This window comes from Nicotiana tabacum, chromosome 13, assembly GCF_000715075.1.
Source record: "Nicotiana tabacum cultivar K326 chromosome 13, ASM71507v2, whole genome shotgun sequence".
NCBI lineage: Eukaryota > Viridiplantae > Streptophyta > Magnoliopsida > Solanales > Solanaceae > Nicotiana > Nicotiana tabacum.
Genome location: NC_134092.1, coordinates 45,625,786 through 45,697,874, shown reverse-complemented (window position 1 = coordinate 45,697,874; position 72,089 = coordinate 45,625,786). Strand labels below are relative to the sequence as shown.

Sequence of the window (72,089 nt, the reverse complement as noted above, 5' to 3'; positions counted from 1 at the left end):
GAAGAGAGACTCTTAAGGAGGTACATGCTCGTGGCTTCGACCTCACGGATGATATCGAGAATGCGAAGGTTTTGCAGGACGAGGCTAGAGCTTTGCTTTCCGATGAAGAAGACTCTGCGAGTGGATCCGAGAGTGGAGGAGATGAAGATGAAGCTCCCGAAGCGAACTAGGCATTTAGGATTTTTTCTCCTTTTGTTTTTTGTGTAAGACCCTATGTGGTCTTTGTAAATACTTTGCATATATGAAAGATTCCTTTTCTTTCCGTTTCGTCTTCGATTTTTGATTTATGATAAATTCTGTTTTGCCTTTGCCTTGTGAAAACTTTGTTGCAATCGAGTTGTTGTAGCCTCTACAATCGAGTGAGCAATAGATCGAACTCAGAGTAGAACAAACCCTTAGATTTTTTAGTTAAGCGAGGGCGAGTCCCCGAGCTTAACAATATGTTCGGGATTTTGATTTCAGGCGGCTTGATCAAAGTCGTAATTATACTATTTTTATAGACGAGTTCGAGTAAGTTTCGAACTCACAGTAACAGACCCCTTAAGGTTTTATATCAAATAATGATGAATCCTCAAGCTATATTCAAGTCAGTTCTATTTGAGCTCGGAATAGTGGAACCCCTAGGTCCGAATTGAGTGAGAACAAAATCTCAAACTCCAAGTGTATTGGCCCTTAGGCTCTTTATATTGGGCCGATATAGCCTCTAAAGGATGGCTATTTTTCCCTTTTTCGGCTTAGAAGACTTAGTAAAAAAAATTCTTTATTCCTTAACACGTATTCTTTACCCATTGGGTTTTTTGAGGGTTCGATGTCAATTGAAACTCGTTTGCTTTTTGTGCCTTAGCACGTTTGTATTAAGATAATTTGATACCTCTTAAGGTTTTTCAAGGGCTGATTTTATCGAAGCCCTTTTGATTACTTGCCGAGGGTAGCCTTATTTAACCGATTTTTCAAAGAATTCGAAGGCCTATTTTTATTGCGGAATTCGGACGTCTCCGAGCCGCCTTAATTTGGCCATAGCCTTTGGGTATGCCTCTTGGGCTTATTTTCCAATAACACTTCGAACTTGTTTGAAGTGTTAGTCCCCGAGAATGATGGCCTAGGCCTGTAGATTGAGGGGTACCACTTTGAGGTCTTATTAATTTGAATTTAGATTACTTGAATATGTCGATCGTCAACGACAGTCTCCGGGTGTACGAGGTATATTTGCACTTGGCCCTTGAGCCATTTCTCACAAAATCATAAGTATTGAGCTTGTATAGATAATTTTCTTTGAGACACAAGATGTTTGATATAAAAACAATGTTTCTTTGTATAATTTATACATGCGTACATGTTTTGCCATCGGGGCTCGACTAATCTATACGGACACGGTTCATTCAACCGTTTGGCCCATTACAATGTTTCTCTATCGAGACTCTTTGACACGAAGTATTTTCCTCGAAAGTGCAACATCCGAGGGTGATGTCCCCCAGTATTTGAGGTTGATTGTAAAGAAGCCTTGGATACTGTTGAATGGTCCTCATGCAGCACATAATTGTTGCCTCGTTAAAAACCTCGTCGGAAAAACCCACTTAGGACAAAAATCGATCTAAGGGAAAAAGAATGCAACACGTGCTTTAAAACCTAAGGTCTCGATGTCTTCGATCGATCACCTGCAGTGAGTTAGTGTCGAATATATAAATGAAAAAAGGGAATAAAGTCATACCTTAGCAATAATACCATTTGAGAAGCGATATGTTCCAATTATTTGGCAGTTGTTCGCCGTCCATCATGCCGAGCTTATAAGATCCCTTTCCGATAATGTTGAGGACTTGGTAGGGTCCTTCCCAATTTGGGTCGAGCTTCCCTTCATTAGGATCTCGAGTGTTGATGGTGACTTTCCTCGGGACTAAGTCCCCGACTTTGAAGAGGCGAAGGTTGGTTCTCTTATTGTAGTATCTTTCGATTCGTTACTTTTGTACAGCCATTCGAACGAGTGCGGCTTCTCATTTTTCATCCAATAATTCGAGGCTAGTATTCATAGCCTCGTGATTTGACTCTTCTGTTGTATGTCGAAACCTGACACTAGGTTCCCCGACTTCGACTGGAATCAAGGCTTCGGAGCCATATACTAAGGAGAACGGGGTTGCCCCCGTACTGGATTTTGACGTTGTTCGATATGCCCAAAGGACTTCAGGTAGAATTTCTCTACATTTCCCCTTAGCGTCGTTCAACCTTTTCTTTAGGTGTTGAATGATAGTCTTGTTCGTCGATTAGGCATGTCCGTTTCTACTAGGGTGATACGGTGTTGATAATATCCTTTTTATTTTATGGTCTTCGAGAAATTTTGTCACTTTGCTGCCGATAAATTGTTTTCCATTGTCACACACTATTTCGGCAGGTATCCCAAATGGACATACGATGTGATCCCAGATGAAGTCTATAACCTCTTTCTCTCTCACTTTCTCGAACGCATGTGCTTCAACCCATTTAGAGAAATAGTCAGTCATAAATAAAATGAACTTGGCTTTACTTGGGGCCGATGGTAGAGGGCCGACGATATCCATCCCCCTATTTCATGAATGTCCATGGGGATAGGACTGAATGAAGTTGTTCTCCGGGCTAATGGATCATCGGTGCAAACCTTTGACATTTATTACATTTTCGAACAAACTCCTTAGTGTCTTTTTCCATGCTATCCCAGTAGTATCCTGCTCTAATGATTTTGTGAGTCAGTGATTCGGTGCTGGAGTGGTTCCCACAAGTGCCTTCATGGACCTCTCGTAGAACATAATCGGTGTCTCCTGGTCCTAATCATACTGCCAATGGTCCATTGAATGTCCTTCTGTATAATGTTCCATCTTCAGCCAATGTGAATTGAGCAACTCTAGTTCATAGGGCCATCGACTCTTTAGGGTCCGATGAGAGCTTTCCGTTCTTCAAGTATTCAATATATTTGTTCCTCCAATCCTAGGTTAATCTTGTAGAGTTTATTTCAGCATGACCTTCCTCGATAACGGATCTCGAGAGTTGGATGACAGTCCCCGAGCTGATCTCATCTTTCTCGACCGATGACCCCAAATTTGCAAGTGCATCAGCCTCACTATTTTGTTCTCGAGATACATGCTGTAAAGTCCATTCCTTAAAATGGTGCAAAGTTACATGCAGTTTGTTCAAATACCTTTGCATTCTATCCTCTCGAACTTTGAAGGTTTTGTTTACTTGGTTCACCACCAGTAAAGAGTCACACTTGGCTTCAATGACTTCTGCTCCCAAGCTTTTAGCTAGCTCAAGACCTGTAATCATGGCCTTGTACTCGGCCTCATTATTAGTCAACCTAAAAGTTTTGATAGATTGCCTAATAGTGCTACCCGTGGGCGGCTTCAAAACGATGCCTAGCCCGGACCCCTTTGCATTTGAAGCACTGTCTATGAAGAGGGTCCATACCCCCGATGATGTACCTGATTTTAACAAGAGTTCCCTTTCAAATTTGGGTACGAGGGTTGGCATGAAATCGGCCACGAAGTCCGCTAAAATTTGAGACTTGATGGCCGTCCGGGGTTGATATTCGATATCGTACCTACTGAGTTCAGTGGCCTATTTGGACAATCGGCTCGATAGTTCGGGTTTGTGCAAAATATTACGAAGTGGGTAAGTGGTTAATACGCATATGGGGTGACATTGAAAGTATGGTCTTAACTTTCTAGAGGCGCTTATCAGTGCAAGTGCCAATTTCTCCAAGTGTGGATATCTAGTTTCTGCTTCTCCTAAGGTTCGACTTACATAATAAATGGGAAATTGCGTACCTTGCTCTTCTCGGACTAGAACACCACTTACTGCGATTTCTGATACTGCCAAGTATAAGTAAAGTTTCTCATCTGCCTCTGGAGTGTGAAGCAGTGGTGGGCTTGATAGGTATTGCTTCAATTCCTCTAATGCCTGGTGGCATTCCGGGGTCCAGGCGAAATCGTTCTTCTTTTTGAGTAGAGAGAAAAATATGTGGCTTCGATCCGATGACCTCGAAATGAATCGGCCTAAGGTAGCTATCCGTCCAGTTAGCCTCTGCACAGCTTTTACACTGTCCACGACGGTGATGTCTTCGATGGCCTTGATTTTATCGGGGTTGAACTCGATCCCCCGATTCGATACCATGAAGCCAAGGAACTTTCCCAAACCGACCCCGAAAGCATATTTCTTGGGGTTGAGCTTCATATTGTATTTCCTTAAAATCTCGAACATTTCCTACAAATGAGCCAAATGGTCCTCTGCGCGCAGGGACTTAACTAGCATGTCATCAATATAAACTTTCATTGATTTACCTATTTGTTCTTCGAACATTTTATTTACTAGGCGTTGGTAAGTAGCTCCTGCATTTTTTAGACCGAAGGGCATTACATTATAACAATATGTTCCATACTTAGTAATATATGAAGTCTTTTCTTGGTCTTCCGGGTTCATTTGGATTTGATTGTGCCCGGAATAGGCATCAAGAAAAGTAAGGAACTTGTGCCATGGCATCGATCATGCGATCGATGTTAGGCAGTGGAAAAGAATCTTTGGGGCACGCCTTGTTTAAATCCTTATAATCTACACACATCCTAAGTTTGTTCCATTTTTTAGGGACTACAACTACATTGGCTAACCATTCGGGATATTTCACCTCCTGAATGGACCTTATTTTAAGAAGTTTAGTTACCTCGTCCCTTATGAATGCGTGCTTTACCTCGGACTGGGGTCTCCTATTTTGCTTCACCGGTTTGAACCTAGGGTCCAGGCTTAGCCGATGCATCGTTATCTCCGGTGGGATCCCTGTCATGTCTAAATGGGACCAAGTAAAATAATCTATGTTATCAATAAGAAATTAAATAAGCTTTTTCCTGAGTTCGGGGGTTAATCTCATTCCTGGGTATACCTTTCGCTCGGGCTGGTACTCGATCAATATAACCTGTTCCAACTCTTCGACCGTTGATTTGGTGGCGTCAGAATCTTCGGGAACAATAAAAGTTTGAGGGGTCAGAAAATCATCCTCTTCTTCTTCTATCTCTTGCTTCCCTGATTCAGTCAAGGCTGGTGGCTGTGATTGCTATTTGACTTCCTATTTATCTTTGATGCTCAACCTTTCTGAGGTTGATAGTGTCGATATCGGTGTTACTTCATCGACCGCAAATATTTTCTTTGCAACATGCTGCTCCCCGTATATTATTTTTACACCGGCCGACGTCGGGAATTTTATCATTTGGTGGAGAGTCGAAGGCACTGCCCTCATATTGTGGATCCAAGGCCTTCCGAGTAGGGAATTGTACCTCATACCACCCTCGATTACATGGAACTTGGTATCTTGAATGGTTCCAGCCACGTTCACCGGTAGAATAATCTCCCCTTTAGTTGTTTCATTGGCCATATTGAAGCCGTTTAAGACCCGAGATGCAGGTTTGATTTGATTTTTTAGGCCGAGCTGCTCCACGACCCTCGATCTAATTATATATGCCGAGCTACCTGGATCCACTAAAACACACTTAACTTGAACTTTATTTTATAAGACAGAAATTACCAAAGCGTCATTGTGGGGCTGAGAAATACCTTCTGCTTCTTCGTCGTTAAATGATAAAGTGCCTTCGGGCACATAATCTCGGGTTTGTTTTTCCCTAGTAATTGACACCTTAGTGCGTTTGAATATAGGTCCATGTGGGACGTCGACCCCACCGACGATCATATGAATGACATGTTGGGGTTCCTCCTATTCATTTTTCCTATTGGCGTCCCTTTCTATGAAATGATTCTTAGCTCAATCGCTGAGGAAATCTCGAAGGTGGCCCTCATTGAATAGATGGGCTACCTCCTCCCTTAATTGCCTGCAATCCTCGGTCTTGTGACCATGCGTGTCATGATACTTGCACATCAAATTTGGGTTTCTTTGGGAAGGATCGGTTTGTATGGGTCTGGGCAACCTAGTATCTTTGATCCTTCCGATTGCTGATACAATGCCCGATGCATCGATACTAAAGTTATATTCTGATAACCCAGGTGCCTCTGTGGGACCGACATACTTGTCAAAACCACTTTTGCTCATAAGTCCCCGAGAATTCTGTCCTCGATCACTTCTTCGATCATTCCGGGCGGTATTGCATTTCTGAACCATTGTTCCTTTGATTAGCGGTTTATGGTTGATATCGGTCTCTATTCGATCTTGGCTCCCTGTCAACATCTCTTTGATTTTTAACTGCCGACATGCTTGGATGTAGTCAACTGGAAGGGGCTCCTAATTGGTCGTCATCTACCCTGATCTTCGATTGATATCGATTGTGCACATCTGCCCAAGTTACAGCTGGATACTCGATCAAATTTTATTTCAACTAACGTGATGCTATCAAACTCCGCTCGTTCAAACCTTGGGTGAAAGCTTGAATGGCCCAATCATCTGTGACCGGTGGCAACTCCATGCGTTCCATTTGAAATCGGGACACGAACTCCCTCAGTATTTCATTATCCCTTTGTCTTACCTTTAAAAGGTCTGATTTCCTCGTTGCAACCTTTATGGCCCCGGCGTGTGCCTTTATGAAAGAATCTGCTAACATGGCAAATGAGTCAATGGAATTTGGTGGCAGGTTCTAATACCAAATCATTGCTCCCTTCGAAAGGGTCTCTCCGAATTTTTTCAATAGCAAAGATTTGATTTCATCATCTTCTAAATTGTTACCCTTGATGGTGCATGTATATGAAGTAACATGCTCGTTGGGATCGGTGGTCCCATTATATTTGGGTATGTCTGGCATACAAAACTTCTTGGGAATAGGCTTCGGAGCCGCACTTGGAGGAAATGGCTTTTGTACAAAGTTTTTCGAATCCATCCCTTTCAAGATTGGTAGTGGCCCCGGTATCTAGTCAACTCGAGAGTTGTATGTCTCCACTTTTTTATCGTTGGCTTCGATTCTCTTCTCCCCTGATTCAATTCTTTTAGTGAGCTCCTCGATTATTTTCATTACCGCAGGATCAGTCCCTGATTCGTTACCATTCGACCTTTTCGGTACTAGCTCAGTACGGCGAGCAATTTCCGGCTCGACCCTATTCGGAGCTCTATGTTGATTTTGTAACTGAGCAATAGCGGCTTGCTGAGCCTGAAGCATCTCGAATATCACTTGGAGACTGACCCCTTCGTCTCCTCTGCCTTGTGTTCCTTGGTCACTAGATCGGCCTTCTCTGCGTACGCTCCCATCGAGACTTGCGCCTAGGTCCGCATTTAGAGTAATGTGCGAACTGACATTGATTGGGTTGACAACCGGTGCTTCCCCGAGATTAGCCTGGGGCACCTCAACTCCTGGAGCAATCACATTTTCGTTTTTACCGTGGAATCTGAGGCCATTGTCATCGTGTACGGATGCATTTTGTGAGTTTGACATGTTTTAACCTGAAAGTAAAGATGCTTGACAAGAACAATCATAAAATAGTGTGTTTTACCAGAATCAGTACTGAACAATCACTATTATCCTCAGCCACACGGTGGGCGCCAAACTGTTTACCCTAAAAATTGAGTAACACTTAAACTTATACTGTGATTTTAAGGATATGTGATTTAATCCAGTATCAATTGATAAATAACGAATTGAATAAATAAATTAGACAATGAAATGAATCAAACCAGTCTACAAACAACACCTCGACCTCGACTCGAGACAGTCTCGAGGCTAGTTAATAAGAACAATAGAGGATGGAACAAACAACGATGAATAGTGATGAACAAAGAAAACAGCAACAACAACAATAACAACAACAACGTCAACCCAGTATTAATCCCACTAGTGGGGTCTGGGGAGGGTAGAGTGTACGCAGACCTTACCCCTACCCGGGGGTAAAGAGGCTATTTTCGGGAGACCCTTAGCTTAGAGACAAAAGATCTGTAACAACACAAAAACTAGACAAATAGAATTAACACCGTAAAAGACAACAAATAAATGGAAGGGGAATAAGTATGTCAATAATAAAATTAAAAAATAAATTATGGAAATAAAAATCGTGTGATGAATAATAACCGCTAGCAGACCCAGACCAAACTCTATCAGACTAGCTGGAAAAATGCTCAACTACCCTCTAGCCTACAACCCTAATGTTCGACCTCCACACCTCCCTATCTAGGGTCATGTCCTCGGAACAAAGAAAACAGTGTATATGTATATTTTTCTCAGTGAATAATAATTGCCTCACAAGTGAATGGGATCTCTCTTTATATAATAGAGGAATCCTAAATAAGATACAACTCTAATAACGGAAGTAGATCCTATGATTGGCACTAACAACCGCTTTGATTTGATCCGTTCTAGGATTTTTGGTATGATCTTCGACTGGTTACTGATATCTCGCCATTCTGTTATTACGCCTTACTCGACGTCAGTCATGCTTGATCTAGATTGTTGCTGGCCTCGATCTCATAGAACACTTCGATCTCTAGGCTCGATGCTCAATCTTCGAGCTCGAGCCCGATCTATATGAGGTTACTCTCGGGGAAACTCCCCTGCCAACGAAATCAGGTATGCCCGATTTCGACCGTATACACTAATAGTTCTATTCATTGATTGATGGAATAGGGTGGGGTTGGTAGTGAATTGGCTCATCGGAGGGGGTGTAGTGTTTCCCCTTACTGATGGGCTCAAAACCACAGCAAAGTTTCCCACTGCCTTGTTTAGTGGATGCCTGATGTCGAGGGAGCACTTGTATAGTTTTATTAGACACATGCAAACATATTTTTTGTCCTTCATCGCGTGGAATAACATAATTTTGACTTCGTGAAGACTTGCAATTTCTGTGAACGATGTTATGGCTAGGGGTTGGATGTTCTGTCCTTGCTCCACCATCCCTTGCTCTCCTTGTTCTGGTGCATTGGGATGGGGTTGTTGTGGTCCCTGGTGAATGTACATGGGGGTTGGAAAGTGTTGGGGGATGGGTTGTCATGCATGGAATAGTGTGGGGTTGGTCATTTATTGTGGGACAAAGAAGGGGAGCTGGTACAGAAACTGCATGTTCTGTAGAGTGTATAAGTGATATGGGAGATTCCAATGAGCTTGTATATTGTGGAAAAGGACTAGTGCTATGGGGTCTAGAACATTTGTTAGCCATAGGTGATTGATGTAGTTCGGCATTGCTAGACTCATTCCCTTTGAGATCAGCTCTGCTAGAATCTGTGGGTTTTGAAGTACAAAGATAACCTCCTAATTTTGAATATTCAGTGTGAAAAATACTGCTTGTCCTTGTAGGCCTTTCTCCAGCCACATCGCTGGTTGGTGTCCCTGTGGGAGGGCATTGGTTACATAGATCGAAAGATTTAGGTTTGGTATTTGATTCTCCATTATGGAGAGCAGTGATTGACGATAAGGTTGGAAAAGTGGTGTTAGTTATATTTTCCTTTGTTGGTTCCTTAGTGATGGAGGCATAGTGTTTAGGAGAAGATATAATAGATGGAGGTACTTGGGGGCAGATTCTAATGATTGCAGATCTCTTGAAAAGGATTTAGTTTGCATGTCCTTGTCTTTGCCTTGTATGGGTGATTTACCCATTATTGGTGGGATGTTTTGCATTGCCACTTGGCAGGAAGTTGCTGCCAAGCGCTCTAAAGGAGTGCTAGTAGTTTTAGGGAGTGTTTGAGGTAAAAAGAATCTGTATTTTTTTAATAATTATCTTATATGTGTCAGTTGTGGCATTAGGGTTAGGGTCCTTGCATGGCTTGCTTTTGCCATGTGTGAATGTGAGGGCAGTGGGGCTTGATGGGGTTCTCAAAACTATCGACAAATCCAACTCATGAGTAGCTTGAATGGAGTTTTGAACGTATAATTCCTTATCATTGAGATTATTATGCTGAACTAATTCATTATCTTCTAGGATAGGAAGAGCAGAGAATTTGTTAGAAGTGTTGATGGGGTTACCTTGATTCTAAAGACTTTCAGCGTTGATGGTAACATTTTTTTATGGCTATGTAGGTGAAGGTTGAGTTTACCAAAGGAGTAGCTTTATCAGAGTGTCTTGATTTAAAGACTAGCTTTTGTGTATTAAGATACTTACGTGACGCCGCATCGAATATCTTGACACTTATACATGGGCTTGTCGTTTATGGTACATCTTGAGAGAAACTAGTTGTTTGCCTCTATTCTTTTGTGTTGTGCCTGTTACTTTTGGGAAAGGAAACAGTCTGCCATTGTTCCTCTATGTGTAGTTGTGAATTTGTGGAAGAATTTGCGAAAGTGATCGATGGCCCATGGTCCTTCCCGTTTATGACTAATTGTCTCAACTGAGGAGTAACTGTAGGTTGGGGCTATGACCAAGTCTGCCACATCTTTTACAGAGAAAATTTTTACCTTCGTAAACTAGCTTGTTGTTGGATGTGATTGCCAATCTGGATAGCTGGTTGGGTGGTATTTGTACACATAGTCTTGCATACCTTCCTCTGAGTGTAGAACTAGTACAGGTGTCTACACGAATTGAAGTTAACCTATAGAGTTTCCAAGTCTGCTAAGTATAATCCCGTCATAGAACTCTGTGGGCAGCTGGGGAAGGCGTACCCAATCTGCTGAGTTGACTTCCCTGGCTTTGCTGGCTACAAAGTTTGGCTCCCATCGGCGTACAAAGAGGTAGTATCCATTGATGAACCAAGGGGCATTTTGTAATACCTTGGCCATGTTTTCTTCCTTAGTAAATTTAACCACATAAAAATCTGATCCAAGATTAATTAATTGGAAGAGTTCGGATGGCTTCCAAAGGTCTTGGACAATTTAGCTTTTAGCTAGGTATTGATGAAGGACACGCTTGCCCAGTAGTTTAATAATGAGGGAATATTTCCAAGGGGAATACATTCTATCTTTATCCTCTTCTGTTAGCGCAATACTTTTTAGCTTAGTCGAGATTGAGTTGGGGTGTATTCAACAGTCATTGGTTGGGTATAATCAAATGCGTGTGTGGTGGTATTAATTTGGGTATCTAATATGTTTTCATGGGAAAGGAGTTTATCTTTGAAGGAGTAAATGTTTTTAGTTGTTGATGTAGTAGTAATGCAAAAGTTGGTGCGGCAGTATTTCAAAGCTTCTTTGGACAAATGTCTCATTTTGTCCATGTGTCCTTCAAACAACAAAATAGTGGCAATTGATGGCATCTGCTGGCAAGATGCATGTAAGTTTTTGACAATTAAACTTGACAAATGGCAAGAAAAGCCTTAAGCTTTTTGCCTATAAAAGGGACTTCCCTTCAGCCAATTTGATACAACAGAAACGTCAATTCTTTCATTTCTTTTCACGCCTCTCTTCTTCCTTTGTTGTCCAATATTAAATATTAGTTGTTTCCTTTCTTATTTAATTTTCTTACTAGCTAGCTGGGCTTATATTTTAATTTTGTTGATTTTTGTATCCTCTTAGATAGAGGTAGGCTTGTTTAATCCTGGAGAGACATTTCACACTGCTGAAATAGTTTCTTAGGATAGTGCCTAGCACGACTCAAGTCAATCTGTATATCCGCTTACAAATAAAATTAAAGCAGTGTTGTTATTGAAATTTTTTCTCTCACTTTCTATAATCTAAGAAACTATGGCAAACAATACTGATGCTGAAAATACTAATGATACCACCAATATTGGTGCTTCCTCCGCTGCTCCTGCCCCAGTTGCACAGCCATATGCCAGGCCATTTCCAGATATGTCAAATATTAAAATTTTCACCAATGAAAATTTCAAGTGTTGGCAAAAACGTATTTTCTCACTTCTTGATGTCCATGGTGTTGCACATGCACAGCTGCATCCACAAACTAGTTCAGACACTGATAATAAATAGTGAAATCATGGCAACATGCCAACAAGGTATGCCGTCATACCATATTGCAAACTATATCTAATAAACTATTTGACATGTATTGCAGTTATAAGGAAGAAAAACCTATCTGGGAAGCCTTAATTAAAAAAACTCACTGCTGAAGATGCTACAAAATAAAAATTTTTAGTAGAAAAATTTTATCAATGGCAGATGAAAGATGATAAAGAGATGAACATTCAAATCAACGAATATCAAAAATTGTTAGAAGATTTGAAGGCTGAATGAATGTTATTACCAAAAAAGTTTGATGTTGGAGTGCTAATTGAGAAGCTGCCTGACTCATTGAGTGACTACAAAAATAACTTAAAGCACAAACAAAAAAATTTCACTATTGAAGAAATTGTGACCCACATCCTAATTGAAGATTTCAACAGAAAAAAATCTGCCAAAGTTAGGATGACAGCTCTTAAAGCCAACTCAGTACAAAGCAACAACAACAACCGCAAAAGGTACGAGAATAAGTTTCAAGGTTACAAGCCTAAAAATCCTAACCTTTAAAGGAAAAATGGCTCTTGTTTTGTTTGTGGAAAACTAGAACATCATGCTTTATAGTGCAGGTACAGAGCAGAAAATGACAAAGAAAAAACTAATACTCCTAAGGCTAACTTAGCTGAAGGAGGTGATATTATTGCAGCTGTCATTTCTCAAGTAAACATTGTAGCACATGCAAAAGAATGGGTGGTAGACTCTGGGGCTACTCGACATATTTGTGCAAATCGAGAAGCATTTTTCTCTTATACTCCTGTAGAGGATGATATAGAAGAGGTCTACCTCGGAGATTCAAGTACTACAAAAGTCTTGGGTAAGGGTAAAGTTCTCCTGAAACTCAATTCGGAAAAAACTTTAGCCCTTATTGATGTACAGCATGTTCCTACTATGAGGACAAACTTGATCTCTGTAACCTTATTGGGAAGAGCCGGAATAAAAGTGTCATTTGAATCTGATAAGATCATAATGACCAAAAATAATGTGTTTGTGGGAAAGGGATATTGTAACCAAGGACTCTTTGTACTTAATGTTTCTGATGTTATCAATGGAAATGTATCTGCTTCTGCTTATATAGTTGAGTCTATATCTTTATGGCATGCTAGATTAGTACACATTAATATTGCATATATAAAGAAAATGCAATCACTAAGATTAATATCTGGTTTAAACTCAAATAATATTGACAAGTGTGAAATATGTGTTGAAACTAAAAGTACTAAAAAGACTTATTTTTCCGTAAATAGAGAAATCGAATTGTTATCTTTAATTCACACTGATTTAGGCAACTTGAAGCAGACTATGACTTGAGGTAGTAAAAGATATTATGTGACTTTTATTGATGATTTTTCTAGATATACTAAGTTGTATTTGCTTAGAAATAAAGATGATGCTTTTAATATTTTTATTTCTTATAAAACTGAGGTTGAAAATTAACTTAGTAAAAGAATCAAGAGAATTAAATCTGATAGAGGTAGAGAATATTTTTCTTTAAATGATTTTTGTGAAAAAAATGGAATTATTCATGAATTAACTCCGCCTTATTCACCCGAGTCGAATGGAGTAGCTGAAAGAAAAAATAAAACATTAAAAGAGATGATGAACTCTATGTTAGTTAGTTCTTATGGTCCTAATAATTTGTGGGGTGAAGCTATATTATCTTCTTGTCACTTAAAAAATAGAATACCACATAGAAGAACTGGCAAAACTCCTTATGAATTGAGGAGAGGTTATAAACCTAACTTGAAATATTTAAAAGTGTGGGGGTATCTTGCTAAAGTTCTTTTGCCTGAACCTAAAAAGAGAAAAATAGGTTCCAAAACTGCTGATTGCATGCTTATTGGATATGCTGAACATAGTGCTGTATATAGATTTCTTGTTTTAAAAGTGATGTGCTTGATTACAATACTATAATTGAGACAAAGAATGCTGAGTTCTTTGAATATATTTATCCATTGTCTGATAAAATTTCTCATACACCTGTTGGAATAAATAGTAAAATTACCTCTAATGAGGAACTGAGAAGGAGCAAAAGGCCTAGGAAAGAATATTTTTCTTATGAAAATGATTTTCAAACTTTTTTTGCCGATAATGAACTATCAAATTATTTTGAAGTTATATCTTCTTCAGATACTAAATATTGGAAAGAGGCAATAAAAGTTGAATCGATGCTATTTTGAAAAATAACACATGGATTTTAACTGATTTACCTCATGGTGCAAAGTCTATTGGTTGTAAATTATTTTGAGGCTATATCTTCTTCAGATACTAAATATTGGAAAGAGGCAATAAAAGTTGAGTCGATGCTATTTTGAAAAATAACACATGGATTTTAAATGATTTACCTCCTGGTGCAAAGCCTATTGGTTGTAAATGGATTTTTAAAAGGAAATTTAAGCCTGGTGGATCTTTAGATAAATATAAAGCTCAGTTAGTAGCAAAAGAATTTTTTCAAAAATAAAATATAGATTATTTTGATACGTTTGCACCAGTGACTAGAATTCTTTCTATTCGAGTTTTAATTGCCTTAGCTTCTATCCATAAGCTTTTTATCCATCAAATGGATGTCAAAACAACTTTTTTAAATGGTGATTTAGAAGAAGAAATTTATATGGTTCAACCTGAAGGCTGTGTCATTCCTGGACAAGAAAATAAAATTTGTAAATTAATTAAATCTCTTTATGGCCTTAAACAAGCTCCTAAGCAGTGGTATGAGAAATTTAAACAAGTCTTACTAAGAGACGGTTTTTCTTCAGTGGAGGTGGATAAATGTGTTTATACTAAAGTGGTAGACAATAATTATGTGATAATATGCATATATGTTGATGATATGTTTATATTTGGTACAAGTTTAAATATTGTGCAAAGTACTAAATTATTTATGTCTGCTAATTTTGATATGAAAGATCTGGGTGAAGTAAATAAAATATTGGGAGTTAAAGTTATAAGGAGTGAAGATGGAATAATGTTGTCACTAGAACACTATGTTGATAGACTTCTTAAGAAGTTTGAATATTTTAATGTCACACTTGTGAGCACTCCTTTTGATGCTAATTCTCAATTGTAAAAGAATAATGGTGACCCAATTGCTTTGTCTAAATATGCTCAGATTATTAGGAGTCTGATACATTTAATAAATTTTACAAGGCCTGATATAGCCTATGCTGTGTGTAGACTGAGTAGATATACTCATAATCCCAACAGAGAGCATTGGTGTGCATTAGCTAGACTAATAAAATATTTGAGAGAAATCATGAATTGTGGTATCCTATATAGTAGATTTCCGGTACAGTGATGCAAACTGGATCTCTCATTCAGATGAGACAAAATCCACTAGTGGTTATGTATTCACCCTTTGTGGTGGTGCAATATCGTGAAAATCAGCTAAACAGACGATCATTGCTAGATCGACTATGGAATCAGAGTTTGTAGCTCTGGAGTTAGCTGGTTCTAAGGTTGATTGGCTAAGAAACTTCTTAACTAATATCCCTTTAATAAAGAATGTATTGCCTCATGTGTCTATACATTGTGATTGCCAAGCGGCAATAGCTATAGCAAAGAATAAATCTTATAATTGTAAAAGTAGACACATGAAATTGAGACATGATGTCATAAAGCAGCTGCTGAGAGATGGAATAATTTTTATTGATTATGTGAAGTCAGAAGTTAATTTGGCCGATCCTCTGACTAAACCCGTGGGAAGAAAATTAATTCTTCAAACCTCAAAAGAGATGAGGTTAAGGCCGACATGTTGTTAATAGAGATGGTAACCCAACCTATGTGATTGAAGATCCCATGAAGTAGGTTCATATGGGTAATAACAAGTTGATATTGACACTGAAGCACTAAAAGAGAGTGCTTGACTGCTACTAGTTGAGAGGTTGAGTTATAACTCTTAATGAAATTCATATTCCTTATGGATTGTGTGTTTAAAAGCAGTATATACTTGATGAATTCACCTATATGAGAGTGGAGTGGGGCCGCTCCTATGAGATTTTGGCCTAGTCTCTAGAGCTCTAATGAATAACCAGGCACCCGCATGGCCTAGTGGCGCAAAACCGCATTGAACAGCAAAATTGTGATGGTCAAAATATGATTGATAAAATCACTGACTTACAATAAGAATTATTAATTCATAAAAATATTATATTTCACCAGTAATTCTGTAAGTTAAGTTTTATCAGTCTAAATTTGGTTCATAATCCAAAAGATACCAAACCTATTGCATTTGAACCATACAAATCCAGCAAGTCATACTCCATTTGTTATAAACCTTTGAAATAGTGGGGGAGTGTATCAGTATTTCAAAGCTTCTTTGGACAAATGTCTCATTTTGTCCATGTGTCCTTCTAACAACAAAATAGTGGCAATTGATGGCATGTGATGGCTAGATACATGTAAATGTTTGACAATTAAACTTGACAAATGGCAAGAAAAGCCTTAAGCTTTTTGCCTATAAAAGGGACTTCCCTTTAGCCAATTTGATATAACTGAAACATCAATTCTTTCATTTCCTTTCACGCCTCTCTTCTTCCTTTGTTGTCCAATATTAAATATTAGTTGTTTCCTTTCTTATTTACTTTTCCTACTAGCTAGTTGGGTTTGTAATTTAATTTTGTTAATTCATGTATCCTCTTAAATAAAAGTAGTCTTGTTTAATCTTGGAAAGATATTTTACACCGCTAAAATAATTTCTTAGGACAGTGTCTAGCACGACTCAAGTCAATCCATATATCCGCTTACAAATAATATTGAAGCAGTGTTGTTATTGAAATTTTTGCTCACTTTCTACAGTTGGAAGATCCTTTTCTATGTCTGGTGGTTTGGGTGGAATAATTGGAACCGATGAGTGTTTGAGTTCATGGTTGAAGTGCCTTGAATAAGTGGAGTGTGAATGTGTGTGTGGACTTGTTTCTAGAGAGGAACCACTTCTAGAGAGAGAAAAATATTTAGTTGTTGTCTCATCTTTTACTGACTCCACCATTACTTATAAGTAATTGCATTCTATTAGTTAAAATATTTTATTTTAAATTTAATTTGGGAAATTATAATAAAGAACTTTAAAACTTTAAAAAAAAATCTACTGCTTTTCAAACATCACCACCAACAATAATAACATAAAATCTACTGCTTTTAAAAGAAAGGGTACATTAATTTGAAACTTAAGGCAAATTCATGGCATAAAGTTTTTATAAACAACCAAAATGAAAGATTCGTGTCCTACTTGAAATTAAATAAACTTGATACTTTCCAACAAGAAATTGAATTGTGCTAGAAAGAAAAACGTTCCTAAAATTTCTATCATAACTAAAAATGGGGTTCTAGTTTCTCGAACTTAATACTTTTCAAAGATGGTTATTTCAATTTCAAATGCAGTTAGCTTAAAGTAATATATATATATATATATATATATATATATATATATATATATATATATATAAACAAAATATAATTTTTCTACTACAATTTCGTAAATAATGTATATCATGTCTTCTTTTTCTTCTTTGAGTTTCAATTTGAAATTCAGCCTAAAGCAAGTCTAATCTTCACCAAAACACGCTCAAAATTGAGATATAAACTCCAAACCATATTCACAATTGTTTACAACAACACTCAATCCAAACAAATAATAGTTTTTGAAAACCCAAATTCGAATTCATAATTAAAATGATGCGGGTACAATTCTATTTGTTCCCTTGATTCTTCTCTCTAGATCGTTCTCTATAATTCGAGGGCTTCACCAGCGTATTTCTCGAATGATGCGAACTTCCTTAGAATGTATTTGATCTCCATGAAAAGGAAGAAAATCTGTTGAATCACTTCGGCGACTTTGAGAAATACAATATTTGATATCTTTGATCTCTTTGTGAATATTTCATGTATTTTTATGGATTTTCGAGATGCTTTCAAAGGGAATATGTGGTCCATTTTTATAGGTGTAGCTAAGATTTTGGGTACAGTACCCTCCAAGTTAGGGTTTCAGGTAGAGTAACCTCCAAGTTAGGGTTTCAGATAGAGTAGCCTCCAAGAAAACCTCGATGACTCTACTTGTAGTATCTTAAATTTAGGATTTTGCCCAAATTTCATATAAATTTGATCCGATAAAATTTTAATATGTACACTTCCAATTCGTGACTAATATTTCTTAATAATTGGCGCCAACTCAATTTTAGAAGGAAAACTTTAGTAGACAAAACTTTGCTACAAAATTTTATGTTTTGTCAGTAAAAGTATATGACTCGTATATTTAAAGACGAAATGTAATTTTTGTCACGAAATGTAAATAATTAGTGATGAATTTTGTATAGTGGCTAAATATCACTTTTGTTATAGTGATATTTGACAAAAGCGTGAACAAGAAGTTAGCTATTAGCAATTCGCACAACTTTATGAAGACGATGTATGTCCCTCTGCTTCTGTATACATTTTTTGTATCATTTACTCAGCAAACAAATCATAAAAATGCAATATCTCTTCCTCTATCATCACAACTAGTTTTAAGAGTACAAAAATTGTTAGTATTACCGTGTTCAAAATCAGAAAATTAAAGAAGTAAGGAAATGTTAGTTCAACAAAGCAAAACATAAAATATTTTTCAAGCCCACAAGTTGCTTGTGTGCCCTTAAGAAATTTAATCCCCTTATTATTGCCCAAGATTATGGATTACTTCTTTCGAGGATAGAACGAAAAAACCATTCTGTAATACTGGCAATCAAAATTACAGAACTTCAGCGAACTCAAGAAACGGATCAAATCACACTTGACATTTATATATTTGTTTTGAAAAAATAGTGCAACAATGTAGATAAGAGAGGAGAAGTTTTCAAATTTTTCTGTGTATGAAAAATGAGGCAAAGCCTCTAAATTTATAGACAATGAAAGGGTGAGATGAATAAGTGCAATCCAAGAGGTGCCTCTTCCATTTCACATTCACACCATTTAGAAAAAACCCAACAATCCCTCACATGAATGGAGAATGGTCATAAAATATGCATGAAAACTCTGTGATTCGCAAAGAAGGATTAATCGTATCTGGATAAGTAGGTTTCCCTTTAAACTTTCCGTAGTGAACTTATGTCAGATATACTCGGTCAATCGGTAGATTTGATATTGTTGAACCGTCAAACTTAAGTGTATAACTAGACAACCATAAGTCACACAATCAACCCTTAACCGTCTTTGGCTCTCATTGTTGTGTTCGTTTCAGCCATGAACACCGCCTGGTTTAATAATTGCATAGAGAATTGGCCTTACAAAATTCTCCTTGAAGCGGCTTACACTTCACACTTACGTAGGTGATTCATAAACGTATCATCCCGTAGATATACTATTTGATATACACCGTATCAAACTTAGAAACCATTAAAAAACCTTAACGCTTTATCCTTGGTACTGAATATTGTCTCATCACGAGAATGGACCAAAATTTTATTTGACAATGTTGAACCATCACTAATGACTTTGTTTGATCTCATGAACCTAGATCTTGGGATCTCCTAAGTATAAGATTCAGCTAGTTTAAAGAGTGCATTGGAGACTAAGCTTTTCCTACTGCTGTTTGAATTTAAGAAGGGTGGTTGGCATGGTTTCGGAATTGGTTGTCCAAATGTAGTTTAGCATTTGGACAACCTCAGACATTGATGGCCTTAAATCGACAGATGCCTGAGTGCACAAAAGCCCCACTTTGAGGACTTTTAATGCCTCTTCTTGCGGAAAATCGCCTTTCAAGATAGGGTCTAATGCTTCAGTCACCTGATTTGTTGTATAGAGTTTCCACACCTGAAACCAAAATGACAAGTTCAAATATTTAATTTATTTACTGACAGGACTACTGTATTGAGAAATTTACAGCATTAATTCATACAGATTGCAGTAGAGAGCCAGTGTCATCCTCTGCCAAGGAAATGTTTGTTCTGCCACAAACAATTTCAAGAACAAGCACTCCATAGCTATTATACACATCACATCAGCCTTTTCTGTGAGCTGTCCTTTTACGAGGTACTCAGGAGCCATATATCCTCTGTATATACAACGTAAAAATCACCCATCAAGTAGTTAAAATAACACAATTGTGATGATAAGTATCTTACAATGTGCCAGCAATTCCAGTGCTAATATGAGTTTTATCGGCTGCAAGACACCGAGCAAGTCCAAAATCAGCAATTTTGGCATTAAAATTTTCATCGACAAGTACATTGGAGCTCTTGAGGAATGCAATGCCTTGTGCTGTTCCAACTATAATACGTAAACGTTCTTCCCAACTTAGAATCTTTATCTTGTTCTTATCTAGTACACCATAAATTCAAGAACTCAATCAGAAGATAATGCAGCATGTATTCCTAGTTGGATAAATAATAAATTACCAAGGACAATGAGGTATTGGTGTAGGCTCTTATTGGGCACAAACTCGTAAACGAGCAGGCTCTCGGGGCCTTCAATTCAATGCTGCAACCCAACAACTTGACAAGATTTTTGTGTTCAATTCCATGGATGAGGTTAACCTCATTGAAGAACTCATCAACCCATTGCCTTGTACTGAAAAACAGTCTCTTAACTGCAACAACCTTCCCATTAGGCAGAGTCCCCTTGTATACACAACCATTTCCTCCTTGCCCTAATTTTGTTGATGGATCAAAATAGTTTGTTGCTTTCTCAAGATTTTCATATTTAAAGTTAAAGCTGGACCTCTTGTAGGAACTCGATAGTTTTCCTAGATTAATGCCTTCTGCGAGAGTTGGAACCGGGAATTTAACTTTATGGGTTCAAAATTTAGACTCTAGGATATACCTCACGGTACTATACAATAATAACCGAACGAAATACGAACAATGATATTTAATATATTTGTAACAAGTACCGAACCATCTAACATAATATATATTCAATAAATATCGCCATTACAATTGTACCCGATGGGTTGTCATGTTTTGAAAATGATCAATAATCGCATCATTAGATACACTTTTGAAATACTTCATCTTCTATATAACAAACTAAACAGTCATTCAAAAATTCATCACCAATTCTGCTACGCAAGTCATTTTTGATGTACTTCATTGAAGAAAAATCTCTTTCTACCGTTGCAATAGTGACAAGCAATATCAGACTTAGCTTTACAAGCAAAAACACAAGTCTCCAAATCTTGTACAAATCTGTTTCAACTAGTGTTTCTGAAAGATCTCCAAGTCCTTTCAAGTTAGAGAAATCATTGTCTTCTTTCATAAAGAGAATATAGTTGTCAAGCTCATAACTGAGATCTTCAAGTTTGAACCACTAAACTCAAGAGGATAAAGTGTAGCAAGTTTCATAATTCTGTCTTTATCATAATTTGCAAAAGAATTATCCGGACTCAAACTAGCCATACCAAGAAGTAGATTACTATTCACCGTATCAAAACGACTGTTAAGCTCCGAAAGTTGCAAATCAATAATAGTATTAAAAACTTCGACACGCAAATGATGAGAATATGTAACACTTGAACTCCTACGTTTTGACTTTCCAAGATGATAGTTCTTATCCATTTCAGGGATCACAATATCATGCTTGGCACAAAATGAAGAGGTGTCATCTATCAAAGATTCCCATTTAGATTCTCTTATCACTTGCAATTTCCCCTTGGCGAAACCAACAAGCTTCATAGAATTTACAATATCCTGATCTTCTCTTTGCAAAGCCATATTCAAATCATTTGTGATTGCTAATAATTTTAACATCAAATACATCATATGCACAAACTCAAAAGATCTTATGTCATTCACTAGACCTTTTTCCACTGATCTCTCAAGATAATTTGCACCCTCACTTGCAAGAAACTCAAGTACATTAATTGTAGCGACCCGACCGGTTGTTTCGAGAGTTATAGCCCCATTTTTTTCATTTCTACTTTTTTTATGTTATTCAGCTATATTATGTTATATCGGGTTAGTTAGTTCGGGACCAGAGTGGTTTCAGAGTGAATTGAGACACTTAGTCTCTTAAGTAGAAACTTAAGTTGGAAAAGTCAACCGGATGTTGACCTATATATAAACTATCTCGGATTTGAATTTTAATGGTTCCGTTAGCTCCGTTAGCTATTTTTGGACTTAGGAGTGCGTCCGAAATATAATTTGGAGGTCCGTGGTAGAATTAGGCTTGAATTGGCAAAATTGGAAATTTGGCAATTTCGATCGGCAGTGAAAAATTAGATATCGGGGTCAGAATGGAATTTTGGAAGTTGGAGTAGGTTCGTAGTGTTATTTGTGATGTGTGTGCAAAATTTGAGGTCATTCGGACGTGGTTTGGTTGGTTTCGGCATCGGTTGCCGAATTTAGAAATTTAGAAGTTCTTGGGCTTGAATCCGAGGGTAATTTGATGATTTGATGTTGTTTTGAGTGATTTGAAGGTTCGACTAAGTTAGTATGTTGATATATGCCTTGTTGGTATTTTTGATTGAGGTCCCGAGGGCCTCAGGGTAATTTCGGGTAGTTAACGTATTTGTCGAAGTTGGAAAATGCAGCTGAAGCTGCTGCTACTGCTATATTCGCACCTGCGGAAGAAAGAGCCGTTGGCGTGCGTGGGGAGTTCGCAGGTGTAGACAGTTCTGGGCTAGGCAGGATGCGCATGTGCGAGAAGTCTGTCGCATTGAGAGACCTGGGGCGTAGATGCAGAAAATGGGAGGCCAAGGATTTGGCCGCACCTGCGAGCCCACAGGTGCGAGACCTGGGCGCAGGTGCGGAGGCTGAGAGTTTAAGTGAGTCTCGAAGGTGCGAGGATTTTCGACCGCATGTGTGGTCCCGCAGGCGCGTGGAATAGGCCGCGGGTGCGAAAATCTGGGCATAATGTATAGATAGCACTTCGCGAATTTTGGTTCATTTCCACCATTTTTCTATTCGGTTTTGGAGCTTTTGGGAGAGATTTGAATATGGAATCAAGGATGTTTCATTGAGGTAAGTTACTTGAGCCCTAATACTTGTATATATGGTAATTTTCCGTTATTTAATCATTGTAATTAGTGAAAATGAAGGGTTAGGGCTTGGGATATTTGGAGAAGTAATTTAAAGATTTGAAGGACCAAACGATGTTGGATTTTAATGAATTTGGTATGGTTAGACTCGTGAGTGAATGAGCTTTCTAGTTTTGTAAATTTTGGCGGATTTTGAGATGTGGGCCCGGGGGCCGGGTTTGAGCCAATTTCGGGTTTTGATCTAATTTTATAGCTTTTCTTGTGGAATTCATTCCATTAGCATATATTGATGGTATTGTACTGATTGTGAATAGATTTGGAGCATTTGGAGGCCAAGTCAAGAGGCAAGAGCATTGCGGGGTAGAGATTTGACCGGTTTGAGATAAGTAACGATTGTAAATCTAGTCCTGAGGGTACGAAACCCCGGATTTTTGAATCATTCTACTATTTTTAGTGCCGCACATGCTAGGTGACGGGCGTGTGAGCGTGCACCATTGGGGATTGTGACTTGGTCCGTCCCATAGCAACTGTAAAATTGCATACTTTATTGAAACTATATGATACTTATATGTTTTCGAAAGAGTTTCTGTAAATTTGGCTGAATACCATGTTTGGGCCTTGTGCCAGTGTTGTTTGGACCCTTAGAGGCCTTTTCTTACTATCCTCTCATTGTTTTCGATTGAAAATCTATACTCAGTCATGGTTATACTTGTTTACTACATAACTCAGTTTTATGACTCTATTTTGATGCATATAAATGTTGTTTTGGGCCGAATGCCCTATTTTTTACTGAAATGCCCGAGTGTCTTAAGAGGTTTTATGACTGAGTGAGGCTGAGGGCCTGATTTGTGAGGATATTTATGGGATCGGGCTGCACGCCGCAGCATGTTTGATATCGGTCGAGGGCCTGAGTGATTATGCCATTATTTGGCTTGATATAGCGCTTGGGCTGAAGGAGCCCCTCCGGAGTCTGTACACACCCCCAGTGAGCACAGGTACCTACTGAGTACGAGTGCCGAGTGCTGAGTGACTGGGAGGCATGAGTGATTGTGAGGTATGCCCGAGTGTCAAGAGTGATTGTGAGGTATGCCCAAGTGGCACGAGTGACTGTGAGGTTTGCCCGAGGGGCTGTATGTGAGTGATGTTTTGCCCGAGGGGTTGTTTATGATTTCATTATTTTTGCTGACCTTTGCATTTTTTCTCTGTTTGAAAACTGTTGAAAAATATCTTTAAATGATTTTTTTTTACTGGAACTGGGTTTAAACGAGATGTTTTGTTTCAAATCCTGATTTTGAAAGCATGTGGTATTTTACTGAGATTTCCTTATATGAACGTTATATGCTTTATTGCTCGTCACTACTGCTCAGTCTTTATTTATTGTTGTTACTTACTGAGTTGGCGTACTCACGTTACTCCCTGCACCTTGTGTGCAGATTCAGGTGTAGCTGGACACTGTAGCGATTGTTGATTGTTCTGATTGCAGATTTTCCCGGGGATAACAAGGTAGCTGCCTGGCGATCACAGCCCTGCTCTTCTCCCTCTTATCTTCCTCTAGTTGTATTTAGCTATTTTCCAGACTGACTTAGCCTTGATATTGTTAGATAGATTGTAGTAGATGCTCATGACTAGTGACATACCGATGTCGGACTTTTCCTTTCGCACTTTTATTTTGATTGGAACTCCCTTACGAAGGTTTTTGTGTTAAATAACATTAAAATTATCTTTGAAATGAAAATATCGGTTTGTTTTGGAAATGAGTCGGCTTGCGTAGTTCCACGATAGGCTCCATCACGACAGGGGTTAGTTTGGGTCGTGACATTAATGATTGACGTGAATAACGCAATAAAGTTATGCACCGTCTTAAAATGAGAACCCCATCGGGTATCACCTGGCCTTTGGAGTCCAAGTTCTTGATTTAGTTCACTTCCTGTATGAACTTCACCAAGCACTTATAGCTCCTCTAGTTTCTTTGCCTGATCCTCTCGTAGTATATCCCTACGCTTAAAAGAACTCCCAACAATATTCAAGAACTTCCAACATTTCTCCTTGCATGTTACTAGCTCCATCATAACCTTATCCCCGTATTTGAGATGGACTCAATGAGTGATCTAAAAGCAAATCATAGATTGCTTTTTTTTAATGAAAATGAAGTTGTTTTTTTAACATGAACAATACTAAGGAATCGCTCAATAAGTTTTTCCTCTTTCAATATTTTTTCTTTGCTTGATCCTGCCGAAAGATTGATATTGTCATGAATAATTGGACTTGGAGAAGAACTCGGCGTAGGAGGACTAGAACCAGAACCAAAACCAGAACTTTAAGGAGTTGGAATAGCCTTGAAAATTTCATGATCATATCCACCCTCACTAAAAAGATCCTAAAAATCACAAAAAATAAATTACACTTCAAGGTGTAATTGAAACTTAATCTAACCAAATCGAGATATCAACAATTTAAGTACTTATGAAGTTGAAGTTAATACGATACAATATCTAATTTCTTCAGCACAACAAGAATGGAGTTATTCCCTAGGCCTAACTGTCATAACATATGTACTCATGAACTTTCTATTTCAAATTCTTAGAGAGTCGTCCAAAAGAAAATAAAATAAAAGAAAAGTAATATTAGTTTAGGAAAGGATTGACTAGTAATTAATATGATATAAAAAGTTAAATTTATCCTTAAAACTCAAATGTTGAAGCACACAAAAAATCATAACTTATAATTAATAAATATTATTGTATTATTATTGAGAAAGAGCAATAGAGGCATACCAGCAAAACTAAAGAAGAGGATTGATTGCAATTTATGTCCAAGAAGAAGAGCCTTTGCTTTGATTCTTTTGAAACCCTAACTTTAAAAATTTGGGAGCCGATGAATCTTCTGAAAAGTGAAAGGTTTTGATCTCTTAAAGCTTTGTGAAGACCAACTTTTATATAATTATTAAAAAGCCTCACAAATTAATGAAGAACACATTAAAGAATAAAATTAATTAGGTGGGTCCTTATCTTTTAAGGATAAGAAACGGACCTCTTAAAATTGCAATAAAAATTGTGGACATAGAGATTCGAACTCCAGCTTTCCCTGCAATAAGCAAAACTTCGCCCATCAATTTTACCACTGAACCCATAGCTTCATTTTATCTATGGGTTCAAACACTAATATATGATTATATTTCAGTAATTTTGCACAGTATATTCCCGGATTTTGTCAAAAGATAGAGGTTCAATTGAACCCATATCTATAGCGCTAGATCCGCCCTTGGTTAGGATCTTAGTTTCACTGATTTGAAGAATTGTTGAATTTCCATCTCAATGGCACCCGATGAACAGATTTCATACTGGGGCAAATATAGCCAAAAAATCAAAGTACAAGGAAAAGAAGAAATTCTCCCATTACCCTACATATTCTAATAAATACTATACTAATTACATACTGTTATAAAATAAAAGCAACTTAGTAAAACATGAACAAGACATGTTGTTATGAAATAAAAGCAATTTAGTAAAACATGAACAAGAAATGGAGATAGAGAGAAGGAAGAGATTTTCTTCTTCAATTGTGTGTATTTTCCTATCTATTACAAGGCCTTTATATAGGCATGAAAAGTGAAGAAAAATATGTCATTGAATATGTCATTAAGCATAGAAATATGTCATTGAATATGTCATTAAGCATTTGAGAAGATCATGGAGGAAGAGTAGACATCCACCATAATTTGATTTTTCTTATAACACTCCCCCTTGGATGTCCATAGATAATGTTCCTCGTTAAAACCTTATTAGAAAAAAAAAACCCTATGGGAAAAAAATCCTAGTGAAGGAAAAAGAGTACACATGTTTAGAAATACGCCTTTTGGTTGCCTCATTAAAAACCTTGCAAGGAAAACCCAGTGGGACAAAGCCTTGTAAGGAAAAAAGAGTACAATGCATATTAACTCCCCCTGATGAGAGCATCAATTCACATCCTTGAGCCTTCGCATCCCAATCTTGTACACTAGTTTCTTGAAGGTTGACGTCGGTAGAAATTTGGTGAACAAATCAGTCATATTATCACTTGAACGGATCTGTTGCACATTGATATCACCATTCTTTTGAAGATCATGTGTGAAAAATAACTTTGGTGAAATGTGCTTTATCCTATCCCCTTTTATGAATCCTCCCTTCAACTGGGCTATGCATGCTGCATTGTCTTCATACAAAATTATGGGTAGTTTGTCACACTTCAAACCACATTTGTCTCGAATAAGGTGTATTATAGACCTCAACCATACATATTCTCGACTTGCTTCATGAATAGCAATTATCTCAGCATGATTAGATGAAGTAGCCACGATTGATTGCTTAGTCGATCGCCAAGATATGACAGTGCCTCCATATGTAAACACATAGCTTATTTGAGATCGAACCTTTTGTGGGTCATATAAATACCCAGCATCGGCATAACCAACAAGATCAGGACTGCAATCATTGCCATAAAATAATCACATACCGGTAGTCCCTTTTAGATACCGCAATATGTGTTTGATTCCATTCCAATGTCTCCTTGTAGGAGTAGAGCAATATCTTGTTAAGACATTAACTGAAAAAGTTATGTCAGACCTTGTAATATTATAAAGATACATTAGTGCACCAATTGCACTAAGATATGGTATGTCGGGACCAAGAAGCTCTTCATTATTTTCATGAGGTCGGAATGGATGTGCTTTATCCATATAAAATCGCTTTAAAATCATTTTAGTGTATGTTGATTGATGGACAAAAATTCTATCTTTCATATACTCAATTTGTAGACCAAGACAAAATTTTGTCTTTCCAAGATTTCATTACAAATTCTTTCTTTAGATAGTCTACTACTTTAGGAAGCTCTACTGCTTTAGGAAGCTCCCTAGGAGTTCCAATGATATTTAAATCATCAACATACACGGTGATTATAACAAATTTAGATCCAAATCGTTTTATAAAGACACAAGAACAAATTGAATCATTCTTGTACCCTTCTTTCAACAGGTACTCACTCAGGCGATTATACCACATGTGCCCTAATTGTTTCAATCCGTATAAGGATTTTTTTTTTTTGAAGCTTTATTTAATAAATTACTTGGAAACCTTAATATGCTTCAGAATAATTTAAATCCTTCAATGATTTTCATTATACGCATATCACATTTTTCTTGTATTGCCAGATTAAAACCTAAAATGGCGACATCCACCACAGGAGAACATGTCTCTATATAATCAATGCCAGGATATTTTCAAATCTTCTTGTGACACAAATCGTCTTTATGTCTATCGACTTGACCTTCTTCTTTTTTCCGCACAAGAACACATTTATACCTCAACTGGTTTTACCCATTCCAGGTCTAATTACCTTACTTTATCAAGTCCAACTATCCTATTGACATGCCATACCAATACTATCTAGAATCACAACATCTGCCATTTTCTTTTTGGAAACTTTCCATGTGTGTATTTGTGGTTATGTGACTTGCGGGGATGATTGATTTGGTCCCGAGGAGGTTTTGAATTGATTCGGAATATTTGGTTCTTTGTTTGAAAGCGTAAGTTGTAAATGTTGACCGAGATTTGACTTATGTGAAAACGATACCGGGAAGGTATTTTGATGGTTCCAACAGGTTCGTATGGTGATTTTAGACTTAGGCGTATGTCCGAAGAGGATTTGGAGGTTCCTAGGTTGATTTGGCTCTTTTTGCCGAAAGTTGGTAATTTGAAAGATTTAGAAATTTTCTAAGTTTGACCATAGGGATTACACTAGGTTTTTTTGTCGTTGTTGTTCTAAGTTTGACCATTGGTTCACTTTATTACTATTGGGTTCAGATTTTGGTTGCGGGACTTGGAATAGATCTATTTTTTTATTTGGAACTTGTGTGCAAAGTTTGGTGTCATTCCAAGTTGGTTTAGTAGGAATCAGACGCTTGGTTGTGATTTTAGAAATTTTTGAGTTCTATATGTATTTTATGTGTTTTTGTGTATGATTCGTAATTCTGGATGTTAGTTTGGTGTTTCGAGTTCGCGAGCAAGTTCGTATGGTATTTTTAGGATTGTGGGGATGTTAGTGTGGAGCCCCGAGGGCTCGGGTGAGTTTTGGACGTGCTTCGGGCCATTGGAATTCAGTTTCAGGTTGCTAGTGTGCTCGTGTGTTGGTGATGCAGTTAGTTGCGAGCACCAGTTCGCAATTGCCAAGAGGGCAGGGGGTGTTAGGTGTCGCAAATATGACGCCTTGATCGCATTTGCGAAGATAGTACTGGGCTTGGGCAGGTGGCATTTGCAACCACTTGGTCGCTTTTGCAAGAGGTCTGCATCTTAAATGCGAAGCCCAAATCGCAATTACGACATCTCCTTGGGCTGAAAGGGTTCGTTTTTGTGATCCCTGTGTCGCATTTGCGACATCTGCATACACACGTCACCTCGATCTATATAAGCCCACAACCCAACCTAACTGAAGATTCTTCCTTTAGCCTTAGTCCATAAACCTATGTATTACTTATGGGTGGACTTTCACTTGGTTACGGATAGGCAAGTGATATTTTGGTGAAGCATTTAAAGAGACTAGAAGAGCAACTCCCTAGGCAATTTAGGTGCCCAATTATCTTTTTTCTTTTTCATATTTGTAATATTTTCTTATTGTTTTGGCATCTGTTCAGTGATTACTGCTAATTTATTTTTTTGTGTGAATATCTTGTTCAAGATTTATCTTTTTGAGGTAATTAAAAATCTACTGTCATATGGCTTTTGCCACTTTCTTTGTCAGTATATTTGCTGCCTTATATTTCTAATGTGGAATGGTTTGTTCTTACAATTTTACTCTTATTAATATGCAAGTTATACTGACAGAATGGACCAAAGACTTACGATCAATGAAATTACACCATTGACTAAAGAATGGACTTTCAAAGTTCAGTCCGTATACAAATTTTGGCCGAGAGAAAGTAGGGATCATTGAGTTCATTCTCAGACAATAATTGTTCAAGATGAAAAGGTAAGTGAAATTACAACTTTAACTGTAACATACGATCTTCTAACTTGTACTCTTCCAATAATTAGAGTATTATCCGTCTTAATAAAATTGCAGGAGGAACAAATTTGTGTAATATTGTATGGTGATGACATTGGACGATGTGATAAGTTGTTCAAACGTTTCGAGACGTATCTCATTTCAACTGCCAAAGTTAGAGATCCATATCCTTATTCAATACATATCAGAAAAGTTTGAATGGGTCATCGTCGGGTTCACTATTATGGATTCCAAAGAATAATCAAAATGGAGGCACCATTACCTCCTCCTCCAACAATAACAACAATATCAACAACGACCCAGTGAAATTTTACTAGTGGAGTCTGGGGGAGGATAGTGTGTACGCAGATCTTACCCATATCCCGAGGGATAGATAGGCCACCATTACCTCCTCCGAGGAGACAAAATACAATTTCTTTCCTCGATGTCGAAGAACAACCTTGAGATGTTGAATTTGGTTTGCTATTCTCACAGTAACTCTTCCATGCTTCACTGCCAAATGATTTAACTTCTATTCATCATCTTTAAAGTCCACATATGATAAGGTTGAGTTATCAGAAGACCAAATGCAAAATTAACAAAAGCGGCTATTACCGGAGCATGGAAAGAGATATCGAAACTGATGAATGGAAACTATGGGGGAAGGGAAAGTTTTTCTTTCTAAACTCTCCCTAGAAGAGAGTAGCACGATCACATCAACTATTAAAAGGTGGTTCCTTAGACATCTTTATTTGTTTCCATTTAGTCTATGTCTTACAACAGTTTAATCTTCTATCACATAAGAAAACATCTAGCTAACACACATAGATGTACAGTAAAAAACCTCTTTTGTTCACTATATGGGAAGACTTGACAAGCAATGGAGGAATTGAGTTATTGAGGCAAGTGAGGCAACTACAAGAATATTCTGTTATTCTTGCGAAGCGAATAGCTACTGCCAAATACCGTGGTGGTAAGACCATGATCTTTATTTTTTCTAATAATACTTTCACTTTATTTATTAACAAATTTTGCATACACAGTTTCCCGTTTGGCAACAAGATATAACTCGACAATCTTAATCAATCCCCTCTATGTGCAAGTAACTGAATTACGGAGTTAGTACAATACAAATTGCATTTAAAATGAATCACATCATTATTTAACTGTTGTTACATATAAAAAAATCATTTTATGATATTTATTATATCAATTACGGGGAAAAGGACTACAAACAAATGCTAATGGCATACACTTTGAAAAGCCCATCGGAGTCACCTTCATCACTGAATCTTGTAGTCATTGATGATAAAATATTATCCGTTTCGGCTAATGATATACAAACCTCTACTGTAAGTTTATTAAATTATAAGATAAAATACTGATAGCTATCACGCCAGAGGTTGCCATTGTGCATCTTTTATACAATATAGCTAATTGTCCAACATGCTCTATAACAAATTCACGTGAACCCAGACAAAATGAGAACGCGTATAAGCCCACGCGAATGCGACTCACAAAATCTCAGACCTACGTGATCGCAAACATCATCACCCGATCGCGAATAACAAATTCGTGTGAACCCAAACTTCTCTTTTCCTCTTCGTGAACGCGACTAGACCCATGCATTCGCGATTCACTGCCTCTCCAACATACACGATCGCAGACCCAAGCTCGCGAACGCATAGAAAACAAATCCCGGCTGCCACAACAATACTTCGCGATCGCGATCCTCCTCTCGCAATCGTGTACAAGAAAACCAACACCAGCAAAATCAAAAATCTTCCAAGGTTCAAAATGTGCCGAACGTGATCCGAATCACACCCGATGCTCCCGAGACCTCAACCAAATATACCAACCAATCATAAGACATCATACGAACTCGCTCGAAGCGTCAAATCACATCAAACAACACTAAAACCATGAATCGCGCATCGTTTCAAGCCTAATAAACTTATGAACTTCTAACTTCTACATTCGATACCGAAACCTATCAAATCAACTCCGATTGACCTCAAATTTTGCACACAAGTCATAAATGACACAACAGACCTATTCCAACTTTTGAAACCAAAATTTGAGTCCGGTAACCACAAAGTCAACTCTCGGTCAAACTTCTCAATTCTCCAAACTTCTAATTTTCTAACTTTCGCCATTTCAAGCCAAAATCACTTACAGACCTCCAAATCACTATCTGGACACACTACTAAGTCCAAAATCACCCTACGGAGCTACTAGAAATGTCAAAACTCCATTCCGAACCTATTTACACATAAGTCAATATCTGGTTAACTCTTTCAACTTAGGCTTCCAACCTTGAAACTAAGTGTCCCAATTCATTCTGAAATATCCCTGGATCCGACCACCCCGAAAGTCACATAACAACAATTGAGCACAGAATAAGCAGCAAATGGAGGAATAGGGCTACAACACTCAAAATGACCGGCCGGTTCATTACATCCTCCCCCTCTTAAACAAACGTTCGTCCTCGTACGGGTCTAGAATCATACTTGGAGTCTCAAATAGGTGTGAATATCTGCTCCACATCTCCAGCTCGGTCTACCAAGTAGCCTCCTCAGCTGGGTGACCTCTCCACTGCACCTTCACTAAAGTTATGTTCTTTGACCTCAATATTCGAACCTGCCGATCCAAAATGGCCATTGGCTCCACATTGTAAGTCAAGTCACCATCTAACTGAACTGTGCCGAAATGCAAAACATGAGACGAATCGCTGACATACTTCCGGAGAATGAAAACATAAAACACTGGATGACACTCGATAGACTAGGCGGCAATGCAAGCCTATAAGCCACCTCTCCAATCCTCTCAAGAACCTCAAATGGGCCAATGTACCGAGGGCTCAACTTACCCTTCTTCCCAAACCTCATAACACCCTTCATGGGTGAAACTCTGAGTAATACTTTCTCTCCTACCATGTAGGCAACATCGCGAACCTTCCGATTGGTGTAGCTCTTCTGTCTAGACTGCGCCGTATGAAGCTGATCCTGAATCAACTTAACCTTGTCCAAAGCATCCTGAACGAAGTCAATACCCAATAGCCTAGCCTCACCCGACTCAAACCAATCCACCGGAGATCGACACCGTCTCCCATACAAAGCCTCATATGGAGCTATCTGAATGCTCGATTGGTAGCTGTTGTTGTAGGCAAACTTGGCAAGCGACAGAAACTGATCCCAAGAACCCCCAAAATCCATGACACAAGTGCATAGAATATCCTCCAAAATATGAATAGTGCGCTTGGACTGTCTGTCTGTCTGAGGGTGGAATGGACACCGGCACATCGTAAAGGCAAACAATCTCGTGGATGTAGATCTCAACCAACCATTCTGAAGAATAAGTAGTCCCAACAGAAATGAAATGCGCGAACTTGGTCAACCAATCCACAATTACCCAAATAGCATCAAACTTCCTCGAAGTCCGTGGGAGCCCAACTACAAAGTCTATGGTGATACGCTCCCATTTCCGCTCCTAAATCTCAAGCCTCTACAGCAACCTGCCCGGTCTCTGATGCTCGTACTTCACCTGCTGACAATTTAGGCACTGAGCTTCAAACCCCACTATATCATTCTTTATCCTTCTCCACCAATAGTGCTGCCTCAAGTCCTGATACATCTTTGTGGCACCCGATGAATGGAATACCGCAAACTATGGGCCTCCTCAAGAATCACCTCACATAGCCCATCCACATTGGACACACAAATCTGACCCTACATCTGCAACACCCCATCATCCCCGATAGTAACCTCTTTGGCATCACCATGCTGAACCGTGTCCTTAAGGACAAACAAATGGGGATCATCATACTGACCCTCTCGGATGCGATCATATAAGGAAGACCGAGAAACCACATAAGCTAAAACCTAATCGGGCTCCGAAATATCTAATCTCATGAACTGATTGGCCAAGACCTGAACATTTTACGCAACCGACCTCTCACCAATAGGAATAAATTCAAGGCTACCCATACTCACCGCCTTTCTACTCAAGGCATCGGCCACCACATTGGCCTTTCCGGGATGATACAAAATGGTAATATCATAGTCCTTTAGCAACTCCAACCATCTCCGCTGCCTCAAGTTTAGATCCTTTTGTTTGAACAAGTGCTGGAGACTTTGATGATCCGTAAATACCTCACAAGATACACCATAGAGGTAATGCCTCCAAATCTTTAATGCATGAACGATGGCTACCAGCTCCAAATCATGAACAGGGTAGTTCTTCTCATGGGGCTTCAACTGGCGCGAAGCAAAAGCAATCACTCTATCCTCCTGCATCAAGACACACCCAATACCAATCCGAGAAGCGTCAAAATACACAATATAAGAACCCAATACTGAAGGCAAAACTAGAACTGGAGCTGTGGTCAAGGTAGTCTTGAGCTTCTAATAGCTCTACTCACACTTATTTGACCACCTGAATGGAGCACACTTCTGGGTCAACCTGGTCAACGGTGCTGCAATGGACGAGAAACCCTCTACAAAGCGACGATAATATCTCGCCAATCCGTGAAAATTCTAAATATCAGTAGCTGAAGACGGTCTGGGCCAATTCAGAATCGCCTCTAACTTCTTTGGATCTACCTTAATCCCCTCACTGGACACCACGTGCCCCAAGAACTCTACCGAACTGAGCCAAAACTCACACTTGGAGAACCTGGAACTTCTCCTCCCTCAACCTCTGTAGTACAACCCTCAAATGATGGGCATGCTCCTCTTGGCTACGTGAGTACACCAAGATATCATCAATGAATACTATGACAAACAAATCAGGATATGGATGAAATACACTATTCATCAGATGCATGAATGTTGTTGGGGAGTTGGTCAGCCCAAATGATATCACAAGTAACTTATAGTGACCATAGCGGGTCCTGAATGCCGTCTTCAGAATATCTTAGTCCCGAATCTTCAAGTGGTGATGCCCAGACCTCAAATCAATCTTAGAGAATACGCTCGCTCCCTGAAGCTGGTCAAATAGATCATCGATGCGCGCCAAAGGATACTTGTTCTTGATTGTAACTTTGTTCAACTGCCTATAATCGATGCACATCCGCATAGTACCATACTTCTTCTTCACAAACAGAACCAGTGCACCCCAAGGCGACACATTAGGCCTAATAAACCCCTTATTAAAAAGCTCCTGAAGCTGCTCTTTCAAATTCTTCAACTCTACTGGTGCCATACGATACGCAGGAATAGAAATGGGCTGAGTGACCGGCATAAAGTTAATACCGAAATCAATATTCCTATCAGGTGGTATGCCCGACAGGTCAGCAAGAAACACATTCGGAAAGTCTCGCACTACCAGAACATAATAAATATTAGGAGTATTAGCATCAACATCCCTCACAAAGGCCAAATATGACAGACACCCCTTCCCAACCATCCGTTGGGCCTTCAGATAAGAAATCACCCTGCTGGAAACATAATCTAGAGAACCTCTCCACTCGATCCTTGGAAACAACGGCATCGCCAACATCACGGTCTTAGCGTGATAATCCAAAATAGCATGACATGGAGACAACCAATCCATACCCAAAATTACGTCAAAATCAACCATACTAAGCAATAAGAGATCAACCCTAGTCTCAAATCCCCCAATAGTCACTACACATGACCGATACACACGGTCCATAATAATAGTATCACCCACCAGCATAAATACATGAAGAGGTGAAACAAAGGACTCACGGGGTATATCCAAATAACGAGCAAAATATGATGATATATACGAATAAGTAAAACCAGGGACAAATAATATAAAAGCATCCCCGTGGCATACTGAGACAATACTTGTGATCACTATGTTTGAAGCAACAACCTCTAGCCTAGCAAGAATAGCATAGAATCAAGCCTGGCTGCTACCTGATCGGCCTCCCCCTCTAGGGCAACCTCTAGCTGCATGAGCCCCACTCCAAGATGGCTGAGCGGATGGTGAGGTAACTGGTGCAAACGTTATGGCCTGACCCTCCTGCTGAGCTGGACCTCCCAAAAGACGAGGACAAAACTTCCTCATATGACCAAGCTCCCCACACTCGTAGAAACCCTGATCCGTCAATGGTAGTGGGGACTGAATCGGACCTCAAGAACCAGAATAACTGCTCGAAGAACCCAGCATTGATGAACCCTGAACTGATGGAGCACGAGATGAACTCTGAGATGGGAGGGCACTGAGAGATGACTGACCTGGGCGAGCACTGTAAGAACCATGGTTGGCTGATGTGCCACGATGAACCAGATGAGCCAACTGAGCGGGCCTATAAGGATAACCCCTGTTGTGGTGGGATTGACCCCCAGAAGAAACAACACTAAAACCACCCGAACCACGAGGCCTCTTGGCCTCCTTCTCCTCACGCTCCTGACACGGACCAGATCTAGCCGCCTAGCAAGATCAACAACCTCATCGAACATAGCACCTGATACATTCTCTCAAGTCATAACAAAACGCAGTCCATCGTTGAGGCCGTCAATGAACCTCCTAATTATCTCCCTCTCTGTGGGAACCAACCAGATCACATGAGAGCCAACTCTGAAAATCTCATCTCGTACTGGGTCACAAACATGCCCTCCTAGCATAGCTGATCAAACTGCCTACACAACTCCTCCATGCGGGTCGGTGGCACAAACTTCTCCAAGAAGAAAACGGGGAACTCGTGCCATGAAAGTGGTGTAGCACCGGCTGGCCTGCTTCACTCATAAGTCTCCCACCATCTGAAGGCTGCCCCCATCATCTGGAAAGTAGTAAATGAGACTCCACTAGTCTCCAGAATACCCACCGCACAAAGAATTCGCTGGCACCTATCCAAGAAGTCCTAAGCATCCTCTGACTCATTCCCATTGAATGATGGAGGCTTGAGCCTCCCAAACCTCTCTAGTCTTTTCTGCTCCTCATCACTCATAATAGGACCCACCTGGGCCTGAGCAACTTTAACCGACTGGGCTGGTAGTACCCCCGGTGTTTGAAGTTCCTGTACCACCTGCTTTGGAGTACGGGCGGCAGGAGTCTGAGCACCTCCTCCGGCTTGAGAAGTGGTTGGTGCGGCCTGAACTGAAACCGCTTGAGCAAGGATAGTGCAAACAGTCAATATCTGGGCCAGAGCCTTCTGAAGCCCTGGAATCACAATGGGCACAACTGGTGCATGAGCTGGTCCCACCGGCTCAACCACATCTGGAATCTGCTCCTGAGCTAGAATAACTAGTGGGTCTGCAGGTGCGGCCCTAGCTGCTGTATGAGTTGCTCCTCTACCTCTACCGCAATATCGGCCTTTCCCGGCCTTAACTGGTGGTTGTCCATCCCGTCTGGTAGCACATGTCTTCACCATCTGTGAGAGAATAGAATAACAGAAGTTTAGTTACCGGGATTAACAAATTCGCACGAAAAGAATACAAGAATGTGAAGTTTTCCTAAAGGTTCTGCAGCCTCTCGAGGATAAATAGAAACGTCTCCGTACTGATCCGCAAGACTCTACTAAACCTGCTCATGACTCGTGAGACCTATGTAACTTAGGCTCTGATACCAACTTGTCACGACCCAAAATCACATGTGTCGTGATGGCACCTATCGCGTTACTAGGCAAACCGACAACTCACAAATACGGGCATCTTTAATTCAAAACATACTGAAATAGGTTTAAGTAAATGAAATCTCATAATAACAGTGTGAAAACACTACAATTTAATACATAATTTTCCAAAATTCGGGTGTCGCTGAGTACATGAGAATCTATACAATAACACGGTCTAATAACTGAAACACTTTCTAGGAAGGTAGAACATTATTAATAAAACTAAGAGATAAAGGAGGAGAGTCAAGGTCTGCGGATGCCAAGACAACTACCTCGATAGTCTTCAAACTGAATAAGCTCCAACACTAGCAATCTCCGTGCTCGAAAGTACCTGGATCTGCACAAGAAGTGCAGAGTGTAGTATGAGCACAACCAACTTAATAAGTAACAAGACTAACCTTTGGGCTGAAAGTAGTGATGAGCTCAACCAATACAGTCCAAATATAGAGTTTAACAGTACAGAAATGACAGGAAATATGACAATAATATCTCATAGAAACTCATAATCTGTTGGTACACAGTACATGAATGTAGACATGCTTCAAGGTTTAACAGTTAAGCTCAATACAGATAAAATATCCCAAGTATGACTGATATGAGAAATATTACATCTCTATATCTACATGCCAACGTGCATATCACATGTGATGCAACACAATGAAAACCTCGCGTACTCACACTCTCAGAGTACTCAATCTGATTGTCTCAATTCCCGCTCCTCACACTCAATCACTCAACATTGTACGGTACCTGCGCTCACTGCTGGTATGTCAGACTTCAGAGGGGCGAATCCTGCCAAGCACTAATAATAAGCCAATCTGGCCTGCTGCGGCATGCAGCCTGATCCCATAATGATAAAGCCTAAAAGGCCTGCTGCGGCATGCAACCCGATCCATATGTAAGCCATAAGGCCTGCTGCGGCGTGCATCCTGATCCATAAATCTCACTCACAACACGACTCTCAGGCCCCAACTCAGTCATCAATCTCTCCAGTCTCTCGGGCTCACAAATCTCATGCCAGTTAGCCCAAACAATGATATATAACACAACAATAAATAGTAATAGAGGCTGAGATATGATATGCAAATGATGGATGTGACTAAGTACAAAATTGCCATCTAAGCAAATAATTCAACAGCAGAAATGACCGCAGTGGGTCTCATCATGATGAACATAAAGCCTAACATGATTGCTAACATGAATTTGCAGCTCAATTACTCTTACACATAGAGATCACATGAATAGAAACAAGGTTTGATGACTACATAGTACCACGGAATTGAACGGATCACAATTTCTACGATGCACGCCCACACGCCCGTCACCTAACATGTGCGTCACCTCAACACTAACTACATAACACGAAATTCAAGGGTTCATACCGTCGAAATAAAGTTTAGAAGTGTTACTTACCTCAAACCGTGCAAATCTCTACTCCAATAAGCCCTTACCTCGCGAATCGGCCTCCAAACGCCTCGAATCTAGCCACAAACAACTCGATACAATCAACTCAAACTATAGGAATCAATTTCATATGAAAAAGCTAAGTTCTTTAACAAAAATCAAAAAGTCTACTACAAAAGTCAACACCGGGCTCACGTCTCGGAATCCAAAAAAGGTTTAAAAAATCCAAACACCCCTTCAACCACGAGTCCAACCATACCAAAATTACTCAAATCCGATCACAACTCAACCTTCAATTCCTCAAATTAAAGCCTAGGAAGTTTCTACAATTTCCCCCCAAATTTTCAACCCAAAACACTAATTAAATGATGAAATCAATGATAAATTCATGTAATTTAACCAAATATGAGTTAGAATCACTTATCCCAATCACTCCCTTGAAAATCTCTCTAAGAATCGCCTCAATCCGAGCTCCCAATATTAAATTGTGAAATATAACTCAAACCCTCATTGTTTATATTTAAGAGTATGCCCAGATGTCCTTCTTCGCGATCGCGGGAAATGCTTCGCGATTGCGAAGCACAAATCCTAAGCTGCCAAAAATTTACTCAACGTGAATGAGTATAAGCCCACGCGAACGCGACTCACAAAATCTCAGACCTACGTGATCGCAAATAAAACATTCGCGTTAACCCAGACTCCTCTTTTCTTCTTCGCGAACACGATTAGACCCATGCGTTCATGATTCACTGCCTCTCCAACATATGCGATCGCAGACCCAAACTCGCGAACGCATAGAAATAAATCCCAGCTGCCACAACAACACTTTGCGATCCCGATCACGTACAAGAAAACCAGCACCAGCAAAATCAAAAATCTTCCAAGGTTCAAAATGCCCGAATATGATCTGAATCACACCCGAGACTCCCGGGACCTCAACCAAACATACCAACCAGTCCTAAAATATCATACAAACTCACTTTAAGCGTCAAATCAAATCAAACAATACTAAAATAATGAATCGTTCATCTATTCAAGCTTAATGAACTTATGAACTTCTAACTTCTACATTCGATGCCGAAACCTATCAAATCAACTCCGATTGACCTCAAAGTTTGCACATAAGTCATAAATGATACAACAGATCTATTCTAACTTTCGGAACTAAAATATGAGTCCAGTAACAACAAAGTGAGCTCTCGATCAAACTTCTCAACTCTCCAAACTTTTAATTTTCCAACTTTCACCATTACAAGCCAGAATTACCTACGTACCTCCAAATCGCTATCCGAACACACTCCTAAGTCCTAAATCAGCCCACAGAGCTACCGGAACTGTCAAAACTCTATTCCGGAGTTATTTACACATAAGTTAATATCTAGTCAACTCTTTCAACTTAAGTTTCCAACCTTGGGACTAAGTATCCTAATTCATTCCGAAACATCCCCAGAATCAAACCAACCACCCCAGCAAGTCACATAACAGTAATAGAGCACAGAATAAACAGTAAATGGGGGAACGGGGTAACAATACTCAAAATAACCGGCGGGGTCATTACAGTTAATTTATAATATACTTACTATTTTTTACTTCTTACACCTTAAATTTTATGGATCTTCTTTTTATTTAAGTATAAAAGGTTTATTGTAGATCTTTAACTACTCTATTCCCTGAGATTAGACCTAATATATAGTTTTATGTAATAAGTTTGAACCTAATATTCACTATGGGAGTTTGAATATAAACTCCTATGGTATAACTTGCAACACTTTTGAATGATACTCTTGATGAATTTTTGCATGGACTAAAAAGGAAGAGGAAGAAATGATAGAGGAAGATATTCTTGCAAAATATGGCTGCTTTATTAATTGTTTTAGACCAAACTCTACTGCATCGTCTAGAAATATAATTGAATTCATCCTTTGATACAAAAAGATAGGAATATCTTAGTATCTAATCTTCCAAGTGCCTTTCTCTAGGTTTTTGAAGTAAGTGCATAGTCACTTTGTGTGGCTAGGAAGATAAAGATATCACTACCCAACATCCCACCTTAAAGATCGTGATGGCACCTAGTTCTAAGACTAGGTAAACCTATCACTCAACAATACCAGACATAATTTAACAACTCAATATTTAAATAAAATTGAGAAAATAAACCAAAACATAGCCAATATAATAATACCACAATCACATTCCCAAAATTGATAATACTGAGTCATAAACTCTACAAGAGGTATATAATGAATCTAAAAATACAGAACTGTTTGAGATAAAATAAACAGTAGAAAGGAAACAGTAGAAGGTGACTCCGAGGCCTGCGATCGGAACAACATGTATACCTTGAAGTCTCTGTAGCAACGTAGAATCAGCTCACTAACGACCGACATGCACTGAGGTACTTAGATCTGCACAAAGAATATGCAGAAGCATAGTATGAGTACACCACAGTCGATACCCAGTAAGTATCAAGACTAACCTTGACGGAGTAGTGACGAGGTTCAAGTCAAGACACCCACTAGTCAAATAATATATGCAAAATATCAAAAACGGGCAATAGGAAGAATAATAGAAGGCAATAACCGTAATTTTATCAGAACAAGTGATAATAACTTAATACAAGTAAAGGCTCAGTTTTAACAATGAGACATCAAATAGAATCGCGCGGATATGGCACCTTGTTCCCACATTACTAATCACCCTCGCATGGTAAAGACCTCGTGCCACAACATACGTCACACCACGCACGACAAAGACCCCGTACCACAATATAGATCCAATTCCATATCAATTACTCATAAAATATTCCATAGAACTATCTAGAATAAAATAAAGTAATGCATAATAACAACTTTCTCTTTATTTCAACCTCTTACGCTACCAACAACTCAACATAAAGCGAGATAACAACCCCACGTAAGTAAATCTATCTTGACAACTGAAATATCAAGTAATAAAAGAGGCACAAATTGTCAAGTTAGAAATCACACAACAAATCATATATAAATGCATGACACATGCAAAGAAGTCATAAGCACAAACAAGAATACCTCTTCTTCACCACCACACAAACATCATCAATAAACGCCCCCATGCCATTACATATCATCCCCACATAGCCATCCTTATCTCACCACGTACGTAACAGTAAAGTAATTGCCTGCCTTATCTCGTCACACGCATTATAATAATCATCCCACCATCTCGCCACATGCGCAAACCCGATATAACCCACCTTGTCTCGCCACATGTACAATATCAATAATAATATTAGCATGGCAGAAATCCCGTGCAAACGCCCGAACAATCCGCCCAACAAGTCCACATGTACTATAATTATAACAACACAATATTTCAAAAAATATCATCAAGACATCAACTTATAATCTGCCAACATAGTGCACAAAGACAAACCAATAAAGGAAATGTGGATAGGTGTTCAACATATGATCATGAATTCAACTAACTCACTTTGGCAACAATCCCACAAACGCCCAACTTGGCTAATTAAGGAAATTACAATCCTACAACATGATCTCTAGCATGGAACATAAACTCAAGTAAACAACTAAAGTGAAAACACGTAATGCAGAGATCTCTCAAGCAAAACAAGGCAATAAAAGCAACCTCGGGTTAAATCTGGTCATAAATCACATATATGACCATGTACACACTGGTCACCTCGTATACACATCATTTACATATAACACAAATAAGAAATTAAGCCAAATTCTAAGGGGTAATTCCCCCACAAAAAGTTAAGCAAGATACTTACCTCAATATCTCTCAGTCAATACTCTAAGTCTAGCCAAAAATGAATTCATAACATCAAACAACGTGAGAGAATTCAACCTCAATTAATAAAGTTAAGAACTTTACACATTTCCCAAAAAGTCAACAAAAGTTAACCCCAGGCCCGCCCGGTCAAAATCCGAGTTGAAGGGTACATCTTGACTACCCATAACCTCACGAGTCCAAATATATGTTTGGTTTTCAAATCCAAGTCTAAATCGACTCTCAAATCTCAAATTTTTATTTTTCAAAACATGGTAAAAAGTTCCAAAAATTCATTTCAAATCCCATGATTTTGATGCTAAAATCCATAAGTTTAATAGGACTTGATAAATCATCAAAATCAGATCTTTAGTTTAATGTTCATAACACAAGCAATGAGACAAATTCTAACTAATTTCTTATGAATTTTAACATCAAAATCATGAGATTTGAAAGGAATATTTGGGGATTTTTTTACTATGTTTTAAAAAATAAAAATTTGAGATTTGAGAGTCGATGGACTCGGATTTGTAAATCAAACACATATTTGGACTCGTGGTATATGGGTTGTCAAGATCTACCCTTCGACTCAGGTTTTGATCGGGTGGGTTCGGGGTTGAATTTTGTTGACTTTTTGAGAAATGTGTAAAGATTTTAACTTTATTAATTGAGGTTGAATTTTCTTTCATTGTTTGATGTTATGAAGTCATTTTTGGCTAGATTTGGGCCGAACAGAGGTGAACGTTTAAGGAAAATATTTTTAGAGTATTGATTGAGAGCTTTTGAGGTAAGTATCTTGCCTAACTTTGTGTAGGAAAATTAACCTTTAGGATTTGGCTTAATTGCTTAATTGTGTTATCTATAAACAATGTGTACATGAGGTGACGAGTGTGTACACGGTCTTATGTATGATTTATAACCGGATTTGACCCGAAGTTGCTCTTATTGACTTGTTTTGCTTGAGAGATATCTGCACTACGTGTTTTCACTTTGGTTGTTTACTTGAGTTTATGTTCCATGCTAGAGATCATGTTGTAGGATTGTAATTTTCTTAATTGACCAAGTTGGGAGTTTGTGAGATTGTTGCCAAAGTGAGTTAGTAATTCATGCTCATATGTTGAACACCTATTCGCATTTCCTTTATTGGTTTGTCCTTGGGCACTGTGTTGGCAGATTGTGAGTTTATGTCTTGATGACAATTGTTGGCATGTTATGTTATTATGATTATGGTACATATGGACTTTTTGGGCGGATTGTTCGGGTATTTGCATGAGGTTCCTTTCATGCTAATATTATTATTGATATTGCACATATGGCGAGATAAGGCGGATTATATCTAGTTTGAGCATGTGACGAGACAAGGTGGGATGATTATTAAAATATGTGTGGCGAGACAAGACGAGCAATTACTTTACTGTTGCGCACGCAGTGAGATAAGGGTAGCTATGTGGGGATGGTATGTAATGGTCTGGGGGCGTTTATTGATGATATTTATGTGGTGGTGAAGAATGGGTATTCTTGTTTGTGCTTATGACTTCTTTGTGTGTGTCATGCAATTATAAATAATTTATTGTGTGAGTTCTAACATGCCAATATGTGCCTCTGTTATTTCTTGATGTTTTAGTTATTAAGATGGATTTACTTATATGGAGTTGTTATCTCACTTTCTGTTGAGTTGTTGGTAGCGTAAGGGGTTGAAATAAAAAGAAAGCTTTTATTATGCATTACTTTATTTTATTCTTGATAGTTATCTGGAACGTGTTATGAGTAATTGATACAAAATTTGATCTATATCGTGGCACGAGGTCCTTGCCGTGCAAGCGTAACTTATATTGTGGCACAAGGTCTTTTCCGTGCGAGGTGTAACGTATGCTGTGGCATGAGGTCTTTTACATGCGAGGGTGATTGGTAATGTGGGCACGATGTGCCAAATGTGTGCGATTCTATTTGATGAATCGTTGTTGAAATTGAGCCTTTACTTGTATTAAGTTATTATCACTTGTTCTGTTGAAATTACAATCATTTCCTTCTATTATTCTCTGTGTTGCCCGCCTTTGATATTTTGCACAGATTATTTGACTCGTGGGTGTCTTGACTTGAACCTCGTCACTACTCCGCCGAGGTTAGTCTTGATACTTATTAGGTACCGACTATGGTACTCATACTACGCTTCTGCAAATTCTTTGTGCAGATCCAGGTACCTCAGCGCGTGTCGGTCGTTAGTGAGATGATTGTGAGTTGCCATGGAGACTTCAAGATATACTTGATATTCCGCTAGCAGGCCGCGGAGTCACCTTCTATAGTTTCCTTTCTGTTGTTTATTTTATCTCAAATAGTTCTATATTTTTAGACTCATTATGTATCTCATGTAGAGCTTATGACACAGTATTATCGGTTTTGAGATTGTGATTGTGGTATTATCATATTGACTATGTTTTGGGCCATTTTCTTAGTTTTATTTAAATATTGAGTTATTTTATTTTGTCTGGTATTGTTGAGTGATAGGCTTACCTAGTTTTAGGGACTAGGTATCATCACGATCCTTAAGGTGGAATTTTTGGTCGTGCTATCTTTATTCTTCCTAGCCACACAAAGTGACTAAGCACTTACTTCAATAACCTAGATAAAGGCACCTGGAAGATTAGCTACTAAGATATCCCTAACTTTTTGTATCAAAGGTTAGATTCAATTATATTTCTAGACGATGCAGTTGAGTTTGGTCTAAAAATATTAATAAAGCAGCCATATTTTACAAGAATATCTTCCTCTGTCACTTCTTCCTCTTCCTTTTTAGTCCATACATAAATTCATCAATAGTATCATTTAAAAGTGTTGCAAGTTATAGACCATAGGAGTTTCTATTCAAACTTCCATGGTGAATATTAGGTTCAAACATATTATATGAAACTATATCTTAGGTCTAATCTCAGGGAATATAATGGTTAAAGACCTAAGATAAACCTATTATACTTAAAGAAAAGGAAGATCCATAAAATTTAAAGTGTAAAAAGTAAAAAATATTAAGTATACTATTAAACAACCAACCTCGCCTAAGAAAAAATGTAAAAATTAGTTAACTAACTTTATGTAAAACTCTCTAGAAAACACACTCACGTATGATACCAGCAGATCTACGGGAGCACTTGCCCACTGACCCACCGCCAGCCTTACCTGACCCACTGAACAAAAATTCGACAATACATAGCTCCTCCACCATTCCACAACTAACAACACCCACAACCACCGGTACGCCACAAAACCAAACCGACTACACCTCAGAATCACCCGCAGATCACACCCAAACAACCGCCTAAACCGAAAAATACAACCAAATTTATACCAAGTTATTGCTATTGGGAAAACTTTTGACAATCCACAAATCTTGAATGCCCTTAAATTGGCTTTCTTCGAACAAAATTGCCAACCAAATCAAACAGAAAATGCAGCAAGTAAGAAAACTACACCACCAACACCCAATGTAGAGGGAAGCTCGAACCAAATGGGTGATAAAGAAGAAGACGTATCAGTCATCAAAACCCATGCCCATCCAAAGATAAGCTCAAATTTTGACTAATTTAAACCTAAACACCAAACACAAACTATAACAACCCCTCCCCAAAACCAAAAAACAATCGACTCACTTAAAGTACTCAATCCCACACAAACTGAACCCAACAGTTAGAACCAAAAAGACCTCCGTCTATACGGCTGAAAAATCCAAAAACATGGGCCATCCAAACCATTATTTTGCTGCTGCTGTCCAAACCACATTGAAGGCTATGACAAAGAAACCCTCACCCATTACGATTCAACATGGAGTCCACTTAGGTAAACCTCTTTTTTACTTTAGCACGGAAGATTACTTTATCAATTTATCTCAAGATTATAAATGGACCATAGTTGGAAGGCTCTTCAAGAATAAGCCAGAAATGGAAGAACTAAGGAAGCTATTTTTTAGTCAATTCTGAAAGGAACAGATAAAATAGCCTACTACGACTATAGGACTATTTATATTGACTTCACTAATGAAGTCGATTATAATCACATATACTTTAAGCTATTTATCAGTGTTGGATCATATACCATGAAGATTCTGAAGTGGACACAAGACTTCAAACCAGATCAAGAGACTTCTATTGTCCCAGTATGGATTCTAATACATAAGTTGCCGTGGAACTTATTTAGGTGGAATATAGTATCTAGAATGGTTCGGTCTATTGGGACAATTGTAGCCCCTGACCAAGCTACATACTCCAAATCTAGGGGAAATATGACTAAAGTCAAGATAAAAATTGATTTGATCAAGGCTAGGCAAGATAAGATATGGATGGGTTACAAAAGGCCATATGGTAATGATAATAGCGAATGGCTAACAGTAGAATACAAAGGAGCCCCTAGTTACTGTCAATATTGTTGAAGACATGGGCATGAAGAAGCGTAATATAGAAATAAAGTTGCTGATCAAATGTCCAAATCATCTAAGGAAGAGCAAAAAAGCATGAAAACTACTCAGAAAACTGATGATGATGGGTTAAGGAGGTTACTGAAAAGAAAAATAAACAGACTTATCAAAAGGGGAAATGTATTGTTATCATAGAACTAATTCAACAAACTAGAACATGATGAATGATCTTGCTAAGTTGTCAGAAAAAGGCAAGATTAATGCTTAACAAGTTCAAAGGGAGGCAAATGCAAATGATAAGCAAAAAAAGGGAAGAGAGGAGTGCATCAGATAAGGGAAAAGAAATAGAGAAAAAGGAAAGAGACAACAAACAAAATGCAGAACCAAAAGTCAAGGCTAAAAGAAGAATGAACAAGAAGGTTAAGAAAACAGTCCACTGAGAGGATCAATTAGTAGCAAATGAGGAGTCTGTTGAATCCGTTTTTGTAGCTCAAACTCCAGAGTGTAACCAAATTCAAACTAGCTCCCCCTCTAGACACAACAAATACCAAGCATAAATCCAAAATATCAAGACCAACACAATCAACCATAACACACATACCTAGAAACAAAAAATAAAAAATAACCAGCCAAAAAACCTGATCCCGATCAAAATAATGCCCAGTCACCCAACTCTAATCATATAAATCCAATAATCACAATAAAGAACCAGCTAAAACAACCAACCACCAAACAAGGAGATACACAATCATCTACCCAAAAAGAATATGAGAAGGAGGTGTTAGGGGAAGAAATGTCAACTGATGAAAACATAGACACTGAAGAGGAGGATGAGGAAGACACAAGTGAAGAAGACTACGAAAATGTGGGGAAAAACTCCACCTCAAGTGATGAAGAAGCATAGCAGCTAATACAAGTTTTAAATCCTGTACTTGAGGTGGCAATGTCCTTTGGAGAAATTACTAAGAATATGAACCTTTCACCTAGAGGACTCCAATCTGCTAGAGGAGGAAAATCCACCAGAGGTAACAAAGGAGGAAGAACTAAAAGTCAGACAATTGTGACCACATCACAGTCCAAATCATCAGCATATATCCAGTTTTAATGATTAAGTCCATATTTTGGAATGTGAGAGGCATCAGATCACATGGTGCCTTTGATAGACTTAATCAGCTCAAGAGAAGACATAAACTTGTAATTATGGCTCTAATGGAATTATTTTGTAAGAGATAAAAAATAGGCAAGTTTAGAAGAGGGTTAGGGTATCACTCAGCATACTCTAATTGCAATAACATGATTTGGTTATTTTGGGATCAACAGTTTGACTGCAACATTATTTAAGACACAAAATAACAAATTACATGTTGTTTTAACATCCAAGATGATATTTTTTTGTCACAGTTGTGTATGCTAAGTGTAAAAGACACTTAAGAGAGACACTGTGGGAAGACCTTAGGGGTATTTCAGACAAGATCAACTTACCTTGGTTAATTGCTAGGGACTTCAACTACATTTTGGCACCTGAAAAAAAAAAAGGGAGGTAGGACACACTCAATGGCAAAGAGCATTCCATTTCTAAATTGTATAATGGACTGCTCTCTCATTGATGTTGGTTACATTGGGTCTGGTCATACATGGTGTAATGGTTGGACTACAAGTGCAAGAGTTTGGAGAGACTTGATAGAGCATCAAGAACAATGAGTGGTCACAAAGATTTGTAAACACTGATGTGACTCATTTAGTGAGAACAGGGTTAGACCACTCACCTCTATTGATTTCAGTTACAACATCACAGGCAGAAACACAAAGTTATTTCAAATTCTTAGACTTTTGGGTCCAAGAACCTGAATTCATAAATATAGTAAAGAAAGTATGGGATGAAGAGGTGGTAGGCTCTCCTATGTGAAAATTCCATCTAAATCTAAAGAACACGCGTAGGAGATTGTCATGGTGGTCCAAAATTGTGTTGGAAACATTTTTGATAACACAAGAAAATGAAAGTCAAAGTGGCGGAAGTAGAGGAGAAATGCATTGAGGACAATACAGATATGAATAGGATGGCATACAATGGGGCTAATTCACAACTAATTATGAACTTGAAGAAGGGGGAGGCATATTGGAGACAAAAATCTAGAATGCAGTGGTTCAAGGAAGGAGATGTCAACTCCAAATTCTTTCACACACTGATGAGTTATAGAAGAAGGAGACTATTTATTAAAAATATTAAAGTGGCTGACGATACTTGGGTAGAAGGAAATGATGCAATTGCAATGGAAGTTATTAAGCACTTTGAAGCTCAATTCTCTGAAGACAACTCTTTCAATGATTTTAGCTATCTGTAATGCCTACCTAATGTGATCACTGCAGAAGAAAATGATATGTTGTGTGCATACCAACAAGGGAAGAGTTGAAAGAAGTTATTTTTTCAATGAGCCCTGATAGTGCACTTGGGTTAGATGGAGTATCCGGGAGATTTTATCAACAATGCTGGGATGTCATCTCAGCGGACTTAACTAACATGGTTTGTGAATTTTTTGCAGGTTCTCAGTTATCTAAATCATTCACTCATACATACCTTATCGCGATTTCAAAAGTGACATGCCTACAAAGTTTCACAGAGATGAGACCAATTAATCTTAGCAATTTCAGTTGCAAGATCATCTACAAGCTCTTGAACACTAGATTGGATGCAGTGATACATAAGGTAGTATCACCCAATCAAACTGGCTTTTTGAAGGATAGGTCCATCACAGAAAATCTAATGCTCACTCAAGAGCTTGTTCGCAGTATCAAAAAGCCTAATGCAAATGGTAATATCATTATGAAGCTTGACATGGCCAAAGCTTTCTTTAGAGTTAACTAGATTACCTTTGCCAAGCTCGTAGGCAATTTGGATTCTCAGAAGAATGGACAAACATGATATGGAGACTGATTGCTAACAACTGGTACACAATCAATATAAATGGAGGCAGACATGATTTTTTCAAATCCAAAAGAGGCATTAAGCAGGGAGATCCACACTCCCCATCTCTATTTATTATTGGGGCATAATTATTGACCAAGCTCATGGAACAACCTAAAGAGGAAAGTTTCATTCCATATGCAGTTGATAGAGGCTGTCCTGTTATTACACATTTGAGCTATGCCGATAACACAATTCTTTTTTCATCTGGAGACCCACTGTCACTCATTGCTATGATGAAGAAGCTCTCAACTTATGAAAAATGCTCAGGACAGCTAGTGAACAAGTCAAAGTCCTATTTCCTACTAGCTCCTAACACTTCACAACCAATCAAAGATGACATCACTCAGCTAATAGGATTCACTCACTCCAAATCACCTTTTGGGATGCCCCATTTACTTTGGGAAAAAAAAGTCATATACTTTGGGGACCTGGTATCTAAAGTTTCAGCAAGGATGCATCGCAAGATATTATCATATGATGACAGAGCTATTTTAATTAAAGTTGTTCTTCAGTCCATACCACTCCACACTCTATCAGTAGTACAACTGCATAAGACAACAATATCGCAAATGGAAAAGATAATTACCAATTTTTTTCTGGAGTGATATAGGGGGAAAGAAGAAACATCATTGGGTGGCATGGAGCAAACTATGGTATCCCATAGAGTAAGGAGGTATAGGGATCCAATCAATACAAGACTATCGTGATATCCTTGGTACTAAGCTGTGGTGGAGTTTTAGAACAAAGAAGAGCTTGTGGAGAGATTTTATGGAAGTCAAATACCATCCAAGAGCTCATCGAATAGCAAAGAAATGGATAAAGGTCAGTCTCATATATGGAAAAGACTCTTTGAAGCTAGGAAAGATTGTGAAAAATTCATTATATGAAAAATTGCATCTGGGAATCTCTCCTTTTGGTAGGATAATTGGGTTGGGATTGGACCTTTAGCTAAATCCTCTAATCACAGCTACAAATTCAAAAAAATTAGAGTTTCATAATTCATGGATGAAGACACATGGAATCGGGGCAAGCTACAGGAGGCCCTCCCCCTGTTAGTGGTCTTACAAGTTTTGAACATTGAGATCTTTGATGAGGACAAAGATTGTCCCATATGGACACCAGATCAACATGATCACTTTACTTGTAAATCTACTTGGAAAACTCTAAGGAAAACCAAAGTAGTTACCTAACTGCAGTCAAAACTTGGCACTCTAAACTCCCTTTCAAAGTTTCTTTTTTCATAACCAGACTCCTGGCTAAGAAACTGATCACAGATGATGCATTGTATAAGTTTAATATCTATGGACCATTCAAATATTGTTGTTGTATAAATGGGGCCATAGAAACTATTGATCACATTTTCAGAAATGGAGAGCTAGCTAGGGATGTGTGGAACTATTTTTCTGGAACATGTGGAGTTGCTATCATGAATAAAAGTATTAGGAGCACACTGATGCATTGGTGGCTTACAAAAGATCTCAACATGGTACATCTATTTTTGCTTCAGTTCCTTCCTTCTGTTATTTGATGGGAATTATGGAAGGCAAGGTGTAATACTAAATATGAGGACATGAATACTACAACTGGGAGAGTCATAAACAAAATCACTTACCTAATAAGGCTATTGACCTCTTTTCAGTTTCCTTCACTCACTCTGAATCAACAATGGCATGTGGCATGTGAGCAAATTGAGAAGCTTAAGCCCAAAATTAACATTCAATGTATCAATTGGGTGAAGCCTAGTCCTGAAACTGTTAAATTGAATACTGATGGGTGCAACAAAGGGAATCCTGAAAGTGCAGGTGGAGGTGAAATTTTGAAAGATAATAGAGGCCAACTAATTATGGCTTTTGCAACTTTATTTGGGGTATGCTCTAACAATGTGGCTGAAGCTAGAACACTGCTTATTGGATTACAATGGTGTATTAACAATGGCCATCTTAACGTTGTAGTAGAGTCGGACTCCATGGTCATTATCAGAATGATTAATAGGAATTTCAAACCTTCATGGCAGGTTAAATTCATTATAAGGAAGATCAGAGATTTGAAGACTTGAGGCAATTTTTTATTTGAACATTATTTCAGGGAAGTCAATGGAATAGCGGACTACTTAGCCAATTTGGGTGAACACACAAAGCAGAGTTCGTTCTTCACACTGGATTTGGCTCTCCCTCTGGTAGCTAAAAACTTTTTGAAGAATGACATTAATGGTTGGTCAAGCTTTAGGATTAAAGCACGGACAAGACATTTTTCTTTTGATTATGGATAATTGTGATATAGTAGTAATTCAGTTTATAGATTTTTTGGTACAATATCATATAGTGCAAAATGTAAAGGAGTTGTACTCCTCAACAATACCTCTTCAGACGCATGTATATAGTAATCCTTATCATTAAGCATTGGAAGCTAAGGTTTATGTTCCCTTCCATGTACTCTTATTGTGTTATATATACAGGCAGGGGTCCAGCCTAACCCCACACCGATAAGGTGACCTTTTATGAAGAAAAAAAACTTTACGTAAAACTAAATTGTGAAAAAAATTCCATTTGATATTAGAATAAATTTGTCAAGTCCAACAACTTCTTTCCCAAATATTAAGATGACATAGGATACCATCAACGTGTAATGTAGTCATCAAAACTTTTAAAAACCTCTCCAAAATAAATTTAATTATAAAGGGAGCGATATTTAAGTTCAATGAACTAACATAGTTTGTCTGATATTTTTTTCTTTAGCATTTTTATAGTTGAACTCTAACACAAGAGTTTATTAAAAAAATTGTACTCCAATACTGTTTAGAGCATAGTGTTATTGGGCCGACATGAACAGTAGCATAATAGAGCATGTTGGATAATTAGCTATATGGTATAAAAGATGCACAACAACAACCTTTGACGTAACAACTCTCACCAATTTATCTTATAATTTAATAAACTTACAGTGGAGATTTGCATAGCAGTAACCGAAACGGATAATATTTCATCGTCAACAGCTGCAAGATTTAGCGATGAAGGTGACTCCGAAGAGCTTTTCAAAGTGTATGTCATTAGCATTTGTTTGTTGTCCTTTGCCCCGTAATTGACACAATAAATATTATGAAATAATTTTTTCATATATGTAACAACAGTTAAATAATGATGTGATTCATTTTAAACGCAATTTGTATTGTACCAACTCCATAATTCAGTTGTTTGCACATAGAGGGGATTTATTAAGATTGTCGAGTTGTATCTTGTTGCCAAACGGAAACTGTGTATGCAAAATTTGTTAATAATAAAGTGAAAGAGTTATTCATATGTAAAAAAAGTAAAGATCACGATCTTACCACCACGGTATTTGGTGGTAGCTATTCGCTTCGCAAGAATAACATGATATTCTTGTAGTTACCTCACTTGCCTTAGTAACTCAATTCCTTCATTGCTTGCCAAGTCGTCCCATATAGCGAACAAAAGAGGTTTCTTCCTGTACATTTATGAGTATTAGCTAGATATTTTCTTAAGTGATACAAGATTAAATGACTTACATGTTGTCCATAACTATGGCCTCTTGAAATCTCTTAGCCTAATTAGTGATGTATTACATTGCCCCACAGTTTGTCACCACAGTTAGTAGATTTGTTGTTATGAACAAAAAGAAAATGTAGGTAAAATCAGCGTTTTAAGATCCACCATGAGTTCTAAGTAATCAAGTTGCTGTAAGACATAGACTAGTTGGAAACAAATAAATATGTCTAAGGAACCACCTTTAGAAAGAGAAACTTTTCCTTCTCCCATAGTTTCCATTCATCAGTTTCGGTATCTCTTTCCATGCTCCGAAAATAGCCGTTTTTGTTAATTTTGCATTTGGTCTTCTGATAACTCAACCTTAGCATATGTTGACTTTAAAGATGATGAATAGAAGTTAAATCAGTTGGAAGTGAAGCATGAAAGAGTTACAGTGAGAATAGCTGACAAAATTCAACATCGCAAGGTTGTTGTTCGACATCGAGGAAGGAAATTCTATTTAGTCTCCTCGGAGGAGGTAATAGTGCCTCCTTTTCATTATTCTTTGGAACAGACTCCACAATAGTAAATCTGTCGACGACCCATTCAAACTGGCTGATATGTATTGAATAGGGTTGTGGATCTCTAACTTTGGCAGTTGAAATGAGATACATCTTGAAATGTTCGAACAACTTATCACATCGTCCAACGTCATCACCATATAGTATTACACAAATTTGTTCCTTCTACAATTTTATTAAGACGGATAATGCACCAATTATTGGAAGAGTACAAGTTAGAAGATCTTATGTTACAGTTATAGTTGTAACTCCACTTACGTTTTCATCTTGAACAATTATTGTGAAAATGAACTCGATGATCCCTGCTTTCTCTCGGCTGAAATTTGTCCACGGGCTAAACTATGAAAGTCTATATCTAGTGAATGGTGTAATTTCATTGATCATAAGTCTTTGTTCCATTCTATCAGTATAACTTGCATATTGATAAGAGTAAAATTATAAGAACAAACCTTCCCACATTAAAAATATAATGCATCAAATATACCGACAAAGAAAGTGGCAAAAGCCATATGATAGTAGATTTTGCATTACTTCAAAAAGATAAATTTTGAACAAGAAATTCACACACAAATTAAATTAACAGTAATCACTGACTAGACGCCAACAATGAGAAAATATTACAAATGTGAAAGAAAAAAGATTATTGGGCACCTAAATTTCCCAGGGAGTTGCTCTTCTAGTCTCTTTAAATGCTTCACCAAAATATCTCCATCCTATCGGTGACCAAGTGAAAGCACACCCGTTGGTACTACATAACCTCACTTATGGTTGTCAACTTTTCAAAATAAATAAGTAAAAATTCATTTGCAAATTTTGTAGTAGTGTTGTACTTGTTAGAATTTTTAAGTTACGAAGTCTAAAAATCAATTTATGAAATTCAATCTTTTAGGCTTATTAAGAAACAGTATGAATAAAACAATTTGATAAATTTTTGGTTAGTATAAATCCATTAATCACTTCTGTTTACCCGAAAAACGGATAGAGTTGAATTTGTATGTAGTTCTAAGGATATGTGATATAGCTTAATACAAATCGTAAGGATAGATAGAAATATCAAATATGGATTGCAAAGAATACAAAATAAACAAGGTTGGAAAGAAAATGATTTTTAGGACTTAGCAAGATAAATCAATTTATGAAGTTTAAAAGAATAACTCTTGAATATAGGAGAATATGATGCTTGAATTATAATATAAGGAAAAAACTCAGGCTCTAAAGAAATATAGCCATCCTCTTTATAGTGGAGGATCCTACTTTTAGATATAATTAAAAATACATAGTGGGAGACCCATGATAAATCAGTTTTTCCATAATTCCTGCCAGGATTCTCTCCTCTAGTGGGATTGTAACGACTCTTGTCTGTGAGCTCGATATTGACTCGAGCTCTCAATCTTGACTCGAGCTCGATTCTGACTCGGAGTCTGGTATCGATTCAGGGTCGGTGTCGGTCGGTCTATGCATCTTAGGCTCGATAATCTCGCCTCGCCCCGTAGTTCGATTTGGATACGAGCTCGATAACGATGCCGAGCTTGTCATTGATCGCTCCTTGAACTCGAAGCTTGATGAACTGACTTCGGACCTCGACCTGGTATTACGAAGTCGCCCTTCGATCAAAGTATCACCATACCGACCAATCCGTACGACGGACTAATCGATTTTGACTATATACAGATAGTCCCCGCATTTTTCGGGAAGAATGTAACGAGAAACGATATGATTTTCTAATGGTACGATTAGATATATACTAACATGTGCATCGAATCCAATCATGACGTACACGATAGTTGTCCCATCGGTTTAGTTTACCGAGGCATTTAATGCATGTCAGACGGTGGTCGGCCATTACCTATATTGGACCGCCACTTCCCAGACTATAAATATCCCCTTCTTTCACCATTAATAACTTTTACATCTTCTAATCTCAAACTTCCCTAAGCATTTTCTCATATCTTCTGAATTAAGTGCGAAATTTTCCTTCTGTGGTTTTTACTGCAACACCTTTCTTTGAAAAATGACGAAAACATCAAAAATCGTCCCTCAAACAGAAGAGGCTTCTTCTTTATAGCCCGTCGCCGATAAAACACCGATGGAGCCACGGCCTGAGGAGTTTACTCCTAGAACGTGTCTTCTCACCTCCGATTTTAAGGTCGATAAAGGATCGTTGGTTCCCGGTCAGTGTGAGCCAGTATCGAGGTATTTGTGCTCGATAACCATAAAACAACTTGCACAGTTGAAGACAGATTGCAACTGGGATAACAAGGACGTGGTAATTCTGGCTCCCGATGAAGATATTACCACCCACGTGGAAGGGTTCCTTAGTATGTATACTTACCCTTTTACGTTAGGACCTTTCGACCCTGTTATCATCGATTTTTGTCGTCAATACCGAATAACTCTAGGTCAGATTCATCCTTCCTTTTGGCGGATCATTATCCTGATCCGTTTCTTTGCAAGCAAGATCGAGGGGATGCCTTTCACCCTCGATCATCTTATTAGATTGTATAGTCTCCTCCTCTTTCGAGGTGGACTAATAAAAATTCAACGCCGGGCTACCAAGGTACTGTTCTCGAGCACAGATGAGGAAAAGGATCGGGGTTGGATGGGCAGGTTCGTTCGAGTGAAGACTTCGGACCTGATCCCAGCCGAAAAGATGCCATTCCCCGAAGAATGGAATATGAAGCGTAAGTGTAATTCTGTTGCTTACGCCTTGTCTCTTTGTTTCTTTCTTGCTGATATCTCTTTTGTGATGCAGCGGTTCCTTGGATGTTCGGTGTCGTTCCCGATCTTAAGAGCTGGGTACGGGCCCTGGCTTCGACCTCTTCATACGCCGAACATTCGTGGCGTGATTTAGCAAAGGGCCGATGGGAGGCCAAGAATCATGGTTAGCCTATTTCTCATGTTTTGAGAGTTCGAACGAAATAATTTCCACATATTCAACCAATTTTCTTGTGTGTAGGCCTGGGCAGAGATACGGTTTTGAGTCCCCTGCCCGGCGAGGAAGAAGCCTCGGACCTGGTTTCTAAACCGGCGGAGGGAAATAAGAGAAAAAGGGCCTCTACTTACGAAAATCCAAAATCGAAGGCAAGGTCGACTCGTAAGTCGAGGAAGAATAACATCCCTTTGACCTTAGAATCGGTTCAATGTCTAAGGGATGAAGATGAGAAAGAGGAAGACGACGGGTCCATGGTGGCCCGATCGAAGAAGACCACCGATGTTTCACATGCAGCTGGATCGATGGTAGTTTATAAGGCCACGCCTCGAATTGAGGATATATAGGAGAAAGATTCGAGCAGAGTCCCTGAGTCATTGGAGATCGAGGATGCTTCCCATCGAAGTCAGCGGATGGGGGATATGTCTGAAGGGGCTCTCCCCGAATTTCTTTGAACCGAAGAGAGTGCCCCAAGTAACTCACTTGGGGCAGTAGCAATCGAAAACTCGCCCACCTTCCCTACTTTTTTCGAAGGGGTGATTCGAGAAGCCCAAGCTTTGGGGGCCCTCGAACTAGACAGGACTCATGAGGGAGAGGATCCTTTTTGTGACCTATTTACTGGTGTCGAAGACGCTGCCGGCACTAGTGATGTATCGGATCTTTTTCATGGAGTGCAGCAAGCTTTGAATCAGGTAAGCCTTAAATTATTTTGTTGGTATTATCTCTTGTGTATGTTTTTCTTTTCTTACTTTGTTTCTTCTTTCTTCGTAGGCCGTGGTAGCTCATCGAGAAGTATGTTCTCGATCCCGAGCCGAGCTGCGTCGATACGAGGCCGATCTCCAACGGGCCACGGAAGAGAAGAAGGCCCTTAAACTCCTCTTAGGGCAAAGGGGAAAAGACTTCAAGGACCTCCGAGCCGAGTTGGCCAAAGCTCACCAAGATCAGACCGATCTATCCGAGTAGGTAATGACACTATTAAAAGCCTATGGACTCGATACTGGAACGATGGCTAATCTTTCGGTCTAATAGCTGCAGCAGAAGCTTGAGATGATCGGGAAGCTTCATGAGGAGGTCGATGTGATAAAGGCGGAGTCCTTGAAATGGAAAGAAAATATGGACCGCTTTGCTGCAGAGAAAGAGGCTGCTCAAGCCCAATTATCATTGGCCGAAAATCAACTTCAAAGTCTAAAGGAGAAAAGCTTGGTTCAAGCAAGGAAAACAGAGGAGCTCGAGGTTGGGTTGGCTTCTGAACTTGCCAAGGCTGAAAAGACAAAGGCCGATACATACACATTTTTGGCTGTTTATCGGGCCGATACTGAGGCCGCTCAATCGCATGCGAAAGAAGTAGTCGAGACCACTCGAACTCGAGCACATTGGATTGCCGAATTTGCCAAATGCCAATCTCGGAGGGAAACCCTCGAGGAGATCCATGCTCGAGGCTTCAATCTTACTGAAGAGATAATAAAGGCAAAAGAGCTTGAAGCCGATGCTGGGGCCTTGGTCTCCGATGATGATGATGGGAGCAAAAGCGGGTCTCAGAGTGGGGAGGAGCCCGATGGAGAAGAGACCGCCCCCGAGGATAACCAAGAAACTTAACCCTTAGTTTCCATTTCAGATTTTGAAAACAATCATGTAAACAATCTTGTAGATAAATACAAATATCTTTTCTTTTCCTGTCTTGCCTCTTTTTATTTTCTGTCTTGTGAAGATTTCATTTTATTCATGCCTTATGAATGTTTTCATAAGGCTTTAGGCAATTTGACCGAATTCGAACTTTGTAGTCTTTATATCCGAGTGAGCGTTTTCGAACTCGAAGTGACATAGCCCATAGGCTTAGTGATTTCGAACTTGAAGTATTGTAGCCTATAGGCTTAGTAGTCGAGTGAGTGATTTCGAACTCGAAGTAATGTAGCCCGTAGGCTTAATAGTCGAGTGAGAGATTTCGAACTCGAAGTAATGTAGCCCGTAGGCTTAATAGTCGAGTGAGTGATTTCGAACTCGAAGTAACATAGCCCGTAGTCTTAGTAGTCGAGTGAGTGATTAGTAACGTAGCACGTAGGCTTAGTAGTCGAGTGAGTGATTAGTAACGTAGCACGTAGGCTTAGTAGTCGAGTGAGTGATTTCGAACTTGAAGTAATGTAGCCCGTAGGCTTAATAGTCGAGTGAGTGATTTCAAACTCGAAGTAATGTAGCCCGTAGGCTTAATAGTCGAGTGAGAGATTTTGAACTCGAAGTAATGTAGCCCGTAGGCTTAATAGTCGAGTGAGAGATTTCGAACTCGAAGTAATGTACCCCATAGGCTTAATAGTCAAGTGAGTGATTTCGAACACGAAGTAATGTAGCCTGTAGGCTTAATAGTCGAGTGAGTGATTTTGAACTCGAAGTAATGTAGTCCGTAGGCTTAATAGTCGAGTGAGTGATTTCGAACTCGAAGTAATGTAGCCCGTAGGCTTAATAGTCGAGTGAGTGATTTCGAACTCGAAGTAATTTAGCCCGTATGCTTAATAGTCGAGTGAGTGATTTCGAACTCGAAGTAATGTAGCCCGTAGGCTTAATAGTCGAGTGAGTGATTTCGAACTCGAAGTAGTGTAGCCTGTAGGCTTAATAGTCGAGTGAGTGATTTCGAACTCGAAGTAATGTAGCTCGTAGGCTTAATAGTCGAGTGAGTGATTTCGAACTCGAAGTAATGTAGCCCGTAGGCTTAGTAATCGAGTGAGTAATTTCGAACTCGAAGTAATGTAGCCTGTAGGCTTAGTAATCGAGTGAGTGATTTTGAACTCGAAGTAATGTAGCCCGTAAGCTTAGTAGTTGAGTGAATGATTCGAACTCGAAGTAATGTAGCCCGTAGGCGTAATGGTCGAGTGAGTGCTTGCTCGAACTCGAAATAAAAGTAGCCCATAAGCTTAGTAGTCGAGTGAATGATTTGAACTCGAAGTAATGTAGCATGTAGGCTTAGTAGTCGAGTGAGTGATTCAAACTCGAAGTATGGTAGCCCTTGGGTTTCGTAGGTAGTCCCCGAGTGAGAATGGTCGCTCGAACTCGAGTCGGTGTAGCCCTTGGGCTTCATAAGTAGTCCCCGAGTGAGAATGGCTGCTCAAACTCGAGTCGGTGTAGCCCTTGGGCTTTATAGTCGAGTGAGTGTTGCTCGAAATTATTGACTTTTCGGTTGGCAGTCCCCGATTTTATGGGGTAATGGTCGGTCCTTAAGCTTGTTTGCGTAATAGATCTCAAAATAGAGGAATTTTTCTTGGATATAAGATATTAGTAAAGAAGAAATTTTTCTTTGTAAGTCATTGTACATGTGTTCATGTTTTGTGTCAGGGCTCGGGCCAACCACATGGGCATGGCTCGTTCAACCATTTTGGCCCTTACAATTTTTCCTGTCGAGACTCTTTTGCCATGAAATAACGAAGTAACTTCCTTTGCACCATACTTGATAATCATTGTTGATATGTTCAATGACAATGGTGTGCCCCCCAGTATTCGAGGTTGATTGTAAGGAGGCCTCGAATACTGTTGAACTGTTCCAGGTTAGCACGATCAATGGTTGCCTCATTAAATACCTTGCCGAAAAACCTATTTGGGACAAAACCGGTCTCTAAGGAAAAAAGATTGCAACGCGTGCTTTCGACCTAAGGCTTCGTGTTGAATAATCCATCTTTGTTCCTGATCGAATTTATTAATCCTCGTCTTTGGTCGAACACCTGCAAGGGTTAGTTTTGGAATATAATTGAACGGGGAAGGGGGGGTTCATACCTTAGCACTAGTATCGTTTTAGCCGTTCATCACACCGAGCTTGTAGGATCTCCATTATACGGCCCAGTATCGGTATTTGATCAACCTCTGTTCTCGGTTGGCGTCCCTTTTAATAACGGACCCAGATCCCCATTGATCGTCTTCAACTCTTATTTTGGATTGATATCGGTTATGCACATCTGCCCAAGTAATAGCGGGGTATTCGATTAGGTTATGCTTCACCCGCCATGAAGCCATCGAGCTTTGTTCGTTTAGACCTTGAGTGAAAGCTTGAACGGTCCAATCGTCCGTGACTGGTGGTAGATCCATTCATTCCATTTGGATACGAGATACAAATTCTCTTAGCATCTTGTTATCCTTATGTCTTACCTTGAATAGGTCCGACTTCCGAGGCTCGACTTTTATGGCCCCGACATGTGCTTTCACGAAACAATCTGCAAGCATAGTAAAAGAATCAGTAGAGTTAGATGGTAAATTATGATACCATACCATTGCTCCCTTTGACAGGGTTTCATCGAATTTCTTCAATAATACGGATTCAATCTCATCATCCTCTAGGTCGTTCCCTTTGATGGCGCATGTGTATGAGGTGGCATGTTCGTTGGGGTTGGTAGTTACGTTATATTTAGGAATCTCGGGCATGCGGAATTTCTTTGGGATTGGTTTAGGAGCCGCGCTTGGGGGGAAAGGCTTTTGTACGAATTTTTTGGAATCAAAGCCCTTCAATATTGGTGGTGCCCCTGGTATTTGATGAACCCTGGAGTTATATGTTTTCACCTTTTTGTCATTTGCTTCGATCCTTCTTTCTCCCGATTCTATTCGTTTGGTCAGTTCTTCGAACATCTTAGCAATTTTGGTATTAGTCCTCGACTCCTGCTCATTTGATCTTACTATAGCTAGTTCCGTTGTATGGGCTATTTCTCGGGGTGGACTGGGCTCCGGTCTGCTCGGTACCTGTGTTTCACTCTGCAACTGAGCTATCGCTACCTGTTGAGCTTGCAACATTTTGAAAATCATGCGCAAGCTGATTCCGTTTTCCTCAACGTTATAGGTGTCTCGAGGTGCAGATCGAGTACCACCATGAACGCTATTTTCAGGCTCAGAACGTTGGTTCTCCTCAATAGCTACATGCGAATTAATGTCTAATGGTACTTCGACTCGGGTACCAACGGTATCGACAAGCGGCCTTTCGGCCCTGGTTGTTAGGTTGTTGTTTTCTCCTTGAAGGCCAGCTCCGTTGTCGATAGGTAAGGTCATTAATTGAGAGTTCGTTGTTGCTAATTCAAAATCAAATATACTTTCAACAACAAGCGTAAGAGGGTGCGTTTAGCAGATTCGTACCAAATAACCATTGTTATCCTTAGCCCCACGGTGGGCGCCAAACTGTTTACCCGAAAAATGGATAGAGTTGAATTTGTACGTAGTTCTAAGGATATGTGATATAGCTTAATACAAATCATAAGGATAGATACAAATATCAAATATGGATTGCAAAGAATGCAAAATAAACAAGGTTGGAAAGAAGATGATTTTTAGGACTAAGCAAGATGAATCAATTTATGAAGCTTAAAAGAATAACTCCTGAATATAGGAGAATATGGTGCTTGAATTACAATGTAAGCAAAAAACTCTGGCTCTACAGAAATGTAGTCATCCTCTTTATAGTGGAGGATCCTACTTTTAGATATAATTAAAAATACATAGTGGGAGACCCATAATAAATCAGTTTTTTCATAATTCATGCCAGGATTCTCTCCTCTAGTGGGATTGTAACGGCTCTTGTAAGTGAGCTTGATATTGACTCGAGCTCTCGATCTTGACTCGAGTTCAATTCTGACTCGGAGTCTGGTATCGATTCAGGGTTAGTATCGGTTGGTCTATGCATCTTAGGCTCGATAATCTCGCCTCTCCCCGTAGTTCGATTTGGATACGAGCTCGATAATGATTCTGAGCTTGTCATTGATCGGTCCTTGAACTCGAAACTTGATGACCTGACTTCGGACCTCGACCTAGTATTACGAAGCCGCCCTTCGATCAAAGTATCACCATACCGACCAGTCTGTACGACGGACGAACCGGTTTTGACCGTATACAACTTCAATAAGCTGAACATATGTTTTCTAAATTAGATCTAGTGAAAGATTCTATAAAACTCTCCCTGGATGAAAACTCGATTCATTGAAGCATTTTGTCGAGCACCTACCAGTCAAATGAAAAACATAGATGTCTTCTACAAATTTACTGATACAACAAGGCAACACATATTAGGAATATCACAAAGATTCCAAGGCACTACAACCTCTCTATAATGTTGTAGAAATAATTTTCTTTTTATCTTATTTTGCCACGTTGCTTCTTCACTATGTTCTATGCTCCTTACTTTTCCAAGACATAACCCCACAGTATATGTCAGGAATGAAAATTAGAGGTTTTTTTATAGGTAGGATATTAGTACTTTGTATTAACATAAAAAATATCCTAACCTACTAAAAGCCGACAAATCAATAGTTTTGTTCAGGTACCCATTAAAGAAGAGAAGATGTAGAAACATTTTTTAATGGTACAACTCTTCTCAATGAAAGCCCTTGCTACACAAATCTATGACAAGGAAGAACATTTACCAGAGTAAACCACCAAAGTGCAAAGAAAGATGACCACCACTAAAATAATAATAATAATAATAATAATAATAATAATAATAATAATAATAATAATAATAATAATAAAAAGAATAAATAAATAAAGGAAAGTGTGGGAAATTTTGGGAGGAGAGTATTCAGAGCCGTGTATAATTTTTGAGGTAGTGTGTAAGGGTAAAATCAAGGATAATGTTACTCCCTATTTCCCATTAAAGAAACAAGAAGGAAACATAATCTGATGCAACCTTGAGTAAAGCCGAAGGGTTCCTTGTTTTGGAGCACGGGGAGAACGAATGGTACATCCGGGATCGGACACGGCTGAACATCGGATCCGGACAGAATGAAGTTTCAAGACTAAAGAAAAAGAGAAACGGTTAAGAATGATAAACGGGGAGTCGTAATATCCGCCCTCAACTGAATATTATGGTGCAATTTCCGCTCGATATCAACTCCAGATTGACATTTACCGAAAAGAGAAGATTTTTTCACCTTATTTAGACTTGTACTAGGATTGAAACTCCCCTACTATATAAAGGGGAGAACTTTTTTATTTAAAACCACCGTGGACACGCATATCAAAGCAATAAAAGTTCATTTTCATTCTCTAGCTACTGTTTATTGTGTTCTTCAGCTGCTTAATTATTCGGTTAAAATTGAGCCAGTCTCGAGGGCTCGACCGAGGTTAATTTTCAGTGTTCTTCTAAAAGGCCAGTCTTGATTGTTCATCACGTTTGGTTTGATTATTTTGCTTCCTTTTACCTAATTAATCCTTGTTCATGGATCATTCGTATTAAATTAAATCATGTATCCTTTAATCGCGTATAAAATTAATTGTTACTAATTTTAAGGGTAAATAATTTGGCGCCCATCGTGGGGCAAAGTATAATAGTGGTGATATAATACGAATCTCCATAACATACCCTATTTTATACTTGTTCTTTGAAGTTTGATTTCAGGTTAATCTAAGAATGTCAAATTTTCAGTGTTCTCACTTGAACGTTGACGCCGAGTCACGCCACCACGGTGAAAATAATAATGTGGTACCTAGCAATGATGTACCCCCTGTTGATCGCAGTGGTATCCCAGTAGCTGACCCGGTCGAAGCTAACTCTGAGATTGCCATCAACATCAACCTGCCAACTGACCCCGAAAACAGCATTCGTGGGGCACCTTGACCATCGGCTCGAGAAGCACACGAAAGGGAAGGTGATGGGGTTAGCTTGAGATTGATTTTCAAAATGTTTCAAGCCCATCAAGAGGCAATAGTGCAGTTGCAGACCCAAAGTCACATCCCTAACAAGATCGAGCCCGAGCGGGTCAGAGAAAACACTCGAAGGGATGAACAAATTGTCGTGGAACCAGATGAATTTGGGCCCGGGGAAAATTTTGAGGTGATGAAGATGCTCGAAGCACTAACAAAGTGGGTGGAGTCTGGTGAGAAAGGTATAGAGGCAAACGACAAGAAGGTGGAAACTTACAATTCCAGGATTGATCAGATCCCGGGAGCGCCTCCAATATTGAAGGGGCCGGATTCCAAAACATTCATTCAGAAGCCTTTCCATCCGAGTGCAGCACCGAAGCCAATCCCAAAGAGATTCCGAATGCCCGACATTCTCATGTATAATGGGACCACATATCCAAACGAGCATGTAACCTCCTATATGTGCGCAATCAAGGGGAATAACCTGGAATACGACGAGATCGAATCAGTGTTATTGAAGAAATTTGGGGAAACCTTGTCTAAAGGAGCGATGATACGGTATCACAACTTGCCTCCAAATTCTATTGATTCATTTGCTATGCTTGCGGATGCTTTCATAAAAACCCATGCCGGCACCATCAAGGTCGAGACGATGAAATAAGACCTTTTCAAAATCAAGAAGAGACATAATGAGATGCTTAAGGAATTCATGTCGAGGTTCCAAATGGAGCGAATGGACCTACCCCCGGTCGCGGATGATTGGGCCGTTCAGGTGTTCACTCAAAGGCTCAACCTCCGAAGTTCCGTTGCTTTTCAACAATTGAAACAAAACTTGGTTGAATACCCGACGATTACTTGGGCCGACATCCATAACAGGTATCAGTCGAAGATCAGAGTCGAGGACGACCAGCTGGGGGCCCCTCGGGATTTGTTTACCCTAACAGAGCGAATGACAGATCTAAGAGGATTATCGATTAGGATCCAAGGCAGGTCCGAGATCGGTATCAGCCGTACAACTCAGACAGAAAGGGAAACAGATCCGGTCACCACCCAACTAGAAACGACAGGAGAAATGATCAAGGATCAAGCAACCGGGGTCTAGTGAGTAAAAATGGTTATGACAGGTCGCTCGGGGGTAGGGAAGCACCGAGATTATTAGAGTACAATTTCAATGTGGATGCTGCAAGTATTCTGTCGGCCATAGGTCGCATCAAAGAGACCAAGTGGCCTAGACCACTTCAGTCCGGTCCCACACAGAGGTATCACAGCTTGGTGTGTAAGTACCACGGTACTCACAGTCATAGGACCGAAGATTGTCGACAACTAAGGGAAGAAGTGGCTCGACTATTCAACAACGGGCATCTTCGAGAATTCCTAAGTGAACGGGCCAAAAATCATTTCCAAAATAGGGACGCCTACAAACATGTTGAACAAGAGGAGACCCAACACAAGATCAACATGATCATTGGGGGAGTAGATATCCCCCAAGGGCCAATGATAAAACGCACCAAAGCTTCTATCACAAGGAAAAAGTGCACCTGGGCTTACGTCCTGGAAAGGTCACTCTTGTTCAACGATGAAGATACCGAGGGCATCATCCAGCCTCACAACAATGCACTGGTAATATTTGTGCTTATCAATAAATCTCGAGTTAAAAGTATGTTAATTGATCCAAGTAGCTCGGCCAACATCATCCGATGGAGGGTCGTAGAACAACTGGGATTATTGGACCAAATCGTACCGGCGGTCCGGGTGTTGAACGTATTTAACATGGCATGTGAGACGACGAAGGGTGAAATAACCTTACCAGTGAACACTGTTGGGACCACCCAGAAAATAAAGTTCTACGTGATCGAGGGGAATATGAGGTACAACGCCTTGTTCGGAAGGCTATGGGTTCACAGCATGAGGGAGGTACCTTCAACCTTACATCAGGCGTTGAAATTTCCCACTCCGTGAAGAGTCAAAAAAGTCTACGGGGAACAACCGGCCACAAAGGAGATGTTCGTTGTCGATGAAGTGATCCCGTGCCCGCGATTTTGACATCAAAAAATAGGGTACTGGTCAAAGAAAAGGAAACCAAATAGCAATCAACGATCTCGACCTCGACCGGACCAGAAAAATAGGAGGAGCACACAACGAACGAGGAGGATGATACGGTGTCCCAAGATCTTTTATAGCACCTGATGACATTGATGCCCCTAAATCGATAATCGAGGAATTGGAGCAGGTTATACTGATCGAGCACCTACCAGATCGAAAGGTATACCTAGGCACGGGGTTAACTCCCGAGCTCAAGAAAAAACTTATTGATTTCCTTAAAGCTAATGACGATTGTTTTTCCTGGTTCCACTTAGATATGATAGGGATTCCACCGGAGGTGAAAACTCACAAATTGAACCTCGATCCAAAGTTCCACTCGGTCAAACAAAAGAGAAGGTCAAAGTCCGAGATCAAACACGCGTTCATCAAAGACGAGGTATCTAAACTTTTGAAAATAGGTTTCATCCAGGAAGTTAAGTACTCGGATTGGTTAGCTAACGTAGTAGTCGTACCTAAAAAAGGAAACAAACTTAGGATGTGTGTAGATTATAAGGACATAAACAAGGCATGTCCGAAGGATTCATTCCTTTTGCCTAACATCGATTGAATGATCGATGCGACTGTCGGACACGAGATACTGAGTTTTCTCGATGATGCCTATTCCGGGTACAACCAAATTCATATGGACCCGGACGATCAATAAAAGACTTCTTTCATAACCAAATTCGGCACCTATTGTTATAATGTAATTCCGTTTGGGCTATAAAATGGTGGCGCCACATATCAATGCCTAGTTAATCGGATGTTCGAAGAACAAATAGGGAAATCAATGGAGGTTTATATTGACGATATGTTGGTTAAGTCCCTGCGAATAGAGGACTATTTGAAGCATTTGCAGGAGACCTTCGACATATTGAGGAAATACAACATGAAGCTAAACCCGGAGAAGTGTGCTTTCGGGGTCATCTCGGGTAAGTTCCTCGGGTTCATGGTATCCAACCGGGGAATAGAGATCAACCCGGACAAGATAAAAGATATAGAAGATATCACCATAATTGACAAAGTTAAGGCACTACAAAGACTAACCTGGCGGATAGCCGCGTTGGGTCGGCTTATTTCGAGGTCGTCAGATAAGAGCCACCAGTATTTATCATTACCAATAAAGAAGAACGACTTCTCTTGGACTCCAGAGTGCCAGCGAGCTTTAGAAGAACTCAAACGATACCTATCGAGACCTCCCTTGATGCACACTCCGAAGGCAGATGAATAAATGTACCTCTAAATGGTAGCTTTCGAGGTAGCGGTAAGTGGTGTCCTGGTCCGGGAAGAAGAAGGTAAATTTATGCACAAACCCGAGGCGATGCCGAAACAAGGTATCCAAACTTAGAAAAATTAGCGCTCCCCTTATTAAGCGCATCTAGGAAATTAAAACCGTGCTTTCAGTGTCACCCCATATGTGTCGTGACCTCTTACCCGCTGAGGAATGTTATGCACAAACTCGAGCTCTCGGGCCGGCTGGCCAAATGAGCCATAGAGATTAGTGGGTACGATATCAATACAAACCCCGAACCGCCATAAAATCTCAGATGTTGGCGGACTTAGTGGACGACTTTACGCCGGGCTTGATCCCCGAGGTTGAGAAGGAATTACTGCTCACCTTAGGGACTAGCTCGGGGACTAGCCGAGATGATCGAGGACAAATGTGACTCCCTCCTTGTCGTCAACCAAGTCAATGGGACGTTTGAAGTAAAAGAGGAGCGGATGCGGAGATACTTGGATAAGTTACAGGTGACGTTATACCAATTCAAGGAATGGACTCTATAGCACGTACCACGGGATCAAAATAACGAGAATGGTGCGTTGGCTAATTTAGGGTCGCCGGTTGACTCCGACGCATTCAAATCCGGAGCAGTAGTGCAATTGATAAACTCGGTGGTAGAAAAAGGTCATGCCGAGGTGAACTCGACAAGCTTGACTTGGGACTGGAGAATCAAATACATAGACTACCTTGAGAAAGGGAAATTGCTATCGAATCCCAAGGAATCAAGGAAAGAATACGTACTAAGCTGCCAGGTTCAGCTTGGTCGAGGGAAAATTATATAGAAGATCCTTTTTCAGGTAGTTAGCTAGGTGCTTGGGTCAGGGGGAGACTGACTACGCAATGAGGGAAGTACACGAGGGTACTTGTAGAAACCATTTAGGAGTGAAATCCTTGGTTCGTAAATTGATCAGAGCCGGTTATTACTGGAACGAGATGGAGAAGGACGCGAAAGACTTTGTTCGAAAATGTAATGAATGCCAAAGGCATGCCCCGATGATTTATCAACCAGGGGAAATGCTTCACCCGGTCCTATTTCCATGGCCGTTTCTGAAATTGGGGATGGACATCGTCGGTCCCTTGCCATTGGCACCCGGTAAAGCCCAATACATATTACTCATGACCGATTATTTCTCCAAGTGAGTCGAAGCACAGGCATTCGAGAAGGTTTGATAGAAAGAGGTCATCGACTTCATTTGGGATCACATAATATGTCAATTCAGAATATTGTACGAGATAGCTTGTGACAACAGGAAGCAGTTCATCGGCGGTAAGGTAAGTAAGTTTCTAGAAGATCACAAAATTAAAAAAATCTTTTCAACACCCTACCACCCTAGTGGGAACGGTCAAGCGGAGTCAACAAAAAAAACTATACTCCAAAACCTGAATAAGAGATTGACCGAGTCAAAGGGGAAGTGGAAAGAAATGTTTCCTAAGTTCTTTTGGGCATACCTAACGACTTCGAAGTCAAGTACCGGTGTGACCCCATTCTCTTTAGTCTACGACGCGGAAGCTATGATGCCGGTCGAAGTGGGAGAACTGAGCCTAAGTTTCCAGTATGCTACCGAGACATCAAATGATGAGGCCATGGCCACACGCCTAGACTTATTGGACGAAAGGCGAGAAGCCGCCCTGGTCCAGTTAGTAGCCCAAAAGCAGCTAATGGGGAGATACTACAACCGAAGGGCTAACCTTCGACACTTCTAAGTCGGGGACTTATTGTTAAGGAAATTTACGCTACATACAAAGAACCCGAACGACGGGAAACTAGGCCCAAACTGGGAAGGCCCGTACAGAGTTATCGGTATTACCGGAAAAGGTTCATACAAGCTCGAGTCGGGGAACGGTGTACAACTACCGAACAACTGGAATGTGACACACTTAAAGCAGTACTACTGGTAAGGTACGAACACAATTTCCTTTGAAGTTTGCTATGCTTTGAACTAACCCGTGCAGGTATTCGATCGAGGTTAAATTTGACGATTAGGTTTGAAAGCACGTGTTGCACTCTTTTTCCCTTGGATCGGTTTTTCCTGAAGTGGGTTTTACGGCAAGGTTTGTAACGAGGCAACAGTAAAATGTGCTACCCTAGTTTTGAAGACCGGCCTGAGGCCGGGATTGTTGATCACCCATATTGGATCGATAGTATTCGAGCCCTCACGAGCTCAATCTCGAATACTGGAAAAGCCATTACGTCTTAAGTCAGGATCCTTAGAAGGCATTTTTTATTTGATGTTAAAAGCCAAGGCTTGAATATTAAAATTAATTGTAAGGGTCAAACGGTCAAATAAATCGTGCCCGTGCAGCTCATTCTTGCCATGGCAGAAAGATTTTGTGCCTTCGATCATGTACTCTATATGCAAAGTAATAAAAGAAATTTTCCCTCATTGTTTCATCACTTCACATTTGCACCAGCGATATTATCGTTAAGTTTCTTAGAATAAGTAATGGGTTCAAACCCCTTTGAGCCCACGGTCCTCCCCGAGTCGGGGACTATTTTCTGATAATTAGATTGGACAACTCGGGCTATCGAATCCCCGAAGCGCTGAGCCTATTAGGCAGGGCCCGAACATGAAAGGATACGACCAACTTAAAATGGCTCGGAGACGTCCGAGCCCGTACGTAGAAAGTAAGGTCCTTACACATGGTTAAAACCTATGAAAAATACTATCCGGCTATAAGAAGAGCCACCTTCGGCAAAACATCATCGTGTCCGGTTAGAACATTCAAGTATTTTAAAGACTTCATTTTTAAAAATGATATTCCAAAGCCAAAGCAACTCGGAGTCGTTACTTAAACCAGGCCTCATTCGGGCTTTAGGGGAACGAACACTCTGAATTATGTCAAATTCTATGCTACGACATTAATGACATATTTCGAACAAAGAGTTTGCAAGTGGATGCTAAAAAGTAAAGGACACAGTATAGCCGAAGGGAAATTTTTTATATATGTCAAAAGAATTTACAGAGGCGCTAAAAATCAGCCCCAAAATAATAAAACAAATGTACAAAAGAAAACAAAAAATAAACTAAGGCATTTCTACCTAGTCTTCACCAGAGCCCGATTCACTGCCTGAACCCTCAGGCTCGTACATCTCTTTGGCCTCGGCCTCAAGCCTCTTTTTTTCTTCAATCTCGACTGATAGATCAAACCCCGAGCATGCATCTCCTTGAGGGTCTCCCTCTGGGACATCCACTTTACATACTCGGCCTTTCTTATTATACGGGTCTCGTCCACCTCCACATCATTCTTATATTGGGACAGCATATCCTGGACCTCGGAGGACTTGTTTGTAGCTGCCTCTAACTTGGACTTCAATGCGGTGTACTCCCGGCCGAGGGCATCCCGTTCCGAGACGGCTGATTCTAGTTGTGCTCGGAGCTCATCATTCAGCTGAGACCACTTGTCGGCTTATCCTTCATCAACTTGAGCCGGTCCTTGGCCGATACCAAATCTTCTTTAGTAGCCTCCTTTTTCGAGGCCAGGAGATCCATATTTCTTTTCAACGCCTCGGTCTAGGCTTTGACCTCGTTCATTTTGGACCGAAGCTTGTCGATCAGGTCTATCTTCTCTTGGACCTGCGAGGTTGTAGCGTTAGCAGCTGCGCTTAGCCTCTATTATTAATCTCAAATACCTTTACCTTTTCGACCAGAACGGCATGCTCCCGTTTGACCGACGAGGCCTCCTTTTGAGCTTTTTCCAGCTCGGGTTGGAGGATGGGGAGGTCCTTGAGGGCCTCGTCTCTTTGCTCTCTAAGAGCTTTGTACATTTCCTTCTACCAGACATGTTCCTTGAGCTTGAACTCGAGCTGGCTCACCTCTATTCGAGACCGATGGAAGCTCTCAGGATGAAGCACCGAGGCTTGAAAAATAAAAATGATAAGATCATAAGAATATGCTAAGGTTAAATGAACACTCCAAGGGATACAAAAGAAAGAAAAGCATACCCTGTTCAACGCCTGTTGTGCCTCATTGAAAAGGCTCGGTGCATCCACCTTGTTCATATTTGCTTGGTCCTCTTCGGTCACTAAGTAGCAAAGGTAGTTGGCAATGCCAACCGGTCAGAACAGCACCCGGGTATCCGCTGGGATCGTAAACACGATCGTTCTTTTACGGTCGGGGTCCACACTCGAGACAGGGAACTGCTTCACCAGCTTTAGGCTCGAGCTCCGCCCGCCTGACTCCGGCAGAACATCCTTTTTCAAGATCTCCAAGTGACCAAACCTGGAGTAGCCCTCTAATGCACCGATG

The 72,089-nt window shown here is 39.5% G+C and overlaps 1 long non-coding RNA gene and 1 pseudogene across 1 annotated transcript; one reads left to right on the top strand and one right to left on the bottom strand.

Moving 5' to 3' along the window:
• Positions 1-19,303: 19,303 nt before the first annotated feature.
• Positions 19,304-21,484, bottom strand: LOC107775311 (cysteine-rich receptor-like protein kinase 42; annotated as a pseudogene).
• A 24,265-nt stretch (positions 21,485-45,749) lies between these two features.
• On the top strand, positions 45,750-52,288 carry LOC107805434 (uncharacterized). Its single transcript, XR_012697994.1, has 2 exons — positions 45,750-46,351; positions 49,466-52,288. It is a non-coding gene; the product is annotated as an uncharacterized LOC107805434 (long non-coding RNA).
• The last annotated feature ends 19,801 nt before the right edge of the window (positions 52,289-72,089 follow it).